The sequence below is a fragment of the Hylobates moloch genome, unplaced genomic scaffold (genome assembly GCF_009828535.3).
Source record: "Hylobates moloch isolate HMO894 unplaced genomic scaffold, HMol_V3 SCAFFOLD_1, whole genome shotgun sequence".
NCBI classification, from domain to species: domain Eukaryota; kingdom Metazoa; phylum Chordata; class Mammalia; order Primates; family Hylobatidae; genus Hylobates; species Hylobates moloch.
Window position 1 is genome coordinate 93,207,800 of NW_026652276.1, and position 72,089 is coordinate 93,279,888.

The window sequence follows — 72,089 nt, forward strand, 5'->3', positions numbered from 1 at the left end:
TATATCTAGTGTTTTCTGTAAGAAAATATGCAGCTCTCTTTCAATTTCACATCTCAGAAATTGAAAGAGTCTGATGACTTTAGTAATTGGCCCACTTTTGGAGCAACAAATTCCCAGCATAAAAAAGCATCAATTAAAGAAAAAGACAATTTGAAGTCAAAACTTTTGACTTCCATCCCACTACTGACCAGCTGTCTCCTACTATGTATAGGAAAAGAGGAAATAAATGTACAACATGAGGATTCTGGGGCAGGGATAATTTCCTAAGATTAAGGTTTTTTGAGATATCAGATGGTTTCCAACGAAAGTCCTAGAATTCCTTCCCTGGATATCCTTAACAAAGACATTCCAAGATATTCTCCTTTATCTGTGATTGAGTATTCATTGATTTGAACAGCTGTAGGAGTGTCAGCCTGTGATTCATAAAGCCTACTAATTTGGACATTACCAATTTGTGGTAATCGGACAGGAGTGGAATGAAGTTTGCTCATGTTATCAACACAGAAGAGCATTTCTTAAATTAACTATATATATGATTGTGGGGAAGATGCTCAAATAACCTAGCAGAACTATTTTCGAATATCTTATAAAAATACAATTGCCAGCAATTGTGCTTCTAGATATTTACTCAACTGACTTGAAACATGTCCACAGAAAAAACTGCACTTAAATACTTAATAGCAGCTTTATTCACAATTGTCAAAAACTGGAAGAATCACAATGTTCTTTAATAGGTATAAATGGTGGTACATCTATACATTAGAATACTATTCAGGGATCAAAAAGACAGAAATAAAGACCAGGCATGGAGGCTTATACCTGTAATACTAATGCTTTGTGAGCTGACGTGGGAGGATCCCTTGAGGCCAGAAGTTTGAGGTCCCCTTCTCTACAAAAAAGTTTTTACAATTAGTGAAGCATGATGGTGTGCACCTGTAGTCCCAGCTACCTGGGAAGCTGAGGCAGGAGGATTGCTTGAGCCCAGGAATTGAGGTTACAGTGAGCTATGATCGTGCCACTGGACTGCAGCCTGCGCAACAGAGCTATCAGACCCTGACTTAAAAAAGAATCCATAAAAAGACAGGAATGAACTGTTATGCCACACAAAAACATGGATGAATCTTAAATGCAGCTATTACTATGTGAAGAAAATGAGTCTGAAAATGCCACATACTGTATTATTCCATTTCTATGTCATTCTGGAAAAGCCAAAATTACAGAGATGGTAAACACATCAGTGGTTGCTAGAGGTATAGGAAGGTGGGAGGGTTTACTAGAGGAAACAAAGGGGATCTTTTTAGAACTACAACTTTTCTGTATGACACTGTAATGATGGTGGATCCATGACACTATGTATGGATTTGTCAAACCCCATAGAAAGAAAATTTGAAGTGAAAAAAATTTTTACTTCTATCCCACTACTACCAGCTGTCTGCTACTATGTACAGGAAAAGAAAAAATAAATGTGCAATATGAGGATTGCACAAAGAGAACTTAAACGGAGGAAGATTTTTTTTAAAAAATCTTAGGAACTCAAAGAATCCCAGGAGGTAATGCAGATTGTGGCAAAAGATTACAACTGTATTACGAGCATATAAAATAACGTCACTAAGGCCAGGTAGAGGTAGGAGGGAGGGCTGCTGACTTCAGTAACTTTGAAAATAAGTGGAGTCTATAAGATTAAAAGCAAAAGAACTATACATAAGCATTGTACTCTAATCGGTAAATCTGTTTCTCACAGGTATACCTGATAACAGTTCAGAAACAACTATACATGTACTCTGAATATGGGTTGACGGTTCTGAATCCATTATACATGTAACCTGGAATTGAACAGTTAGGTAAATGGATGGCAGATGATGAGAGCCAAGTGTCTCACACTGGAGGGGAAGGTTACAGACGAGCAAGCTGCAATGATCCATGTGGTGCTGAAATTGAACTGAAGATAACAGCTCTAGTATTTGAACCTAGAACTCCTGTGTAGCTGTCAAAGATACAGGTGGATACATATATAAATACTTACAGATATGCGTATTTAGTCAGGTTAGCATATGCACAAATATCTCCTTGCTCTGTCAGCTGAGAGGGTCTAGAAGCAACAACATCCCACATGTCCAAATCTTGATTCCTAATATCATTTTCCATTAAAAGGACCCTTGGCTCTTTGGGGAAGCAGTTGACTGTAGGATTGGGGCAGCGAATATACAAGATGAGCCTGGAGCATCTTATAGAAATTAAGAAAATGCTCAAGAAGAAATCAATAAATATAAAACGAGGAGGGTCTGTCAAAAAGACACAAATGCCAACTAAAGGAAATCTCATAGCCAAAGCTGGAACCAATATGAACAACAAAGTAAAGTAGTATTGGATTATAACCCAAAACGTAAAACAAATACCCATGAGTCCATACTGACAAAATGATTGAATACATAAATAAATGCAGTACAGACAAATATCCCATGCAGAAGAATTCCAAATAGTTCATGAAGATATTCTGTCCTCATAAAGGTGGAGTATAACAATTTCCCATTCCTACAGTTTGGGCTGCACAGAGTGACGTCCTTCCAAAGAGTATAGTATGGAGAGGAAAAGAAAAAGAGTAATCTCACAGTGGAGAAACCTGACAAACCCTACATAGGGAGGTGGAAGGACTTACTAGATGAAACAAAAGGGATCTTTGTAGAACTATAAAACTTTTCTGTATGACACTGTAATAATGGTGATAAAGGTTAGCATCAACAGTAATAAGTCATGTTGATAGTATATACCCTTGATATGACGTGATGAGAAGATCACTTTACCTTACCTCTTAACTCAAAAAAACCCATAACCTCAGTTAATGCATGAGAAAAATACAAGCAAAACCCAATTGAAGGACATTTGACCAAATGACCGATAAGTCGCTTCAAAACTATTAAGGTTATCAAAAACAAGGAAAGTTTGAGAAACGGTCACGGTCCAGAGGAGCCTGGGAGACATGGTGACGTACTCCGGACAGGATCCTGGAATGGAAAAGAATACCAGGTCGAAAACTAAGGACATCTGGAATAAAATAGGGCTTATGGGCTTTAATCAATTTTTAAAAAAGTATTAGATACATGAAAATGATATACGATTTACAAATCAATCGCCTAATATTTATTTATTGAGCATATTGAGAACCTGGCACTGTGGTAGGGCTGGGGACACAGAAAGAGGTAAGTGCCCTATGCTCAAAAACAGCGATGAAAAATAAACAACTATGACAAAAAGAACAGAAGACTGTATCTCCTGGAGGCAGTAAGGAAGGCTTAAGTTGGGAGGACTATCAAACGCATCGAGGAGTTACTGAAGATTACTTGACCCGCCTAACGCAGGTCGGAAACCCTCCTCTCCATCCACCCAAATCACCCCTGCACCACCTTTTCTCCTCCCTTGCGTTTACCCAATGGCAGGTCGGCTCCACGTAGGCCTACTTTGCGCGTGCGCATCATCGGTTCGACGCGCTCGGAAGCAACTTCTTTTGCCTGCTCAGCGCCAGAGTAGGTGCTACCACCGCTGCCGTCGCCGCCGCCATTTTGATGGCAGGAAGAGTCAGGTTCTGGGACAGCTGGACAGAGTGGTGGTGACTGGTACGGATGGTTTCCGCCCATGTTAGCCCCTCCAAATTTGCCCGTGTTAGGGTTACAGCCCTCGGTATTGCCCGTATTTTCACTGGGTCCCTGTCGTTGTCCCCAGCCATCCTGTCCCTCTGTCTTTAGTCTCTTTTGCTTCCTCATCCTTCAGATCAGCCCGAAGCTTTGCCTGGAGCTATTGTTACGCAGCCCCAACCTCTGTTAAAGCAGCCGCTTCGATCCCTGGGACTGAATTTTGGCCGCCCAGCCCTCATTCCCCGCCCGGATCTGGTCCGAGTTGTTTTTCCGCGGCTGTAAACCGGAAGGGCTTGGAGCTGCACCGCCGGCTCTGGGCTGGGGGATCTGTGCCCGGCATGGGGCGAGTTCTGGCCTCCTTAGGGTACGGGGAGAGCTTGGACTTTGGTCCTCACTTGGTGGAGGACACACCTTCGAAGAGTGGACGTTACCTCAGTTGTCTGTTGTTAGAGTTTAATCGGTCACTCGTCTGTTTTGTTGTGTTGTTTCCCAGGAATAACTTTACCAAAGGAAAGCTATTTTGCGAACTAACCTCTCCAGTGGAGATGGCCAATGTGAGTAAATTATCTCCTAAGAATCAGCATAGTAAACTAGTTTGGGAATGTTAGGAAATGAAAGAACGGGTTTAATTATGATGTCATTGGGTGGCATAGTGTTAGACATAATGTATCAAAAACGTCAAGGGAAGCAAGTGGTCTGAAATTATGTTATGCATTGAAGATGGTAGCATTCTTTTCACTGCAAATACAGTTATTTATACAATTTCACTTGTACAGATGTGGAAATTCAAGCACCCTTTCGGTATTTTTTAAATACAGCGTTTCAGTAAATATTGGAATCTATGTTTAGGCCGTTTTTTTAGCTTTTGGGTTAGCTAAACTGAAGGGTTTTTTTTTTTCTTTCTTTTTTTTTTAAAAACAGTTTACGTATTGGAAGTGACCTTCCAAATCCTACAAAATAAGAACAGGAGTTACTCTCATACACCAGAGATATTTATTGACTGTAACTTTCCAGTGATTAGACACATCCTATATATAGAATTCATATGTAGCGGTCATAAGACATATATATAAAAACAGCTACAATTAAAGTATAAAGTAATAATTGTTTTAGAACCTACACGAAGGTGCAATGCAGATTCAAGGCTTTGTGGAGAGGGGTTTGGGATCACTTCATGAGGGAAACATTTAACTTGAGGTTTGAAAGGTAGGTGGGATTTGTATAGTCTAAAATATGAGCGGGAAGGACAGGAAGGTATATTCAAAGAACTCCCCACCCCGCCTACCCCTTTGAAAAACTAAAAAGTCATTGCTGCCTGCCAACCTGAATGTAAGATGTATGAAAGAGATAAGTGGGAGATAAGGTTGAATTGTGAGGTTGGTACCAAGTAAATGAGAGCCTTGAATGCCGAACTCAGTAATTTAGACTTTATTCTTTAAATTGTGATTATTCACTTAGACCTGTATGCTAGGACGATTTATATGGCAGCAGTTAGCCAGGATGCTATTTCTGTAATTGAACATGATATTTAAGTCTAAAGTGTGACTATAGAGACAAGTCATAAGAATAGATTGCTAGTCTTGGCCAAGTTCTATGGTGAATTTTTGCCTACCCATAACCTGCACAGAAAGAGAATGCTGTAAAAGAAGTATGTGGTACTTTCAAAGGAGAGAAATTAATTGAAGTAGAATAGAATGCTATTATTTGACCTGGTTTTATTTTGGTTTAAATGAATAAATTATAATAGTTCAGTAGGGAAGATCCTTTTATAAGTCTTTTGTTAGAAAGAAGTTCATATTAAAATAAATTTAAGTTTCAGTATCCAAATGTACGTTAACAATTTTTGTGTTAATTTATATGGATTGTAAATTCTGGATGGATGTTACTAATGAAATATGCAGATAGGTGTTTCATAACAAGGGGCAAAAATGTTCATGTTTCAGAGTCTAGACAGGTAAATTAAGAAGCCTTTGTGGGGACTATGACAAAGCCTTTCCGTTAAAAGGGGAGCAGCCTTCCCTTAGCTACAGGGATTTGTTGCTAACTAATGCCATTTGGTTATGTGAATCCAATACTGCCAGATCTTCTGAGTTTTCAAGAAGAGCCAAATTTCTGGACCTTTTGTGTAAATATTTCGATTTCTCAATGTTTGTATTTAATTCAAATATCTTGCAACACTGTGGGCTGCACAAAAATGTCTGGATAGATGTGGATGCACTACATAAACTACCAGTTTTTAGTTTTTGTACAGACCATATTTTCTCCTTCCATAATCAAAAGCAGAACTTAGTCCTAAGGCAGTGCACAAAAGGCACTTTCTCTTTATATACAAATAAGGATTTTACAGTTAAAACATAATAGCATGTCATCTTCCCAAGTCTAGAAGTTTGAATTTAATCATATATAAAATATGTGCTTATCCTGAAACTAGAATGAACTCTCTGCTGTAATTTTGACTTGCTTTTTGGCTATTATTTTTAATTATGTTCACCAGCTGAACCAGTCGTAAAATCTGTCAAGTTGTCAAAATATTCCACTTCCACAATTACAGATTTGATTTTTTTTTTTTTTTTGAGACGGAGTTTCACTCTTGTTTCCCAGGCTGGGGTGCAATGGCGGAATCTCCGCTCACTGCAAGCCTGGCTCCTGGGTTCAAGTAATTCTCCTGCCTCAGCCTCCCGAGTAGCTGGGATTATAGGCGCTCGCCACCACTCCCGGCTAATTGGCTTTTTTTTGTATTTTTAGTAGAGACAGGGTTTCACCATGTTGGCCAGGCTAGACCTCAGGTAATTCACCCGCCTTCGCCTCCCTAAGTGCTGGGATTACAGGCATGAGCCACTGCACCCAGCCAAGATTTGAGAATATTAAAGGTTAACAGGTAAGGTTTGAAACAGATTAGTACTCTCATCAACTGTTCCTTTCAGTGGGCAGTTTAGATGCTGGTTTATTTTACTATTAAAATGAAATTTGGTAATTGGATTTTCTTAGGCTAGGAACAAAACTCATATTTTATTATACAACTTTTGTTAAATTTCTATCACCAAGAAAAGAATGTCAAAATATAATCTAATGGGCTTGGTAGACAGGCTAAAATAATAAATAATAATAGGCAATTTTTGAAATAATTTGGATGACCTTTTCCTTCTGTTTTTTGCTTGTGAAACGATGTGAATAATTGCAGATTGTAGTTTAATCATGCTGAAACTAGTTCTAATGATAGTATATAGAATTGTTATGGAAATGAAGTAAAACAATGTATATGTAAAGCACTTACTATAGAACTTGGACCCATAGTGTCCAACATAGATTGATTATTACTATTACATGCTCTCAAATATTGGCCACTTCAGATAATCTTTTATTTTGCTGCTGCTTATTTTGAGCCCTTGCTAAAATATTTTTGGAATTTGAAATATTAGATTCCTTTAGATCCTGAGGCATTCTCTTAAATATCCTTAGTTGTAAAGGTAAATTTGTATTATATAAACACCCAAAAGTCTGAGTTTGTTTAGTAAGTAAAAAACCAAATAATTACCTGTTTCTTTGGGCAAGTTGGGTACAGACCCCAAGAGAAGCTGCTTAAATTTTCAGGTAGACAGAATGCTTTGGAGACACGTATCACAAAGGAGGTTATATTTATCCAGGTCTTAAAGAAAAAGTAAGAATTTGTTAGAATTTTCTAGAATGATAAGGAAACAGTATCTTTTAGCAGAAGAATTCTTATGGCAGTATAAAGAATGAAGAGAAATGGGAAATGTTGGGGAGATATTTTTATGTAATTGAAAAGTAGAGTAGGGGAAGGGAGGGTAAATTTGTAGGAAATTATGTCAGAAAGGCAAAAAGGCCAGTTACGATGCACTCTTATAGTGACAAAGGTGGAAGAAAAAAATAGGTTGGATTTTAGAATACTGTACTTTGTGAAAGGGAAATAGAATAATTCTCAAGTGTCAGATGGCTGGATTTTTCCAATATCCTGGTAACTAATTTTCACACCACCTCTCTACTCCTCCTCCAGTCCATTTTTTATACTGCCCTTAGTGGTACATTTCTCAAAACAGCCTTTTTTTTTTGTCAGTTTACTCTGACTCTTTCCTGCCTACAAATTAAAATTCTGACTTACTATCTTGATGTAACAAGCCCTTTACCATCTGTGTCAAATATACAGTCTTTTATAGTTGCCCATAAGTTCAATTTCAAACCTTTTTTGTTGCATTCTTATACCTACCCTCACTGAAATATTTCTCTGTTCCTTTGTTCCTGAAAGTCACTCACTGAAATGCACCTTTTCCCAAGAAAATTTTTACTGTCTTCAAAACTTAATATATCCTCCATGAAACTTACTACCTTTTCTCCCAAGGATTTCTTAACAATTATTCAGATATTTTCATAGCATTTCACAGATGATTTGATATTTGTTCTTTTATCTTTTTCACTAAACTGAGAGTTGCCAATGTATGTGTGTATGTGTGTTTTTAATACAAATATCCGGATAGTGCATATTTTAGGCTTTGTGGGCCATAGAATCTCTCTTGTAACTACTTAACTCTGCCATTATGGTGGGGAAGTGACCATAGACAGTACATAAATTAGTATGGCTATGTTACAATAAAACTTTATTTACCAAAACAGTGGGCTGTATTGGGAAGTCGTTTGCCAATCCCTGCATTAAATTGTTCTGACCCAAGTACTTTGTTAAAAAATTTATGAATGAAAGATACTTACACATTCATCCATGTAATACATGACCTCACAGTCTAGTAAGTGAACATACAAGCAGGAAAAAATGTACCACAGGCCGGGCACGGTGGCTCACGCTTATAATCCCAGCACTTTGGGAGGCCGAGGCGGGTGGATCACGAGGTCAGGAGATCAAGACCACGGTGAAACCCCGTCTCTACTAAAAATACAAAAAAATTAGCCGGGCGTGGTGGCGGGCGCCTGTAGTCCCAGCTACTCGGAGAGGCTGAGGCAGGAGAATGGCGTGAACCCGGGAGGGGGAGCTTGCAGTGAGCCGAGATTGCGCCACTGCACTCCAGCCTGGGCGACAGAGCGAGACTCCGTCTCAAAAAAAAAAAAAAAAAATGTACCACAAAGATATGTGCTGAAATGGAGAAAAGCAGACATTGCCATGAAACCACAATGAAAGGACAGTATGGGAGAGAATTTAAGCGCAATTTATAGCAGTAAAAGAGAGAAAAGTTCGAAAGTAACAGATTTTGGTCCAAAGAGATGTCTTGACAGTTCTTTATTGAGGATAGAAGAATCTTGTTAGTTGTGCTACCTTTTTAGTGTTGTGTCTAAGTAAGACAACTTTTAGATGTCTGTTCTTTCATGTGTGGCACTCTTGAATTCTAGCCTTTATTGAAAAGTACATAGACTTTTACCCAAACTAACTTATTACTTGTTTTTTTAATATTTATTTTTATTTTTAAAATTACAAGTATACATAATGCTTTCATATAGTAGGTGTTCAGTAAAAGTAGAATAAATGTTGGTTTTAAAAGAACCTTGCAGTGTGAAGATTTGCCAGAGGTTATCTATGTAAGTATAACATTTATATTCAGAACAAATCATTTTAATTTTGTGTCATTTTTAGGTGCTTTGTAACAGAGCCAGACTGGTTTCCTATCTCCCAGGATTTTGCTCTTTAGTTAAAAGGGTTGTCAATCCCAAAGCCTTTTCGACTGCAGGATCGTCAGGTTCGGATGAGTCTCATGTGGCTGCTGCACCTCCAGATATATGTAAGTGAAAGTTGTTATTGCTTTACTTATAATTGTTTCAAAACATTTTTAATTTCCTCTAATATTTCTTCTTAAGGCTTAATGGATTTTTCTAAAGTTGTGTTTATTCAGTTGAAAATGAATTACAGCTCTGCCTAAATATATTTATGTCAGAAAGCTACAGTATAAAAAAGGAAGAAAGAATAAGTACTGGTTTCTAAAACTTACTTCTTAAACTTTTCTTTCTGTCTTGAAACATAGAGTCTTCCCTGAAACAAATCTCCTTTTGGTCCTGTTAAACCATATTATTATTTTTTCCCACTCTTTGCTAAATTTCATAAGTGTACCTCGTGCTTTTTATGTGTTAGTGTTTATTGAACTTACTGCTTTCTACAAATTCTGTTTCTTCTAATCTGTTTGGTACACCACTACCGTGCTAATCATTCTAAAATATTTTAACCATGTCCCTTTCTTGAAAAACCTGTTACCTTTCATTGCTTTCAGCAGTAGTTCCCAGACTACCTTCAAGCCATGAAGCATTGTTCAAGGTAAAAAGAAAAAGTGGGGGTAGGGGGGATAGTCTCTGTGGTAGGTAAGTTTGAGAAATGCTACATGCCATATTCCTGTCTTGGAGGCTTATAATGCACACGAAAATATTAAAGACTCTTAGAAACTTAACCTAATGTGTCCTAAATTAGGAATCCTTTTTTTATGGCACACATTACTTACACTGTAATTTAAGTTTACTTGAGCATTCAGAGCCTTCCATCCTGCCCAAGTTTTGTAACTCTCTATTTACATCACCTGAAGACTAACCATATATTTATAATAGATGAAAGATTTTGCCATTCAAATTATATAAGAGGTTAGTATCTGGAATATATAAAGAATTTATAATAGATCAATAGGAAAAGACAACCCAACAGAAAATCAGAAAACAAAAGGACATGAATAGGCCTTTCACAGAAAAAACCTAAAATGACCAGTAAACATACGCTCAAATCCACTGCCCAAATCTACTGTTAATATGGGACGCGTGTTTTCTGTAAAGAGAACTAGAGATTGTTAGACCTTTAAAAACCATCTTGTTCAAAAATAGCTAACAGGTTTTCTCTTGGGAAGTGACTTGAGTAGTCATTAGTGGCTGTCTAGATAGAGCCTTGTTATTCAACATGATCTGCATCAGTATCATTTAGGAGCTTGTTAGAAATGCAAAATCTTGAGCCCCACTCCAGACCTATTAAATCAGAATCTGCATTTAAACTAGATCCCAGATGTGTCTTAAGTACATCTTTAGAGTTTGAGAGGCATTGGACTAGAGTGTTTATGTTGAGAATCTTGAGACGTTGTCTGCGTTCAGCAGGAAATGGTTCCATGATTGATGGGCGATGTATGTCCTAAGTGTGGAAGAGGGATATGGTGGCTCATGATACAGGAATGAGGCAGCCATACTGACATGGCCATTTTCAGTTACTTAGTTCTCTGACAGGATATTTTTAAATATCTATTTTTATTGCTAAGTAATATGCATAGCAGTTGTCCCTCTGTTTCTCTAAGCCCAGATCTCTACTCTGAGTAATTATTAATTTTCTACTTTATTCTTTTCTGAATCTTTGAATTTTTTATCAGTTAGGATTTTTTTTAAAGTTTTAAGTGAATAAAGTAATGTGGTCTGTTCTGTATTTGCAATCCATATTAACTCATGTGGCTGGTAAACAGAGCATTAGGTCACATGATGTATGTTTTTTTTCCCATTCATGTTTTGTGCCACCAGGTAACAGCAGCAGAATGCGCCTCCCCAGACGACCATTACTAAGTTTAGCGTCTTTCATTTTAGATCTTCTCTTTACTTAAAAACATGGGCCTGGCGCAGTGGCTCATGACTGTAATCCCAGCACTTTGGGAGGCTGAGGGAGGAGGAGACCTTGTGTCTACCAAAAATTAGCTGGGCATAGTGGTGTGCACCTGCAGTCCCAGCTACTTGGGAGGCTGAGGTGGACCTCAGAGGTCAAGGCTTCAGTGATCTGCGATCATACCACTGTACTACAAGAGACCCGTCTCAAAAACAAAACAATACATGAATATGAGGATGTAAATAAATGTTGTTATACATGCTGTTCTTTGACTTAGCTTTTTCTTTTAATGCATTGTCTCCTGGATTTCATTCAGTGTCAGTACGTAAAGGTTTTTTGTCTTCTTTTTAATGACATTCAAGCATTTCTTAGTATGGATTAGAGTATTTTATGCAGTCTTTCCCTTAATAACAGACTTGCCTGTGTTCTCTCAATCAGTTGCTTTAATTAGTGTTTTGGAAACAATAGGAAACTATTTATACTCACATGGGAAAGCAGATTTTAAAGATCTTTTAGATAAAAATATGCATAATTTTAAGAAGAGTATTCTTTCAGTCTACCAGTATACTTGACTATTAAGGAGAAACTGTTCCTTTTGTTGTTTCTCTTCAGGCTCTCGAACAGTGTGGCCTGATGAAACTATGGGACCCTTTGGACCTCAAGATCAGAGGTTCCAGCTTCCTGGGAACATAGGTTTTGATTGTCACCTCAATGGGACTGCTTCACAGAAGAAAAGCCTGGTTCATAAAACTTTGCCTGATGTTCTGGCAGAACCTTTATCAAGTGAAAGACATGAGTTTGTGATGGCACAATATGTGAATGAATTTCAGGTAAATTGTTGGTAACATTTATTGTGCTTTCCTGATTGTTAATGCTATATGACTTTTGATTATTATAAGCATATTACTTTTGTTGAAAAAGTAAAAAATCAATTCCAATACATGTATATACAAAAACAGCATATATAGCTTTGGAAAACTTGGCATTGTCCTCTACAAAGTGTTTGCTATGTAATTTTTTTACTGTAGATTATAATATTTTTAAAATATTTATTCAAAAATATGTTTTTAAGTACCTACTCTAGATATACATAATGCAGTTATGTCTGTATACCGGAAATTTAGGTTCCCTGTTTTTCACTTTTAATAAATGGCAATTAAATTTGTATATGGATCTAATTCCAACTGGTTCTGTATTCCTCTAGCCATTTAAAAGCTTAAGAAAAATTTGAGATCTCTGAAATTGTTCAGATATAGTAAAAAAAAGGAACCAGTTTCATAAGTTTATTTTTTCTTAAACAATTTCTTAAGGTTTGGGATTTTTTTTCTTTTACATTTTTAAACATTTTAAACTTGCATTTATGATTAAGTGGAAAGCTACATACAATTCAGGGTTTCTATCAAACCCCTGATGTTTATCATTTTTCATATTTTTGCATAGTTTTAGGCTGAGTTTTTTTTTTTATCAAAGCCATATTATAAGCAGCAGCAATTCCTTACATTTGAGTTATATTAGATGACCTGACACTGAGACACAGTTGACCTGTCCTGTCTTTTTATCGCAGATAATTCCTTCTCAGCCTTCTTGGCTCCTTGTTCTTCCTGTCTGCCAATTAAATTACATTTCCTCTAAGTTTCTGTCCTACACCTTCTCGTTTGAATCACCCCTTGGTCACTTAATCCCTTGGCCTCCTCCACAGTCTATGTTTTTATAATTTCTAATTCAGTATTTCTATTGCTGACATTTCCAGTTCTATATTTCTATATGCCTACTGAACCATCTTTGTTTGGATGTCTCACAAGTCCCCAGATTTTGTGTGTCTAATACTGAAGTAATCTTTTTTTTCCTTAAAAACCTGTCCTAACTCCCGTATAACCAATACTATTAGTGGAATAACCATCCTCCCCTCTCTCCTAAGATAAAACTTACAGCACCAACCTTCTCTCTCCATCATATCACTATAAATAATATAAAAATCACATCGCTTTTTTCTGTCAAGTTGCTCCTAAAATATTAGTGTCCTTTCAATTCTTTCCCAGAGTTCAAGGCCTCTTTGTCTTACCTGGATTTTTAGAGTCATTGTAGCATGACACACAGTGAAGATAGAATAAATCTGGGTTCAAAGATTGACTCTGCAACTAACTTAATTTTGTGACCTCGAGGAAATTACTTAACCTTTCTAAGCTCCTGTTTCTTTGTTGTTGTTGTTGTTGTTGTTTTGTTTGTTTGTTTTGAGATGAAGTCTCGCTCTGCCACCAGGCTGGAGTGCAGTGGTGCAATCTTGGCTCACTGCAACCTCCGACTCCCTAGTTCCAGTGATTCTCGTGCCTCAGCCTCCCGAGTAGCTGAGATTATAGGCACGTACCACCACACCCGGCTAATTTTTGTATTTTTAGTAGAGGTGGGGTTTCACCATGTTGGCCAGGATGATCTCGATCACCTGACCTCGTGATCTGGCCACCTCGGCCTCCCAAAGTTCTGGGATTACAGGCATGAGCCACTGCGCCTGTCCACTCCTGTTTCTTTATATGTCAAATGAGGATAGTAATAATCTCTAGCCCACAATATTTTTTTTTTTTTGCAACAGAGTTTTGCTCTGTTGCCCAGGCTGGAGTGCAATGGCACGATCTTTGCTCACTGCAACATCTGCCTCCCGGGTTCAAGCAATTGTTGTACCTCAGCCTCCCAACAAGCAGGGATTACAGGCATATGCCACCATTCCTGGCTAATTTTTGTATTTGATATTACTGTTTCTCATTTCCTGTAGACTAAAGTCCAAATTTCTTAATGCTGACTAAATGGCATTTCACAATTTTGATCCCTTATCCTTCCCACCTTATCTGCCACTACTTCCGATTCCCTCTACACTCCAGCCACTTGCCATTTTTCTTGAATACACCATTCTATGTCTTTGCACTTTATTATCTTTTGCTGGACTGTTTTTCCTCCTGAATTCCTAATCTCTATACCACCTATTTTTTACCTGTCAGACATTACACATTAACTAACGTGTAGCTCAAATATCACCATTTCAATCATTTCCTGATTCCTCCCAGCAAAGTAAGTTTCTTCCTCATCTATGCCCCTAGAAGACTTTATTCATAACTGTATAGCACTTGTCATATTTAATTACATTTATTTGCTTGTGCTTATTTTTTCTTATTAGGCCTGAAATAGCTGAGAGTGAGGACTGAATTTTTTGCCATTGCAGCGCCTGCTCCTGTCATAGTGCCTGATGTATAGTAGGCTCTCAGTAAATTTCAGTTGAATAAAAGCCTCTAAGCTCTTCCTGTAGGAAAGGCTGTATTATTTAGTTATGTATCTTGTAAGTTAGTATCATTATCCCCCTTTTACAGATTATAGAAGAAAAGATAAATATTACCATAAAATAGAAGAGGTAACATGAGACACATTATGACATTTTAGTTACTTAGCCAATTTCTGTTCATAGCAAGTTTTAGAATATCAGTATATTTATATATTCATGCTCTGCTGTATTCACACTTTTTGAACTTCCAAATCTTATATTCATTGTAGAGAAAAGTTTGAGTAAATGAGAAAACGTTATTACCTCACCTCCCAGTTAGATTATAATTATCGTAAAAACAAACAAAAAGCTTTCTAAGGAAGACAAGTTTATAACAGGCAAGATACCATTTTATTTGAACTCCAGATTTTGTTGACTTACATCCTTGTTCCCCTTAGGGTAATGATGCACCTGTTGAACAAGAAATTAACAGTGCAGAAACTTACTTTGAAAGTGCCAGAGTAGAGTGTGCGATACAAACATGTCCAGAATTGCTGCGAAAAGGTGTGTCATGCTTTATACTTTGAAACACTCTTAACTAATTTTTTTAATATGTTGAATATTGTACTCTATAGAAATTGGAATGCTCTATACCTTAATATTATATTTTACTGTATCTGGCTGGAAGTGATTACATGGGCAAGATAAAGGCTTTCAAATGTCCTGTGACATCTGACCTCATGCTGCTATTAGATAGGAAGAGTAAAATTTTTAGTAACTTTTTTCCTAAAAGGCTAAAGTAATTTTTACTCCTGGGTGATTATTAGAGTTATAATTTTATGAGTTAATATAATACTGAAGAATCTTAACAGTAAGCATTTTTGAAAATTTTATTAACCCCAAATAATGTGTCATCCTACTTACCCTTCAGGATTGTTGGTAGTAATATTTCAGTTCATCCAACAAAAGCGGAAGTAAACAAAACTAAGTTAATGTTACCCTTTTCAAAAATAACATACATTTATAAAAATAATCTAACACCACAGTAATTTTACTTAATCAGCATTTTTCTAAAGAAGTACTTTTATCCTTCTTTAAAAATTTGTTCTTTAAAAATCAAATTCTTTTATACCTGGAATGTTTATTTTTATTTGTAGATTTTGAATCACTGTTTCCAGAAGTAGCTAATAGCAAACTAATGATTCTGACTGTAACACAGAAAACTAAAAATGATATGACTGTCTGGAGTGAAGAAGTAGAAATTGAAAGAGAAGTGCTCTTAGAAAAGGTAATTCCTTCAATTGCTAATAATTTAATTTTATGGTCATTATTTAAGTAACAGTGAACCAATGTCTTAAAATGGTGACTGTCATTTCCACCCTTTATTCATTTTCTGCCAAAGTATTGTAATACTAAAGGACTTACATCTTTTTTGAGAATAAAAGTGCAGCTTTTTTAGTATCCTTAAAAATTTAGATTCTGTTTATTGCTTTCCTCAATTTATTTTTAAAAAGTCTATTTTGGAAAATGACAAAAAGGTAAAATTAACTCTTTATCCTTCTTCCCTCAGCCTCCCGCTCCCCCTCCTTCTCCATCTCCCCCTTTATCTCCCCATCTTCCCCTCCATCTCTATCGCCTTTCTCCTGGGCTTAGAACATGTCAAAATAAAGAGTGAAAATTATGCCAGCTGTCTCCAAGAGTAAACAGTAACAGTATGCAATACAATAATAGTATAATAACGTATACCCACATTTTTTTCTGTGGTTTGCTTTTAACCTAAAGTATGCTTTGACATTTTTCCATACTTACACATAGATATATTTCATTTTTTATAAAATCTGCATAGTATTATATCACATGGGTAAACCATAAACTTTTTAATTTATTTAAGAATTTTAACTGGGTGCAGTGGCTCACGCCTATATTTCTAACACTTTGGGAGGCTGAGGCCAGAGGATTGCTTGAGTCCAGGAGCTTGAGACCAACCTGGGCAATGTAGCAAGACCCTGTGTCTACAAAAAAAATTATCCAGTGTAGTGGTACACACCTGTAGTCCCAGCTACTCTGGAGGCTGAGGTGGCGGATCACTGGAGCCTGAGAGGTCGAGGCTCTAGTGAGCCTTGATGGTGCTACTGCCCTTCAGCCTGAGCAACAAAGTGATACCTCCCATCTCTTATAAAAGAAGTTTCTTAGTCATTTATAAGTTTAAAATCCAACTTTTGCTATTATAGGCAGCAAGCAGTGACAGTCTTTTTACAAATACTTTTATGCATGCTAATATCTATAGATTACTAAATAGAGAATTGCTGAATCATTGTGTATCTACATTTTAAATTTTGATAAGACACTTCCAATTTGCCCATCAAAAAGATTGTTCTAGTATATATGCTGTTATGCTAGCTTACCCTGGGTGTTAGCAGTTCTTTCCAACTCAGGTTAGCTAAGGGGCCCAAGTCACTAACTTGAGTTAAAAAATCCCTTTAGTGGTTTCTGTGCAGGATGTTAGGAAGTATTTTATATTTTCTTTGGGATTAGATGTATGGTCTTTATTTGTAAAAGTATATTGTAATTTACATATTCAACAACATTATAATTTCACATTTAAATGTCATATAGCTGCTGTTAGAATTTGTGTGGTTTTTAACAATCACAAGCATATTTTATACTAATTAACAAGGGAGTTATAGAGAGGTATAGGATGTTTTCTATTTACATATTAAAATAATGCTTAGTAAATATATACTCATCACTATCATTGAAGTGCTAGTATATTGTCACGTATGTTGCATTAGCGGTTCTAGTTTTTGGTCAGTTTAAGATTCTGAACCTAATTTGATACTGACTCCAGTATAGTTCTAAGTTTCCTATAACCAGTTTCAGGGCTTTGAATGGCAACATGCTTCATCTTGAGAGTTTTAATTTTGTAATGACTGAAGCTACTTTATTTTCTGTGAAAAAAGAGTTTTTTTGATTAAAGATTTCTTCGTTATTATTTTGGACTCACACCTAGCTCTCCAAGTAAATATTTGGTATTTGTGGTTTAAATCTATTGTAATTTTTTTCAGCAGATGTCAGTGTTGGTGAACAGAAATCCTAAGAAAAATACTTCAGCTGGTTTTTTTTGTGTTAATTTGAGATTCTTTCAGTTAACCTTTGTAAACATTTGATTGCATTGCATTGTTTTGCTCTCCTTGTAGTGTTTATGTATGACACATCTGTTCATTAAATTGAAATACATTCTAATGACTATTTTCTAAGCCATATTCAGTTTTCCTATTTTTAAGAATTATGAGGATTAATAAAATACAGCAATAAATATTAAATATGGAAGATAATCTAAAGAATACAGTATTATCTTAATGGTTATTGTTAGTTTACAAGCAAGTATTAAGAGAAAACTTAGATCAACTAACTTTTTCTATAAAGGGTGTTAAAAGACAAATTATAACAAATTTAAAGATCTAATTGGTTTTTATTTGAAATTCTAGAATTAAGCAACGCCTCATTCTGTAAAATAGATTGAATGTTACAAACAGCTAAGCAGAGGTGGTTGGCCTTATAGATGGCAAAGGGCTAGATAAAGCAGAAATAGGAAACAAAGTTACTTTCCTTATAGGGTTAAAACACAGGTGGCTTTCTTATGCTGGCTCGGGTAAACTAGGCCCATTATGATTGGTTGCTGTGAATCTCGTGAGTTTTTTGTTGTTTGTTTGTTTGTTTGAAAACTAGTCTGTTTCAGAATTCAGTTCAATTAGGCGGTACCTAGCATGAGTGACTCCATTCTGGTTTGGTCTCATCTCTTGCGACCTAGTGCAGGAGGCTAGTCCAAAACAAGGAGCTCCCATAAAATCTGTTTAACAAGGGCCAAATAGTAAATATTTTAGCTTTTATAGGCCCTAGGGTCTCAGCTACCCAGCTCTACCCTTGTGTTGTTAAAGCATCTGTAGACAATATGTAAATGAATTGCCATGGCTGTGTCCAGTAAAACTGTTTATCCAAACAGACACCAGATCAGATTTGGCCCTTGGGCTGTAGCTTACTAACCTCTAAATTACAATATAGTCTTGATTTGTAAGGCTTGGACTTTTGGAGATCTCAGCTGAAATACCAGAGTTGGTCAGTAAGGTCTTTTCATTCTGGGTGGGTCAGAAATCCATGTGTCCGAGCACTGCATGACACATGGATTTCTAGGCCTCTTGGAATCTTGCCTCATGAGTGCACAGCTCATCCCTTAGCTAAGAAACCCTGGTGAATAGTTCTGCAGACTAACTCAGGAGCCCATTTTATGTATCCTTCTTTTCCAGTACCTTGCCCTACAAATCCCAGGTGCCTCAGCTGTCTGGAACTCTTGCTTTCTACCTCCTCAGCTTCAGTGACACCATCACTTTGCTGGGGCTCTAGTTCTTTGCCCTGTGACAGGCAAATGTCCACAGACAGAAAGCTGTAGCAAATATGGGGATTACTTCATTTGTTTCCCTTCTCTCAAAGGTTATAGTCTTGTCTCACCTGTTGTTCAGGGTCTAAAAATAGTTACCTTGTCTATTTTGATCAGTTTTATAGTTTTACAACAGGATGGTGAGTTCAGTACCTGTTAACTCTGTTATGGCCAGAAGTGGAACTGTGCCCTTGATTTTTTTTTTTTTTTTTTTTTTTTTGAGACGGAGTCTCTCTGTCTGATCTCGGCTCACTGCAACCTCTGCCTCCCGGGTTCAAGCAGTTCTGCTTCAGCCTCCTGAGCAGCTGTGTGCCCTTGTTTTTAAACATTCGTGATCTCTTCTTTATTTCAACAGTGTAATCTGGTCTTAATATTTGTTACTGTCTTTTCACTACTTAGACTTCTGATAAAGCTAATAAAATATCTTATAAGTTAGGATGGTAAGACCAAAATTTTTATACATGCACATGGTAGTAGTAATTGTATACTATATAAAAGATAGAGAAGAATATATAATGAAAAGCAAGTACCTTGTTTAACTCGGTACACCATTTACCAGGTTATATTATTTTTATGTGTCTTTTCAGAATTATTTCATGACTATGTGAGTAGATAGATGTATACTGAAGGACACAAACAAGTAAATGTTTTTAAACACCTTTCATTTAAACAAATGAATGTTTCAGATCTTTTCACTAAGAGCATTTTATTTTCCTTTACCTATTTCTTTTTTTTTTTTTTTTTTTTGAGATGGACTCTTGCTTTGTTGTCCAGACTGGAGTGCAGTGGCGGGATCTTGGCTCACTGCAAGCTCTGCCTCCCAGGTTCACGCCATTCTCCTGCCTCAGCCTCCGAAGTAGCTGGGGCTACAGGCACCTGCCACCATGCCTGCCTAATTTTTTTGTATTTTTAGTAGAGACGGGGTTTCACTGTGTTAGCCAGGATGGTCTCAATCTCCTGACCTCACCTATTTCTATTAAAATAGCTATTTAGTATTTTACCTATTTCTGTTATCACCATAGTAATACAAAATAGCAACCATAGTTGATAGTTTATGACAGATTCAGAAGTTAGTAGTACAGAACTGAATGGAAGTTCATAAAGTAAGAAAGAATTCAGAAGAAAAAGTATAGAATTTAGTCTTTTTAAAATAAAGTGTTGTATTAACCATTATCTTCTGGAATGGTAAAAATAATCTTACGCCTTTACAGTCTAATTTGCCATTGGTTTTTATTTTTTATTAATCTTGAGGTCTTTTCTGAAACAAGGTAGTCACTTAAAATTTTATTTAAAAATAAAACAATTTCTAGTAATGCTATCTTAAGTGTATTATTTGTGACTTCCATTGCAGTTCATCAGTGGTGCTAAGGAAATTTGCTATGCCCTTCGAGCTGAGGGTTATTGGGCTGACTTTATTGACCCATCATCTGGTTTGGCAGTGAGTAATTATCATTTGAAAATCAGATTATGTGAAGTAGAGATGATTTTTATTATAAAATTTGTTTATAACTTTGGTAATAGATTAAGACTTTTTAAAAATCTCACAGTTTTACCCAAAGAAGTACTACTGTGAGTCAGTTGAATTCACAACTTTTGAGAGACCTCCATCACTCACAGTTAAGTTTCTCCATCACTTTAATTTTTTTAATTAAAAATGTTTTTACTTTCTGCTCTCACTAGTAGATATTATATATTTGATTTGCATTGAATTAGTGTGTTTACTTTTTATAAGTTAAAAATTATAAATTGGTACAGTCTAGTTTCTGTAAGGAAGAAATAATTATTCTTAGAATTAATTGAGTAAAATACAGGTGGTAAAAATAAATACTTAGACCAGTAAATTTTTGGAAATTAACATTTATAAGGTTATACTTTGAAGAAATAACTGAACTACCACTAGTCACATTTTAAATTCTGGATGTATCTTTCAGTAACAAGTAGTAATTAAATCATTTTTTGAATCTTAAGATAGGAATAGATACCATTTCTTCTCAAAGTCAAATAAAATATAATCGAGAAATGAAAAACTTTTGCTTGGGCTTTAGTTTCCTTGTCTTGAAAATGATGGTGAACTGTAGATAATTGTCTAGGGTTTATTCCATCTTTAAAGGATGCAGTATTATGCATTTGATTCTAGGTAACATGTAATTAGCTAGATCATTTCACATTTCCGGAATGCATAGGAATTTGGGGAAAGGGGTGTTAAGGCAGTTTAAGTGTTGCATGTGACTTTTTACTTATTTAGTTTTTTAAATATTTGGAGTATTAAAGTAGATAGGTGTTCATGTTTACCTGAAAATTATTACTAAAATGTCTTTCTTACTAATGAAAATATTTCATTTTTGTTTCCTCAGTATTTTGGACCATATACAAACAACACTCTTTTTGAAACTGATGAACGCTACCGACATTTAGGATTCTCTGTTGATGACCTTGGATGCTGTAAAGTGATTCGTCATAGTCTCTGGGGTACCCATGTAGTTGTAGGGAGTATCTTCACTAATGCAACACCAGACAGCCATATTATGAAGAAATTAAGTGGAAATTAGCAGAAATATCCATTTATTTGCTGTACTATTTGTATGTAATATTTGGGTTGATCTATAAATACTGTCAGACTAAAGTTTTTAAAACATACTTATTTCCAAGTATTTATTTCAGCATTTATGAATTTACAACATTGGCAAGTGATTTGGGATTTTAAAATCACAAATGTTCATTATTCATATCATTGGATACACACTGAGCACATCCACATTGTAAAGGATGTGGTAATTAGCTTGTAACCAGGGTATGATCTGCTATTGTTATTTCTCCCCTTTATTGGAAAAAGGCCTCAGTTTTAATTATTTTCGTCCTGAAATAAATCACACATTTGGTTACAATAATGTGTGTTTTCATTACAATATTTTTTAAATACCATCATTGATTCTTAAAAGTTTCTATATTAATCTTTTTAAAGTTCTTTTTAATAATGCTGTTGAGAATTTTGGATTCATTGTAGACTTTTTCAAATTTTCTTTTATCTTTATTGTCTATTAAGTGTTGTGGTACCAGTCCAAGTATTACCTTGAAATAATTTATGTTCAGGAAAAGAAGAAGGATAATACATCTTTAAACGCATATGAGTCTTGTCCTTATCCCTACTAAAAAGGTAATTCTGTCTTAACTCCTGAGTTGAGACAGATAAATAAAACTGTGCCTAAACTGCCAAATTTGTTTTTTCAATTTTAGCAATAGGTGGAAACTGCAGTACTTTACAGAGGTGCCTCATTTGAGACAGAGCTTGTTTTTACAGCATCATAAACTTCATCTTTCATTTTTGAAGCTTTTGCAAATAGAAATAGGCAGATCTAAGGAGTAAAAGTAACTTCCACAAAATGAAATAGATTTTTTCTGTTTTTTTCTTCTTTTCATGAAATGCCTGTTTTGAAAAGGACTACATGGAGATAACTTTTTAATCACACCTTGTTTTAAAACCCCTAGCTTAGTTAACATGTCATTTGATAAGAGGTGTTGCTTATGATCTAGAGCTAGAAAGTTTTCATTCATTTTGAAATGATGAAGTGTAGTGACTGCCACAGCATTTAGAAGAACATTTATTGAAGTGTGTATATATACATATATATGTATATATGCACATGTCATATGTGCTCAATAAATTTTTATCTATGTAACCAGCACCCAGATCAAAACACAGAATACCTCACTCATCCTGCTCCCTTCTAGGTACTTACTTGCCCCCAGCCCTTGCCCTTTCCATGAGTAACCACTGTCCAGATTTCCTTAGTATAGGTTGGTTTTGCCTGTTTTGATGCTTTATATATAGACACTCATACACATGTATACGTACACACGTTTTATATATATACACACACATGTATACATACATATATGAACATATATATGTATATACTGTATATATGAAACTGTATAATGCGTTCACTTCAGTGTCTGGGTGCTTTTACTCAACATTGTGAAATTCCTATTATTGTATATGGTATCAAACTTGTTTGACTAGTTTTTGTCTTCTCATTGCTTCTGAATTGGGGCAGCTTTGCCCCTCAAGGGAAATCTAGCAATGTCTGGAGACATTTCTTATTTTCACAATTTAGAGAGATATGGGGGAGTTGTGCTACAGAACTTAGTAGGTAGAGAACAGGGTTAGTGCTGAACATCCCACAGTACAGAGGACAGCTTTACACAATACAGAATTTGGTCAAGTACCTTGCACCACTTGCATTATTTCTAATGTATATTTTGCTTATTCAGCCATTTCCTACCTTGCACCATTCTTTAAGGCAGGTTCCCTTGAAATTTCAACATTTGCTTTGACAATTATGAAGTGTCACTTACTGATCGAAAATGATACTTATTCCCTGTAGGTGGCCAAGTCTGTGCATTCTGTTGTACTGAGATAGGGTACATGGTGGCGAGACTCTATCAACTTGCTATTTAACAGGATTTCCAGAAACAAATATGATCAGCAGTAACTGTTAAAAACTTTTTTTCTGAAGTATTACGGCAAGGTTCAGGTTTTAGAAATATAACCCAAGGAACTCTTACTGAATGATAATAATAGAAAGTGGTTGACTATTAGATACCACAGAAAAAAAACACCTCAGGTAACTTTGTTCACTTGATCAGGACCTTGTGGACAAGAAAGAATTTGTAAAATTATGTATCTTAAACATAAATTTGCTACCTTTTAAAATAAGACTGAGCCATGGAAATTACTATTAGATCTGTCACTGAAAAAAAGTTTGTTGTTAAATTTATGTTTTCACAAGAACTTAGGAATTTTTGTTCTTTGATGCTGGTTACATAGATGAAAATTTATCAAGCACATAGAAATTAAATGCTGAAAGAGATCTTTCAGATCATGTGATCCACAATCCTCATTTGATAGTAGACAAAATGGGAAACAGGAGCATTTGCATCAGGTCACACAGCTAGTGTTAAGACCCAGCACTGGGACTTGGCCGTGAGTCCATTAGTTATATATGTTTCTTTTCTGTATTCACTCTTCATGGTCATAATCAAGAAGTCTATTAAGTGTCTGATTAAATATATCAAGAGTTGCAGAATTTAAAGTGAAAGAACTTTCAGGTTAACTAATAAATGCTGCCACTTCATAAACTTAGGAATTCATTACATTGAACGCTATGTGCTTTGAATTTCTTTGAAAATTTACTGAAACATCTATCTAAAAATTTAATTATAGAATGCTAGACTTCAAACAATAGTTCTCTAGCTTCAAGTTTAAAACCTTCATGTATGTCTTGGGTTCCTGTTACTTGTAATATCAACCTAGTCCTTACATTTGAACAAAACTCTCTTTAGTTCCAACTCTATATTATCCTTGTGACTGTTGTTGCTCCAAAGCAGGGTTTATCCACTACTGCACTATTGACGTCTTGAACCAGTCTTTGTTGTGTGGCCTATCCTAGACATTGTAGGAAGTTTAGCAGCATTCCCTAGTTTCTGCTTACTAGATACCAACAGCAATCCATGGTTATGACAAAAATGTCTTCAGTTATTGCTAAATTTCTCCTATGGGACAAAATACTTGCTTATCAGAAGTCATATTTAACCAGGTGTTCTGAATTTTATCTGACAACTTTATCACTGGGGTTGAGAACCACTGATTAAAAGTCCTCAACCTTAACTGTACATTTAGATCCCCTGAGGGCATTTAATACTGATGATTTGGCCTCACACCCACAGATTAATATCATTAGTCTGATGAGGTTTGGACATAAGTACTTTTTAAGGGTTCCCCAGGTGTTTCAGTGTGCATTCAGGGTTAGAACCTCTGGTCTGTTCTAAAACTCAGTAATAGTTGGTGGATTAGAGGCATCTAAGGAAATGAGTCAGATTTGCTAATTTATTTAATGTATTAAGGAGCTATAGAAAAGAAAAATGAAGGCTCTAATATTTTGCATTAAGAGAGACCTAATCAGGCCTAAATCAGTTCAAGGATTTGAGTCGCACTTCCTCTATGTAACCTTTCCTGGCTCTTCCATCCCTCACTGGTCTTTTCCTTAATTTGTACAGTACTTGGTCTCCACCACATGATTTTGTACACAGTTCCTTTGTATTTTTTTTTTTGTCTTCAATCTTGCCTCCCCTACTTGGAAAGTAAGGACCCAATTTCCTACTAAACTTAAACACACCATTGAATATGCAGTAATAACTTTCCTCTTATCCTCTCATTACTAACCAGAATATTTTGAACTTTTTCATAGGGTTTTCATTGCCCTCTCAGAATACATGTAAACTATAACTTAATTATCTAGACTTAAGGCTTTGAGCATTTTTTGTTTTTTGAGACTTTGAGCATTTGTCTTCCATTCATTACTGGAAATTATAATCAGGTAAAACCATGTCACTACTATAAAAAGCACATAAGTGGTCACTTGATTGATCACAAAGGTGACACTGCAGTGCAGTGAGAAAGGAAGGATCTTTTCAGTATATATTGCTGGGTCAATTGGATATTCATATAGGAAAAATGTATTTTTACTTTTACATGACACATCAAAATACTTTTGATTCCAATTCTAAATGTGAAAGGTTAAAGCTTCTAGGGGAAAAAAAAAATCTTTGTGCTTTGAAGTAGACGAAGATTTGTTTTTAAGAGAACACAATATAATCATATAAAGGGAAAAATGATTAATTGGATCATGTTAAAAGCAAGAACCCTTGGCCAGGCGCCATGGCCCAGGCCTGTAATCCCAGCACTTTGGGAGGCCGAGGCTGGCGGATCACCAGAGGTTGGGAATTCAAGACCGGCCTGACCAACATGGAGAAACCCCATATCTACTAAAAATAGAAAAAATTAGCCAGGTGTGGTGGTGCTGTAATCCCAGCTACTCAGGAGACAGAAGAATCGCTTGAACCTGGGAGGCGGAGGTTGTGGTGAGCTGAGGTCATGCCATTGCACTCCAGCTTGGGCAACAATAGCGAAACTGTCTCAAAAAAACAAAAACAAAAAACAACTAAGAACTCTTAATTCATCAAAAGACATTATGAAGGAGAAGGCAGCTAGCAGAGTTAAAGATAAATACATATTCAACAATCTGGCAATATACATAGCCAATAAACAGCTTGTATTCAAAATATATAAAGACTCCTAAAATCAGTAAGCAAATAACCAGCAGAAGAATAAAGAAACATTTACAAAGAAAGATACTCAAATGGTCGATAAACATGGTAGGGTGCCATACTTCGTTAATCATCTGAAATGTAAATTGAACCTACAATACCATACCACTACATCTCTACCAGAATGAAAAATGAAAAAATAAAAAGTACACCAAGTTATAGTATAGATGTAGAACAACCTAAAATTCTGTTGATGGGAATGTAAAGTGGTATAAATACTTTGGAAAACTGACAGTTCTAAGACTTAATGCGCCCTAAGACCTGGCAATTTCACTCTGAGGTATAGACCAACCGGAAATGCATATGTGTGTGTGTGTGTGTGTGTGTGTGTGTGTGTGTGTGTGTATTCACCAAAAGATGTTTACTCATGTAAAAGTCTATACCGGTCCTAAATAACCAAAAGTAAGAAACTACTCAAATGCACACCAGAATTTTTTTTGTCAATTTATATATCAGTTGTGTCACATTCACGTAATGGGATACTATATAATAATGAGAATAAATGCTTTATAACTAGCAACAAAATGGATGAAAGTAATAATATACCAAAGAAACCAGACGCAAGAGTACATCCTATGTAATTCTATTAATATGAAATACAAAAACACAACTCTGCTGCTACAAGTCAGGATAGTGCTTACCCTTGGGAAAGGAAGAATTGACTGGAAGAAAGGACAAAGAGGATTCTGGAATGTTGGTAATGTTTTGTTTTTCTGAATTTGAGTATTGACCACATGATGAATTTAGTTGTACAAACTTACGTGCGCTTTTTTGTATGTGTAGTATACTCCAATAAAGTTTTTTAAAATACAATCAAATCCACTCAAAATAGTGGGAGAACCTATTCAAAAATAAATGATGCCAGCAAAGGGCCCTTAAACTGAATCCAGTTTTTAAAAAGGAACTAAAATTTATAGGTAAAGGAAATTTTGAAGCAAAATTACTTTCTTTTTAAATGTTTAGCTAGAGTTTTAATTATACATTAATGCTTACATTATATAAAACAAGTTTTCGAAGCATTTTATTTTTCTTACTAATATTGTTATTAGACATGTTTTACATTATTTATAGCATGATCATTTTTGCCAAGAGCTTTAAGAGTTTTCCCAGAACCTCTTAATCCTTGGATAGTTAAATCATGCTTAGGGTTTCTAACATTGAGTCATCCATGTAGATTTCCTCTCTATCAATCAATCTAACAGTTCTTTCACTGTTTCAGTTAGTTCATGAAATGTTGCATTTTGAGCAGTGTATTTATATGAAATGGCATAGTCACTAACTTTGTTTCCTTTAAATGAAAATAGACTAAACAGGTAGGGTTGCAATGCTATATAATCTGCTTGGATCTCGTTCTATATAAAAATAGAGGCTCTAATTGCTTTAATTTTATGTAGATAGGATTATATTTAAGTTACAATCTCTTACATCTTCTAGTATAAAGATTTTGTGTCATTAAATTGCCACTATTTAAAATGAGTGGCAATTCAGTAGTACAAAAATAGGTATTAAACTTTTTAAACACTGGTTTGTACTCAACAGCTTATGTTTCAGCTGTATATGCCATTTTGCTACAAATTTAATTTTTAGTAGTTTTTAAATAGTTTAAAGTCATCCTTGTCACAGACTTCATGAAAAAGTGCCTGCCAGAAAGTCCAGTTTTGTTACAGGAAGGATGGTTGAGCACAGTTCCTGTCACACAGATGTTCAGTAATAGATGTGAATTAGATGCTGATTGACTTAATGATGATTCAGAAGAGTAAATCTAGATTTGTTGAGGTCAAACTGGAGCTTTGTCCTGTATCCGCTTTAATCCAAAAACCTGGTGTAGAGATCTTTAATTGAAGTCATGCACCGTATAAGAACGTTTCTGTCAAGGTTGGACCACAAATATGATAGTAGTCCTATTTTTACTGTACCTTTTCTATGTTTAGATACACAAAAACTTACTGTGTTACAGTTGCCTACAGTATTGAATACAGTAACATGCTGTACAGGTTTTTAGCCTAGGAGCAATAGCCTATACCATTAGAAGCCAGGTGTATAGTAGGTTATACAATCCAGGTTTTGTACACTCTTGATATTCACACAATGATGAAGTCTCCTAACTACCCATTTCTCAGAATGTATCCCTGTAGTTAAGATATGCATGACCGTAGTTTCAGACTAGTTTAACCGGTTTTATAATTGTAGCACTATTTTATCAGCACAATTGTGATAGGTTATTTAATGAAATACACTGCCTGTCTCCCAAATATTGAATAGTACATATACTAAAAAAATTTTTTTATCTGAAATTAAAACTTATCTTAGTGTCTTCCTTTTTATATTTACTGAATCTGGTGACTGTGTGAATGACAGCATTGCTATCAAATGACAGTTATTTTTAATGGTAAAATTGTAGAGGGACTCAAAAAAAAATACTAAAGCCAAAAAGGGTACAAGCTTTGAGTACCCTAGAAAATCAGCACTTTCCGGGCTAAACAGTGCCTCCATGGCTCATCATCAGTTTATAATTTCAGGTTGTTGCCTTTGAAGGTTCATGGTTACTGTTATTAATTGCTGTTTTATCTCTCCTGTTTGTTTTGAATTTGTGACTAAGATCCTCAACATTGAAATCAATAATTTTATAAGAATTTTATTTTTCACATCCCTTTTTGATTGCAGGACATGAGGTCTATTCCTTGTTTGCTTACAGTGAATGTGACTTCATTTACCCTTGTTTAAAGTTATTTTAAACTTTAACTTTCCATTTTCAGTGTCACACAATGTTGTCAGTTGCTGGATTTGTGCCCATTCAAACTGAGTTAAGTCACCAGTGGTCACAGAGGAGACTTTCTTCTGGTACTAAATAAACAAGCTGAGAAAGGGAAACTATGCTTATGGTAGTGTAACTAAGTTACAGTAATAAGATTTGTCCTGTACGAAGCCTGGATGAATTAAAATACCTTCTGAGTCAAGTGGTCACTCATGGAAAATAAATTAACTCTCCTGGGACACTGGAGCATGAATTAGTGATCTGAAGTGGCAATTAATCTCAAATGAATGAGCACTTGGCTTCTAGATTGCTCTCTATTTATGTTAGTTTTTTTAGAATAAATGTAGGTTAACCTACAGTGTAGTTTTATGTAGATTAGCCAAAAGTCCATGTTAATTCAAGACAGTGTCTCTAAGAAGCAAAAAATATTTTAGCATATTGAAAAAAAACCCTGCAAGTTGGTCATGGAATCTAAAATAGAGATACAACTAATATTCCTCTCAACAAATTAGGGGAGTCACAATAAAGCAAAAAAGAAGCAGTTTATTCTTTAGGGCTACCGGAACTCGTGGCCTGCTTCTTAAATTCTGGCTTTCATTTTAAAGTGACATTTATTTTCACGGGCAAGTTAAAGACTCTGTAGAAGCCTACTATGAGAACCCCTTTTCTGATACTGTATTATGAAGGATAACTGAAAATCACTGAGATTAACTAATTCCATAAGTTGTATGAAAAAACTATTACAGTCATTTCTAATACTAGATCCCCCGTGTTGTGGGTACTGTTTAGTCCCAACCAGCAGAAAGAGCTATTGTAAGTCCAGGATTGCCTTTAGCTATTAGCTTTTCCAGTATGCCCCTCCATTTCAGAGTGAAAAATAACCTAATGCTACAATGAGTGTCCTTTTCATGAGCATATATGTGTATTTCTTATACATACACACACACCCACACCCCTTGTGGACAAACCTTCTAACAACAAAATGGCTATATATTTGAGATATGTTATCTAATTTGAAATATTGCATTAAAATTTATTCACAAATGTGACTGTCTCAAATGGATAAGAACCTCTAATTTTGCACTTAGGATTTTGCCAACTTTATAGAACATCCTCTGTATTTAAAAAGATAGGCTGCAGTGATACATTTGGCCAATAGGTGGCACCATTTAATTACCTTGAAATTCCTCAAATTTGAGGCTTGTAGTTTTGGCCAAGAAAAAAAAAAATTACCTTATCAATTCTGCATGTTTGAAATGTAAACTATTTAGAAAGAAAAGTTCCTGTATATTGATAATTACTTCATTTTTTGACTTTTTAGAAACTAGCATTTTTTTCTAGTGCTATTTCCTAGATGCCATTACTTGAGCTATGAAATAGAAAATGAATGCCTGATGCAGTGTCATGTTGTTCAATCATTACACATGTAATTTTTATCATTTTTAAAGTTGTGAGTTTCTAGAAAAGTATCAGTCTGTGTCACAATACAATCTAGTGTCTTGAATCAGAAGAAAGATAAGAGAGCACTCTTAGGCACTTAGGGAAAGAAGGAAAGAGGCAGCAAAAAGACCCGGTGTGAGATGGTCAAATTTTTTCTCACCAGCACGCAGTCAAGAAATCCTGGAATTGAGATACTGTGTTTCGTCAAAAGATCTGACATGATCTGAGATTTAAAATTAATTTTTAGTTGTTAAGCAATTATTTAGTGCCTCCCATTCCTGCCCAAAAAAAAAAAAAAAAGCGGGGGGGAGTGTGGCTCTGACATGAAAGCAAAAAATTAGTAAGGGTAAACTATTGAACTTTAGAAGTGTAGTAATGTATTATGGTTTTACAGAGTCATTAAAAACATACTATGTGAAATGCAGAGAAAATGCATGAAAAAATGAACCAATTCAATTTTGTCATGTTACTATGCAGTATTTAGAACAGACCATGGCAAAATCCAAAGTATCTTGTGAATAGTAAAAGAAAACTCAAAATTAATAATTATTTTAATATTAAGAAATTATATTCTGATTATTTGAAAAATAAGTTATGTGGGAATAGACACATTGAACTTCAAGGTCAAGGTAAGTAAGTAACATAACTTCCCACAAATAATAGCCTTGTAGGCAAGAAAAAAGAGTATAAAAATACTGATTTGGGAAGTCTTAGAAATTGTCTGGTCCTGCCCTTTATTTCTTGGATGAGAAAACTCAAGCCTTGAAAAGTTTAATGATTTGCCCAAGGTTAGAATTGGCAAATCTAGAATACAGCTTTTCTGGCTCTTAGTCCATGAACTACTTCTTGTCTAATTGGCAATTTCTGATAATTCAGGTAAGTGACTTTAACATTTTATTTTTTATGAAAAAAAATTGAATTACAGTATAGGCTTTTATAATTTCATCAATTTGCATTACATGATAAGGTATTTGCAATGCAGTCTTAATTAGGAAGCTTCTCCACTCTGAAAACGGAAACTCATTGTACTCTTTACAGCTCTGCTCCATTTATTGTATCGGTGATTATATAAATGGCAAGAAGTTCTGGCTAGCGGTAGTGCCAGAACTAATAAAGGCCTTTTGATATGATAAAATACTATATGTGCTCATTAATATTTAGGTTTCATAGTTACACACGGGTATAAGAAAGCACCTTTATTATTGAAATTTTTTCAGAAACAATAATGGTATGCATTTGAAATTCCTGTTTGGTCTATTAATTTTTTTTATCATGCAGGATTCCCTAGGAATGCATCTGTCACATAGCAGCATAGATACTTGAGATGATGGGGCTATTAATTTGATCTTGAACAATTATGTCAGGCATTCTGTTGTACACAATGCCATCTACTTATTAAAATAGATTACAGCAAGCCCTTTGCTACTTCTATCATTGCCTGCCATCGCTATATGGTTTTAATGTACCTGTCCCTCCAAAATTCATAGGTGGGAACTTAAACGCCAAGTTGGTAATATTAAGAGGTGGAGCCTTTGGGAGAGTGATTAAGTTATGAGGACTCTGCCTTGTGAATGGGATTAATGCCCTTTTAAGAGGTTTCAGAGAGTGCCTTGACCCTTCTACCCTTCCCTCCGTTTGCCATGTGAAGACACTGTTCATCCCTGCAGAGGGTGCAGCAACAAGGCACCATCTTGGAAGCAGAGAAAGAGCCCTTACCACACACCCCATCTGCCGGCACCCTGAACAGTGAGAAATTTCTATTACAGTTGACCCTTGAACAAGGGGGGATTAGGGGTGCCGACCGCCTCAACCCCAGGCTGAGTCAAAAATCCACATATAGCTTTTGACTCCCAGAAACTGAACTACTGATAGCCTACTGTTGACTGGAAGCCTTGTTGGCAACATGAGTAGTTAATATATTTTGTATGTTAAATGTATTACATTCTGTATTTTTTTTTCCTCAGGCTGGAGTGCAGTGGTGCGATCTCAGCTCACTGCAAGCTCCGCCTCCCGGGTTCATGCCATTCTTCTGCCTCAGCCTCCTGAGGAGCTGGGACTACAGGCACTTGCCACCACACCCAGCTACTTTTTGTATTTTTAGTAGAGACGGGGTTTCACCGTGTTAGCCAGGATCGTCTCGATCTCCTGACCTCATGATCCGCCGCCTAGGCCTCCCAAAGTGCTGGGAAATAAACTAGAGAAAAGAAAATGTTAAAAAAAAAATCATGAAGAAGAGAAAATATATTTACTCTTTATTAAGTGGAAGGGGCTCCTCATAAAGGTCTGCATCCTCATTGTCTTCATGTTGAGAAGGCTGAGGAGGAGGAGGTAGAGGAGGGATTGTTCTTGCTGTCTCAGGGGTGGCAGAGGCAGAAGGAAATCTGAATATGAGGGGACCCGGGCAGTTCAAACCCAAATTGTTCAAGTTTACCTGTAACTATAAATTACCCAGTTTGTGGTATTCTGTTAAACCAGCCCAGATGGACTAACACGGTATAAAAATAATTAAATCATTTAAAATTTTATGATTCACAGAGGTTTTCTCAAACTCTACACCTTTCCTTTGCTTTTTACGTAATCATATCCAATATACGTCCACTCTGAATTAGTAAAGTTTGACGTTTGATGCTGACGTCCTTTATGTCTGCTGCAAGTCGTAGAGCTTATGGCTTGTCTAGAGACTCTTGGAGGAGAGGAAATCTCAGCTGGCCCTTGGAAGGCAGGCGGGATTTGAATAGTGAGCAGAGGATATTCCAGGAGCTAAAACGTGAGACTAACACAAGAGATGGACTGGTTTACCTAGAGTTTCCTTGACTGCAAGGACTTGGGAAATGAGCCTAGGAAGACACCTTAGGGCTAGATTGAAGGAATTTTTAGTTCCAGAATAAGGAATTTACCGATATGCTATAGCATTAAACATTGAAGGTTTGTTTTCAAGTAGAAGAATAATTCGATTAAATCAACTTTTGGAAAGATAGATCTCCTAGTGGTATAGGATATAAATTGTAGGCAAAAAGTAACTGGCAACAAAAAGTTACTTTTGTAACTGTTGTAATGGGGTAACTCAAAGGTAATAGAGGCCTAAATTAGGGTGGTGGCCGTAAGAATGAAATAAATATTCCAAAGTAGAAATTAAAGCAGGAACTGACTGCTCCCTAGGTCTTGCTGTCCAATCCCACTTCCAGCAATCCAAACAAAAGACTGCAGTTTTCAACATGGATGACTAAAAGAATAATAATAACAGCACTGGTAATAATAGTAACAGCCAACATTTTCATCGTGCTTACTGTGCCCAGCACTTATCTAAGTGCTTTATACATAACGCATATAATCTTCATAACAACCCCATGAAATAAGTATTATTATTCCCATTTCATGGATCAGAAACCTGAAGCAGAGAGAGGCCAGGTGATGTGTTCAAAGTCACATGGATATTGAATGGCAGAGCCAGGACTGGAACACAAGCAATTGGGCCTTGGACCCTAACGCCTAGCCTGGTGGTCTCACTACCAAGTACTAGTTTGCAGCACATAGCCCTCTCAAATTTATGTTGTAAAGTTAAAATGGTGGTGAATATCTGCATATACTTAAGAGTTGGGAACCTAGAATTCAGAGAGTAGTCAGGATACAGGATATAAAATTGAATGACAAGCATACCTCACTCACTTGAATATTTGAAACTCCATTATTGCATTTGATGATAGAATTTAACCCACTGTTCTTCCACAGCTCAGGAGAGAGGGTGGGATCAAAACAATGAAGATTTTCAGACCCATTGGAAAGAGTTTTGACAGGCTTTGTCATCACACCTCTCAGTAGTTATGCTCTGCTTATCTTTTGTTCTCTGATGTATGCTAATAATTTGCTACGTGATCATGTACTATTTTAATTTCCATTTGGTTCTTGGAAATCAAGTCACTTATAATATTTTCATGCTCATTCTTATGTTCTAACCTTTAACAACTGTTTTAGGATTCTGAAATTTCTCAACATTACAACATGCATGAAATATCATGACTAGTTCAGTTATCCAGATACTCATCCCAAATCAAAGGGCTGTACAGCATCGTGGTTAAGAGACTGGGGTTTGGAAAAAAAACTCCTGAGTTTGGATCTCAGTTGTGCCATTTACAAGTTTTCTGACCTTGGGCAAGTTCCACTTCTGTTAATACCCATCTCATGAGAAGGTTTAAGGTTTAGGAGGGATGACATATGCAAGCCATTTCTTACTATTCTTGTGGAAGAGGTCAGTGAATTTTAGCTGTTCTTATTATCTGACCTCTGAATGTGTACAAATTTTGTGGACATCTAAATAGTAAAAATTACCCCCAAATATATTTTCCTAAAATTATAATACAAACATCTTCAAGAGGACATGTATTTGGCAGAACACTTTAGTATTTAATCTCACCACAACTTTGGAAAAGGAAAAGTAATACCATCACAAACAATTCATCACATCCAAAACAAATAAATGGAGCACTCCTACTTGCTGTTCATACACAGATAGTGTGTTAAGTAATCAGAGAATTCACTGCTTTAGACTTAATCAGCCATTACATGCCCAGAGATGTTTTTTTGGAAAGTTTTTATTGGCATTTGAAATGGTTTCCTGTTGGCGAAGTGTGCAGTACCTCAAAACCCAACATGCAAACACTGTATCCAACAGAATTCCACCTCAATAGTTTAAAAACTTATATACATACACTGTGAGAGAATACAAGTCTTCAAAGTATCAGTATTTATAGTGACAGATACTGTATGTTTAGAAAGCCAAGTTTTGTTTTTGTTTTTTTGCCTTGAGACGGAGTCTCGCTCTGTCCCCCAGGCTGGAGTGCAGTGGCGCAATCTCGGCTCACTGCAAGCTCCGCCTCCCGGGTTCACGCCATTCTCCTGCCTCAGCCTCTCCCAGTAGCTGGGACTACAGGCGCCCGCCACCACGCCCGGCTAATTTTTTGTATTTTTAGTAGAGACGGGGTTTCACCGTGGTCTCGATCTCCTGACCTCGTGATCCGCCCGCCTCGGCCTCCCAAAGTGCTGGGATTACAAGCGTGAGCCACCGCGCCCGGCCAGAAAGCCAAGTTTTTAGAAGTCCTACATTAGGGCAAAACAGTTCCCTCCATAGAGATTTTGCTAGGTCTTCGCAAAGGTCAAACTGTTCACATCTATTGTCATGATTCCATTTACGAGTCAGTAGGAGATTGGAAATTAACCATTTTTTCACATGCATTTACTGTTAAAACTTTCAGAAGTACTGTATCTCATTTAATAGTCATAAAAACAGTATGGGATAAGTGATGGTATCTCCAGTTCCTGAGGAGGAAATCGAAACTCAGAAAAAAATAAGCAAATTATTTGAGCTCACAATGTTTCTAAGTAATGGACTAGGAATCCAAACTCAGGTCTTTTTGATATGCAAGTTCCAATCTTTCATGCCCTACTGCTGCATGACAATCACTGGTCATGCTTCTCACTTTTGGAAATGGCTTTTGGATATTTTATTGAAGGGAGGGGCTGTTGATTATAAGCCAGTGATTTGAACATGATTTAATAAATGATTTTTTTAGGTATCCCAAAGTCATAAATGAAAAGGCTTGATAATACAAGTCTTTATATGGCAGGTGGCTCAGAGTATGTTCTGCTACGTTTGAAAACCAAAAGTTCAAGAAGCCTTTGAATTCTGGATTTAGAAAAACTGCACTAGTATATTTTTAGACTAATAAAATTTAGATGAAATTAAAAATTTAGTATTGCAATCCCCAGCATGATTCCTGAATAAAGTGGCTATTAGCACCTGCTTACATGGTTTGCTGAAGCTCAAGAATATTGTAAATACTTTAACTTGAATTCTACTATTTATAAAGTGATTGTACGAATGAATTAGAAAGAAACATCGCAAAAGAAGTCTTAATGGGTATAATGGCTATGGTTGCCCTCAATAAAAAAGGTTACAAACATGTATGTGCATATGTCCAAACATACACAGATACGCACAGGTTTTTTAAATTTTTGTTATTTTATCATATTATATTATTACAAATTATTTAATATTATTCTGGTACTTAAGAAATACTATGAGTTTTTTAACTGTTATAATTCTGTCTGTTTCTTTATTACATCTTAGTTATTATTCAAAGTAGAAATACGAAATGTGGAAGCAGCAAACTCTTGTTTACATTAGCTATTCATTGCTACATTGAAAAAATATCTTTCAGGGGCTCTTAGCCTTTTTTATGCCATGGGCCTCTTTTCAGAATTATGTTTTTAAATGCATAAAATACATATAGTTACTAAAAACTCAATTATTTTGAAATGCATTTATCAAAACATTTTTAAAGTTTGTGACACATATACTTTTTATTAATGCATTAAATTACAAAATTGAACAGCAGTCTAATGCTGGTATAATTTTGAATTAATGATAAGGAGAAACGACCTTATGAGATATCTGCAACAGCTGTAATATGATGGGGAAAAATCTGTGTTTTCTATTGGTGACAAGCCACAAGAGCTGCTAATAACACTTGATTTGTTGCCTATGTTCATAATGAAAAGGAATGCCAAAATAAAAATGTAATTTTCTTTCCAACCAAGTTTTATTCTGTGCATGGACCCCCTGGAAGTCCATGGACCTCTTATTAAGAAAGTAACTAATCTGTTTTCCACAAGTTTGTATCAGCAATGATTATTTACTATTATTGCATACTTTGGGGCTCCTATTATAATAATCCCTGTCATATTTAAGGTAGACTACACTGCTATATTGGCTTGCACTGATACATATTTTGGCATCCAACACAATGGAAATCTTAACTTCTCAGTCACGTTACAGAAAGGCAGGTGGCTCTCCTCCAGCAGGTAACTCAGGGACCCAGATTCCTTCTACCTCGTATCTGTATTAACTCCTAAGTCCTTATTGTTGTCTACATTCGACTGATAGGAGTGGAAAGAGTGTGGGGAAAAAAAAAAAAAAAGTGGTGGTGGTGATGTGAGCCATTTCTGGGCCAAGCCAACTTGAAAGCCAAGACAAAATTTGGGTGGAAAATTAGCTTTTGCTCCTAGAATCATTTTCTTTTAAAGCTCTTATAAGATAGATTTGAGAGAGTGTTTTTCCCATATCATCCCTCACATTCCTGGGATAAACCTTAGTTGATTTTGGTGGATTGGCTGCTTTTCTAAATTGTTGAGCTGGGAAGAACAAACAAAAAACTCAGCAGCCTTTGCACTGTGAATGGGAGCAGCTAAACTGCAAGCATAGGAGCTGTGTAAAATGTCCTTCTCTTTGACTCCTCAAGGGTGATCTGTCAGTTGCTGCTTCCTATTTATTTAACATCCTAAATACCACTTTAATCAGGACTGCCCCTGCCACTGCCTTACTTCAGATGTTCATAAATTCTCTCCTGTACTACTTCTGTAACAGCCTGTGGATGGAATGTTTTGCTTTCAGTTTTGTCCATCCTCCCAAGGTCATTTTTCTACCACTATTCTCCAAACTTTTAAAACTTCACACCCCTGTGAGTGAAAACATTGAGCACACACCTCCATACCTGCACATTGATTTCTTTATCAGTATGCAGACTCTTTTGCTATTATATGTATATAATAAGATGTTTATACACATTAAAAATGTTTAAATGGACAGATTAAAAGATAAACGTAAATAGAAGTTCTAAGATGATCTTCCCCATTCAATGAATTATTTGACACATGCCTGTATCATGCTGTGTACTGTCAAGATAAAGAATTCTACAAGCATTGGAGGAGTCATTGAAGAATTACAGCTTACCTGAAAAGCTAGGAAGCACAGGCGGGTCTGGAAGGGGAGAGTCAGGACTGGAGAAACACAACTTCAGCTTGAAGTAGAAATGCTGAGTTGGAGTTTACAGGTAAGTCTCAGAAGCAGTAGCTCTGACCACAGATAAGGACAGTGAAGTGGGAGCTCCTACAGAATTCTCAGAAAACTGCTGTGCGGGACCATCCCTGGGGACCCCAGGACCTTCTGCATGTGATGCTTTTTGCTTCACCTCTACCTTCCAAATTTCCCCAAGTTCCTCTCCTCAGAAAACTCTAAAACATTACTCTATTGAGAAGGCAATTCCAAGAAATGTATTTCCCAGCCTCAGAAGATACTGGAGCTAATGGTGCCAGTTGACAACAACCCATTCAATCCAATATACTTTGGGGAACAGCCACTTCAGATTGGAGACTAATACTCTATTCTGGAATTCAGAGTAGTTTTCTCAAATCGCACCTGATTTTGTCTTTTTCAAAATCTTACAGCTTCCTTTTTCCTGCAGTGGTTTATAATCATTTTGGTCCTGAAAACTTTGGTTTACATACTTATGTAAGAGAATAAGCAAATAAAAATTCTTATATTAAGCATTGGTTGAGCAATGAGAGAGTGTCTGAAGCCTCTTCTATTTCCCCACAACCTGCACTGTTCCCCATAACACTACACACTGCTCCCTTAATAAGGGAACTTCCAGAACGCCATGGAACGTGTATAGAAATCACCACCCTACAAAGGTCATGAACAGGCACTTCTCGAAAGGAGACATTCGTGCAACCAATAAATAGATGAAAAAATGCTAATCATCACTAATCGTTAAAGACATGCAAATCAAAACCACCATGAGATACCATGTCACACCAATCAGAATGGCTATTATTAAAAAGTCGAAAAATAACAGACGCTGGCAAGATTGCAGAGAAAAGGGAACATTTATATATTGCTGGTGGGAATGTAAATTAGCTTGGCCACTGTGGAAAGCAGTGTGGAGATTTCCCAAAGAACGGAAGACAGAACTACCGTTCAAGCCAGCAATCCCTCTGTTGGATATATACTCAAAGGAAAATAGATCATGCTACCCAAAAGACACATGTACTCCTATGTTCACTTCAGTGCTATTCATAATAGTAAAAACATGAAATCAACCAAGATGCCCATCAATGCCCACCGATGGACTCAATAAAGAAAATGTGGTACACATACACCATAGAATCCTACACACCATAGAATCCTATGAAGCCATAAAAAAGAATGGAATCATGTCCTTTGCAGCAACATGGATGCAGCTGGAGGCCATTATCCTAAGTGAACTAATGCAGGAAAAGAAAACCAAATACCACATGTTCTCACTTATAAGTAGGAGCTGAATATTAAATACACATGGACACAAAAATGGGAACAATAGAGGTGGGAGGGGAGCAAGGGGGATGGCTTGGAAGGCGGCCTGCCTACCGGGTACTATGCTCACTACCTTGGTGACAGGGTTAAGCCTCAGCGACACACAACTTATTCATGTAACAAACCTGCGCTTATAACTCTTGGACCTACAATAAGAGTTGAAAAAAAAAAAAAAGAAAGCATACAAATGAACAGCCAACAGTTATATGAAAAAAAATGCTCAATATCGCTAGTCATTGGGTAAATGCAAAGGAAAACCGCAATGGGATATCACTTCTCACCTGTTAGAATGGCGTTTGTCAAAAAAAAAACGAAAGATAACAAGTGTTGGCAAGAATGTGGACAAAATGGAGCCGTTACACACTGTTGATGGAAATGTGAATTACTACAGTCATTACAGAAAACAATATGGAATTTTCTCTAAAAATTAAAAACAGAACTACCATAGGACCCAGCAATTCCACTTCTGGGTATATAGTCAAAAGAATTGGAATCAATATGTTGAAGAGATATCTGTACCTCTATGTTCATTTCAGCATTATTTACAATGTACAAGATACAGAATTAACCTAAGTGTCCACCAATAAATAAACGAATATATATATATATATATATATATATATATATATATATGCAAAGGAATACTATTCAGCCTTAAAAATAGGGAAATTCTGTCATTTGCAAAAACATGGATAAAACTGGGGAGCATCATTTTAAGTAAAATAAGTCCAACACAGAAAGATAAATACTACATGATCTCATTTATAAGTGGAGTCTAAAAAAGGTCAAACTTATAACACAGAGTAGAAATGGTGACTCCCGGAGCCTAGGGAAAGGGAATGGTTGAGGAGATGTTGGTCAAGGAATATGAAATTTCAGTTAGACAGTAGGAATAAGTTTAAGATATCTACTGTATATTAGGGTAGCTATAGCTAATAAAATATATTATATTCTTGAAAATTGCGAAGAGAGTAAACTTTAAATGTTCTCATTACAAATAAAACTATGTGAGTTAATACATATAATTCACTTTATCCATTCCACAATGAAAACATCTATTAAAATATCATGTTGCAAACCATAAGTATATAGAAGTTTGTCAATTAAAACATTTTTAAAGAGAAAAAAAGATCACTGCTTTGACATTCAAAGTAATTAGCACGGTATATAAGGCCCTTCATCATCTCCCTCCCTCCTATACTTTCAGTTTCATTTTCTAATAGTCTCCAAGCACCCTGCATACTGGCATTGCCTATTTAATTATTCTAACCTCAAAGCTTTTCCTTGGCATATCTGCTCCCCTTTACTTGGAATGCCCCCCTCCCTGCCACCTTATCCATCAGGTCCACTCTTATTCCTCAATTTCTGCAGGTAATTGTTCCCAGCCCTAACGATCCCTCCTTTTAGTAGAACACTTGGTACAAAGTAGGATTCCAGACTTGTTGATTCCATGAATTGAGGAAACATGAGTTGAGCTATCTCGGAAGAGCATCCCTAAAGATACAGTATACATTATCCCCACTCTTCATTTCTCAATTCTATTGGCACTTAGACAAAATATATATAGTGCATAGTTTTATTTTTGGCGTTCTTTTAATAGTGGATCATTTTGTGTCTCTGTGTATAATTTTGCCAAAACAAAGAGCTGTTCTGAAATTTATCAATGAAAGTGAGATATTTTGCTTTTGCTGGATAAAAATTGAAAATCATTGCAAAAATCGACAAAGACAAGTATTTCTTGACTCTCGTATTTGCAAAAGCAAACTACAGCATTCAGAATTCTCCACTAACTATCCTATGCTTTCCACTCAACTTTGTCATCCACCATTTCCTGATGCTAATCTCTTCCTCCAGGCTGGACCGTTTTCTTACTATATTTATGAACAACGTGTTAGGTTTTACTTCCAATTCCTTCCTTATACTATTTCTTTTCTTAGAGCATTCTGTCATCTCCTTCTGCATTTTTTTAATCTCCATCCTTTCCAGCAAGAAAGATCCAGTTCACCATGTCTAAACAGTCCATATTGTTCTCTTCTGCTCTGAACTTTATTATTAACATTTTTATTGCATCATTTCATTTGGCAACTAATCCCACATTGACTTGCATTATTATGTGGCTCCTTGTTGTTGTCTTGTCCTGAATTATCAAAGATATGGTATTGTACATTTATTCACATCATCTTCCTAAACTAGCCCATTAGTATATACATAGCAGGGGCTCTACACTTATTAAAGGGTCCTACATTTCAGAGCATGTCCAAGAACAAGGGAATTTTTGAGTTTTGTTTTGAGTGATTGATTCAGTGAATAAGTTCACTGAATGAATTTTAAAAAGATTTGTAATCTCTTTGCATGAATAAATTAACACTGCTTTAAATAATGGGCTACAATGTAAATGAAACCAAGATTTGAATGTCAAGCATAAAAATAGAATGGTAGTGGCTAAGAACTGAATGGAGGCATAGGAGCAGTCTTCATGCAAGTCTTCACTGCACTGGCAAGAACACTGGGTTGAATGTTGGGAAGTATAGGTTTCAGTCCTGGATACCCCACAGGTACCTTTGGGAAAATTGTGTGACCTCTCTTGGGTTTCAGATTATACCTGTCTAAAAGAAGAGTGTTGAGCTTCATCATTTTTATGATAATTTTGTGATCCATTCCAGCCAAAAATAAAATTCATCTCATTTGCCTTTGGGCAAATAACTAACCAACTGACTTAAAATAAGGAGACTATCAGCCCTGCATGGTGGCTCATGCCTGTAATCCCAGCACTTTGGGAGGCGAAGGCAGACGGATCACCTGAGGTCAGGAGTTCGAGACTAGCCTGGCCAATATAGTGAAACCCCATCTCTACTAAAAATATAAAAATTAACTGGGCATGGAGGTGCATGCCTTTAGTCCCAGCTACTCGCGAGACTGAGGCAGGAGAATCGCTTGAACCTGGGAGATGGAGGATGTAGTGAGAAGAGATTGCGCCACTGCACTCCAGGCTGGGCAACAGACAGAGACTCCATCTCAAAAAAAGTAAAAATTTGAAAAAGAAGATGGTATCTAGGTGGTTCAATTAAATAATAAGAGGCCTTTAAATGTAGAAGAAGGAGGCAGCAGAGATTCTGTCAGGTGACGTATAGTCAACAAAACTCAACCTTCCATTGCTGGCTCTGAAGAGGGAAGGGGTCATGAACCTAGGATTGCCGTCAACCTCTAGACACTGGAAAGGGAAAGGGAACAAATAGTTTTCCAAAGCCTCCAGGAGGAACCAGACCAGGGACACCTTGATATTAGCCCAAGAACACTAATATCAATAGTCTGACTTCCAGAATACTAAGTTAAATAATTTGTGTAGTTTTAAACCACCAGATGTGTGGCAATTTGTTAAAGCAGTAACAGAAAATTAATACACATCCCACCCAACAAAAAAGATTTTTAATAAGAGAAAAAAACTATACACTTTGTAGTAAAGTAATATGTGAACAAAGTAAATCAACATGGCATGTACGAACTAGCAGCAGTCACTTTAGGGGCTGCATGAAACCTTCATTTACTAAAAAGAAAGAATAATTCAGCCACTTAAATACTTTATGAAGCACTCGTTTTCAGCTTCCTGGTCTCAGAAGATGTATTTGTTGTATATACTATTTCTTGATTCAGTTCTTAAGTAATTACTTATGTGTAAAGCATTCTGTTAGGAATAATAATGTGTAGTCCCTCTTCTTACATATATTATAACTGAAGAAAGGGCTAAGCATGGGTGGCATTGGATAAGAGGAGTTCAAAACATGTCTTAAAATATTATGTCAAAAATTTGAGCATAATAAATTACTATGGCATAGCATAACCAATTTTTTTTATTGCTTAGCAGTTTTAAAAATGATTCCTACTAATAATCCATGCTGGCTATAGAGACAAATAACTTCAGGAACTCAGAAGATAATTAAATTAAAAGAAGCATTTATGAGCCTTTAGTCCATATCCTTCATCTTAGAGATAAGAGATTGAGCCCAGGAGGTAAAGAGACTTGTCCAAAGTTATCATTCCTAGCAGCAGAATGGGAAGTAAAATATAACTCCTGCCTGGTATTCCAGGCCAGTGTTGCTGGCAGAAGTGAGAAGGAGGAGAATGCGAGGGGACAAACACCTCAAGAAGAGAGGGGCAGCCACACACAGGAGTTTGGATTTAACCTAAGTACAACAGACAGCCAGTCCGCTGTGCAATTTTAAATGTATACATTTTAACATAAATTTAATTTTGCAGAGATGCACGGATGAAAGTAAAGAGACCAATTGCAAGGTTGTAGTTGGGGAGAGAAGCTATGGCAGCCTGGACGAGGGTAGTAGCCAAGGTGACTAAAAAAAATAATAAATGGGTTCAGGATCTACCTTGGAGTAAATCAATAAAATTTGCTAATAGATTGGATGTATGGATAAGAAAAACAGAGAAATAAAATATTATCCCCAGATTTTGGCTTAATGGTGCCATATACCGAAATGAGAAAACTCAAAGAGGGAAAAGCAGGACTTCCACTGTATCTTCCAAGTTTTCCCCTCAGTTAAAAATCAGTGTTCTACTCCGTGATTCAGTCCTTAACTATTTGCTTATGTGTAAAACATTCTGCCTGGAATAATAACAACCATTTCTTCATTTTCTGGGGATCGTAACTGAGGGAGGGGCTAGGCCTGGGTAGTACGGAATAAGAGGAGTTCAAAAATGACTATGAGGGAAGACAGGCTAGGATTTGCCATGAGAGAGGTACTAATAAAGTGCTACGAGAATAGTGAGTGAGGCTGTTTCTCACTGGACTAAGCAAGAACAAAGGCACAATGGAGGAAGCTTTTTGAAATGGGTCTTATTGGAGAGAGATGGCATTTCAGGAAGAGGGAACACTGTTATCAAAGGCAAGGTGGTGGGGAAGTTCAGAGCACGTCCAAAGGCCAGGACACAGTGCAGTGTGGTTTTCATTGGTTGATTCATCCATTCATTCATTCAACAAGTATTTATTGAAAACTTAGTACATGCCAGGTCATGTGTTACCTGATGAAGACACAAAGATGTCTGAGACACAGTCCTGTCCCTCAGGAACTTTACTGCCCTAGAGTGGTGTTGAACGAATTCAATGAATATATGGGAAAGAGATAAGAAAATGAATAGTTACTCATACATTTTTAAAATTCATTCAAAAAATTGTTGGATGCATTATTGTGCATCTACTACGCATATTGCTCTAGAACTTGCACATTGTTCTAAGAAGACTTTTACAGTAATACAAATGGATGTACTTACAGAAGTATTAGGAAAGGATTAACAAAGTTCACCTGTTTTCCACTTGGGATGTGATTGTGATAAGGCTTTACAAATAGCTCAACTTTTATGCTAGAGTAGATGGAGTTAAGACCAAAACATTAGGCAAGAGCCATACCATGGAGGGCCCCTAATGCCCATCCAGGAGTCTGGCTTAATTCAATTGGCACTGGGAAGTCATTGAGGATTTTTTACCACTTGAGTGACAGAATCAGAGCTTTAATTTGGCTCTTATTAATTTGATAAAGGCAGAGCTAAAATAAGGAGAAACAGGGGAGGAAAGAGGAGTTTTGCACACCTTTCAGTCTCCCAGAGGAAAAGTAATGAAGCTATGGTGTGAGGCAGTACCAATGCTCTGCGGAGATTGAATAAGTGAGATGAGGCAGCTAATTCGTTACTCCTTCTTTGTTGCTACATCTAAGCATGACTATGGCTTCAAAAGTGAGTGGCCTTATTGGTAAAGATATATAGAAACTGAAACCCTCCTACACTGCCGATGAGAATGTAAAATGGTACAGCCACTGTGGAAAGCTGCTTGGCAGTTCCTCAAAAAGTCAGACATAGACCTAGCGTAAGACCCAACAATTCCACTCTCAGGGATATACAAGAGAATGGAAAACATGCGTCCACACAAAAACCTGCGTGGGAATATTTACAGCAGCATCATTCCTGACAGCACTAAGTGGCAGCAACTCAAATATCCATCAACTGATGAGTGGGTAAAGAAAATGTGGTATAGCCACAGAATGGAATATTCATCAGTTTTAAAAAGGAATAAAGTACTAATTCCTGCTACAACATGGACAAACCTTGAAAACATTATGCTAAGTGAAAGAAGCCTGATACAAAAAGCTACATATTCTTTGATTCTATTTATATGAAGTGTCTGTCATAGGCCAATCCATAGAGAGAGAAAGTAGATTAGTGGTTCCCAGGTATTAGGGGGAGAAAGGGGTGAGAAATGACTGCTAATGGATTTGAGGTTCCTTTGTGAGATGATGATAATGTTCTAAAATTAGATATTAGTAATGATTGCACAATTCTTTGAATCCACCAAAACCCACTGAATTGTACACTTTGAAGGGTTTTTATATTCATGTAAATATAAATGTAACATATTTCATGGTATGTGAATTATATCTCAGTGATGATGTTATTTTAAAAAGGGAGTGACTTTAAGACTGCTGATACCATTACCACAATACAGTGAGAACAAGGAGGAGCAGATTTAGGAAAAAGGTGATTTTGAGACATATTAAATATTAAATTAAGGCATTTATAAGATGTTTAGATAGAAATATTCATTACTGAAAATGTTTATCTGCAGCTTTAAAAGAGGTAGCTCTTCAAATGCAGGTGGTTCTAAATGGGAAAAAATATAAAAATTTAAAAGAGGTAGATACATGTATTGTCCACACAGAAATGATTATTGGAACCACAGAAGTTGATAAAACTAAACCTCTGAGTGAGAAAGTGCAGAGAGAAGAGACTAAGCCAAGATAAAATCTCAAAAATTGCTATAGGAAGGCAACAAGGGAGAAAACGAAATTCCAGAAAGAAGAACTATTTGAAAAAGGTCTGTGGAAAGAAGGAGCCTAGAACACATGGAGACCTAAAATATACAGCCGATGTGGTAGAGCCCAGAGGTATGTCAGGGGACAAGGTGAGATATGATGAGTCCTCAGAGGTGAGTTCCTACAACCTTTGTAGGCAAGGCTAAGGCTGAGGCAGGGTTCACCTAAGAACAATATGAAGCTATTCAGCAAGAAGCATGGTAGTCAGATTTGAATTCCCAACAATCACTCTGGCCATGGTGTGGAGAAGAATTTGGAGAGGGTTCAACCAAAATAATCCTGGTGGGAGATACTATTAATAAGTCGGACAAGGTTGGTGGTAGAGTAGTTCTAAGCTGAGTAATTTAGGGGTCATCATCATCTGGATGGTCAATGAAGCCTCAGAGTGAATGAGATTGATTAGGGAGAGAGAATACAGCAAGAAACAAAGAAGACCAGTTTAGGACTACAAGACTGAGGGCCACAGTGAACTTATAGAACATCTGTACTTAATGGCCATATTGAGGAGAATGAGCCACTAAATGAGAGAGAGGTGTTTGTCATAGAAGTAGAAGGAACATCAGCATAATCCAGAGTCATGGAAACCAAGGCAAGAGGGTGTTTCAAAGAGAAAGGAGCGACCAGCAAGGAAGAGTCGTTTGAGTGCTGCTGAGAACTCAGTAAGGATAAAGACTGAAAAATGTCCGTTGTGAAAATTTCATATCATCCCATGGCAAAAGTGTTTCATAAAGAGATTAAATTACAAACCTCACATGCAGACACAACCTTTTAATGAGGAGGCGTGACCACTGTTGAGTGCTGTTAAACACTGTTTGTGAATGTTAAAAGAAGTGCCTGATGCTGATTAGGGAACCTGAGACTTGGTGGCCTTCCAAGTAGCTTTAGTAATAAGCCATGACTCACCCACCTGAAGGGTGTTCTAGAGATGAAGTTTCCAAACCCATAGCACCCCGGCTCCTAGAACTTCCACCCAAAGAAGTCCAGGAATGCGGACATGAGCTGGGAATGGCCATAATCCTGCTAATCTCTAAAAACAGAGAGGGTAAACACACACATTTGACTCATCAAATCTTTTGGTAGTGCAAAACCATGTTGGTGTTTTTTCTTTTCTTTTTTTTTTTTTTTTTTTTTTGAGTCGCAGTCTTACTCTGTCGCCCAGGCTGGAGTGCAGTGACACGAACTTGGCTCACTGCAACCTCTGCCTCCCAGGTTCAAGCAATTCTCCTGCCTCAGCCTCCCGAGTAGCTGGGATTGCAGGTGCATGCCACCATGCCTGGCTAATTTTGTATTTTAGTAGAGATGGGGTTTCACCATGTTGGCCAGGCTGATCTCAAACTCCTGACCTCTGGTGATCCATCCGCCTCGGCCACCCAAAGTGCTGGGCTTCCCAGGCTTGCCTGGCCAACCATGTATATTTCTTAAATAATAAGTTCATCTTACCCTCTTTCACATATCCCACTTCCACTTCCAACATCTAAAAGTTCATTCTCTCATTTCTTTTTGCTGAAGATATAATTGGTCAGTTTTGGAGGACTTAACCAATTAGAAGTGTAACAATACTAGCAATGTAAATTACAGCATCATCCAACCATTTTTGCAAAATTGTCATAATCCAGTAATGACTTCAGCGTTGACTGTTATCAGTGAGGTAGGATGGTGATTTTCTCTTATTTAAGGTAATTCAATCCAAGCAGAACATAAACATTATGAAAATTTATACTTTCAGCTAGATCTATTTTACATGCATTTGAAAGCTAGCTGTGTTTAATCACTTTTTATTACATAAACTAATGATGTGGGTAATGTTGTTGATTTCTTATTCATCTCTTAATGGGTAGTTTCAGAGCAAAGGCACATAAGTATCCTGCTACAGTGCTGCTAACTGATATGATCAAAGTCATATAGGAAGATGCCAAATCATTCTTCAAGAACCACCACCCCAAGTTACAGGGAAGATAAAATGAAACTGAAAGGTATTTATAGGATCTCTTGCAATTGCTCAAGAAATATTAAAGTATCTTTCAATTTGATTGCAGGTAACTTAAAAGTATACTGTGGGTAAAAGTTTACCTTACTAAACTTCTCTTTCCAAATATAATTAATAAAGTTTGGCTTACAGAATGTGTGCATACTTTCAAATTAATGTGCAGTGAGCCCTTAGTTTTTCAGAGGCCATAGCTTGGTAACAATGTTTTGGGATTGTATAGAGCCTCCACTTCCCTTCCTCTTTTTCTCCTCTTTGTTTTTTCTGCTGCCTACTTTCCAGATATGTCATCCCTTGTTAGTGCTTCCACTTGGCAAAGGAGCAGAGAAAGGAGCTGGAACTTAACTCCATTCATTTTACCTCTTACTAGCAGCAATGGTAGAAGATTTATTACAGGAAGATGTTGAAAGTATTGGCTGAAATGAGGTTCAGGGAATATAGTATATTTCAATTACTTGAGCTCTCACTCTGTTCTTTAGCCAAATAATCCAGTCTCAGGCATGCAGTCAGCTGTTCAAGTTTAATTATCTCAAGTGTGGTGTGTCCACATACACTGCTTCCCCCATCTTCCCCCACTCTATCTACCCAACTTTTTCAGCAGTCCTGTGCTTTAAATACAACCTAAAGAAAGACAGCACAGTGAAGTCTAGCTTCCCAGTGGGTTCACAGCATTCTAGAAAAAGCAAGAAATCATAGCATTAAAGACACAGTCCTTAGAGGTGGCTCTGAATCAACTGGGGATCTTGTTAAAATGCAAATTCTAACTCAGTGAGTCTGGAGTGGGGCCTACGATTTTGAATTTCTTTTTTTTTTTTTTTTTTTTTTTGAGACAGAGTCTCGCTCTGTTGCCCAGGCTAGAGTGCAGTGTCGTGATCTTGGCTCACTGCAAGCTCTGCCCCCCGGATTCACGCCATTCTCCTGCCAGCCTCCCAAGTAGCTGGGACTACAGGCGCCCGCCACCACACCTGGCTAATTTTTTGTATTTTTAGTAGAGACGGGGTTTCACTGTGTTAGCCAGGATGGTCTTGATCTCCTGACCTCGTGTTCCGCCGGCCTCTGCCTCCCAAAGTGCTGGGATTACAGGCATGAGCCACCGGGCCTGGCCCGATTTTGCGTTTCTAACAAGTTCTCACGTGATGCTATCATCTTTGGTCTATGGATCCAAACATTTTGAGTAGAAAAGGCTTAGGCAAATTGCGGTACTCCTTAATAAGCAATAGACAAGAACTCACTCTACTTTTACATAAGGTTCAGAATATAGGTAATCAAATAAAGATCCTCCCTGGTACATTTTTATTCAAATACAGAGCAATGTATACTTTGCTATACATCAGTGGGTTTCAGACATGTTTTATTAAGAGCAACAGAATTCCTTTCTCAAAATAAATATTTTATAAAACTGTAAAGTAAAAAACATGCAAAAGTGGCGACACAGAAGGAGGATCCCCTAAACTCTGCCTATTTGGCCTCCTTCTCAGTGTCCTGCAGCCAGAAGTATCTCAGCAGAACTCTGAGATGCTTCTATCCAAAGGACACAGATAAAATACTATTTTATAGTATACTGTAGATACATACTGTCCTATCCAAAGGACATAGATAAAATCTAATGGCTTTAGGCTGCAGTTTATATATCTTGGCCAGTGTCATAAGGTAGTATACATTCATTCAGCACATATTTATTGACCACCTACTACATGCCAAGCACATGGGGGAGTTTACATTCTAGTGGGAAAGAGAACCAGTATACAATAAACAGGATGAATAAGTAAATCATGTAATACATTAAGGAGATAAGAGCTAGAGAGGAAAATGGAGGACAGAGCCAGAGGAGTCAGGAGTGCTGGTGTGGGATGGGGCAGGTGCAACTATAAATGGGTGCTCAGAGGAGGCCTGAGACGGTGATACAAGCAAAGACTTGAAGGTGAGCCGATGCTACAATAATGGTGGATGGACTCACTGTAAAAGGTTGCTGCTGAGTCCCACCTATGTGAGGTTGGCCTGGAGGCCATCTAAGACAATCCATGATGGTAGTTGCTCTTGCAGACCACTTGGCCTGCAAGACCATATTTCTTGGATCTCAAGAGAACATGAAGCCACACACTAGTTTTTGCACCCTGCCATCTTGCAGAAATCAATCAAGATCTTGGAGTTGGTATCAATTATTCATTTGTGTATTTGTCAATAATGTATTAATTGTCCATCATGCTGGGAGCCTTGTGCTAACAGAATTCAATCAGCTGAGGTCCTATCTGTTCCTCAAGAAGCTTGCGACCTAGCCACAGGTGCAGGTGCATGAAATGGCAATCCCAAAACAATGCATTAGATGCAAAATAAAGTTATACGTGTGGGTAATGAGAGGTCAGAGGGCATCAACCCAGACGTGGGGGGGGCGTCTCATAAGATCACGTGACATGAAGAATGAGTAGGCTTGCATGCTGGCAGCCTGCCTTCCACCTTAACAAACTCACTGGCTAAATAATTGCCCTGCACAAGTCTGAAACCCTTTATAAATATCAGGTTCTGACTTAGGGTTGTTGTTTTTTTTCCAAATAGTTGTTAATTGAAGTAAATTGTTACCTTCAGATATTTCTGCACTGTGCATTGGTGAAATGTTTTTCTTCATTTATAGGGTAATTTATTTTGCTATATGTTCACTGTGCGTGACACTTCATCATGCTGTAATGCATTTTCTTGGTTGTCTGTGGAGTTACTCAGGGGTAATAAATGTGTTGCTACATTTTTTAGAATGAAAAATGTCTTGGGTGGGAGAGCAATAGAGAGAGGGAGGGCAGGGAAGAAGGAAGGAAGGAGAGACAGGTGTATAGAGAGAAAGGTGGAGAGCAAACAACAATGAGCCCAGAGCAGGGAGAGGGAAAGTACATTTTTTCCTTATGCTACAGCATCCAAGCCATGCTTATACCCAAGCGATACAGCAACACTCATGCCAGGAAGCCCCAGAAGTCATCGTGCTGGCAGTTATCTCTGGCACTTTTGTCCTGAAACAAGTTGCCTGGAAGAGGAACTGGATAGATGGCATGATAACCCAGCTCAAGGGATTTGTATTTCCCTCAGACCAGACTTTTCAATGAAGAGACCAAAGAGGAAATCTCAGAACAGAAACCAGGTTTCAAAGGATGTCACCAGAGCTGTGCACATGGGCCTGGGTGATTCCTTTGTCCTACAATCCCATCCTGGCCTTTCCAGGATGCCACCCAGACTTCGTCTGGCTGTGGTCCTCTGGCATAAGGGCATGTGCACTCCTATGGATCTACATGCTTTTTTCTGCTTGTAGGAAATGACAACACTTTTCCCCGAGAGGCTAGCTGTCTGGTACAAAAGCTCTGTGTTCTGGGAGTGGCTCTGGGTGCTCTTTGTTGCTCTTTTCTGTCTACCTCCTGCTTCCTTATCCATTCAGCCTCTACTCTAGAAGACATAGCAGCCAAAAATAGCTAGCACACTTTCCACTTATTTTGAACATTAATTAATTTTTACCCTCACTCTTTCAGGCTGCAGAAACTCTATCACTATGATTCCTTGGACTGTGTCTTGTGACACAAATGGGCACAGAGCCCTTTCCTGAGTGGCCACTCCTTTCTCGTGTCATGGATGTCTTTTTAGACAATGGCTGTCAGTCACAGAGCACTCCTCAGCATCTCCGAGCAGGCAGCCTCCATCTGAAAATGCTGTGGACAGAAGCAAATGCCTGAGTGGTGGTTGTTGTTGCTGTTGTTGTTCTGGCTTTACTTTAAAAGCTTGTTTTTATAAAAGAAGAACCATACTAGACACATAGACTGCTCACCTCACTATCCTCTTTCTGATAGTGACATCCAGGGATGATTTATAGGGAAGCATTGTTTGGAGAACTTCCCCCCAAGTTACACTATAGTTTAGCAACAATCTCAAAAGATAACCCTCAAATATCCCTTGCTTCCCTTAGCAACCCATTAATGATATATTGTTCATGAATTTATTTATCTACTCTCAGTCCTACTAATTTTTTCATGTTCTGCCTCTTAAGAAAACTTGTTCCTTAGGTTTACTGTTCTTGTGCAAAGTGATTCTTTCTTTTTTATGAGTGTGCTAAATTTATCTTCTTAATCCTTATTTCCAGCATTTGGTGAATATGCTATGTTCTAAACCCTATAAGATTTTGATTAATTTATGTATTTACTTAACAAAGATTTAAAGAGCATTTACTTTATGCAAAAGTCCTTTTTATATTGTAGTTTATCTTCACAGAGCTAGATATTACTCTCCTTGCTTAGCTACTTGTCCTTACCTGTGATATCTCAGGTAACTTTCTGTCTTACTTAGTAATTCACAGCTAGCGACCACACCTGGCCTGAGCCACCAACTGAGCCTAGACCTGAACTGAGTGAGACAGTGAATAAGGAATTACAAGGCAGGGATCAGCAAGTATAAGAACACTGAAGTAGAGGGGGGTGGAGCCAAGATGGCCAAATAGGAACAGTTCCGGTCTCCAGCTCCCAGCGTGAGCAACGCAGAAGACGGGTGAATTCTGCATTTCCATCTGAGGTACCAGGTTCATCTCACTAGGGAGTGCCAAACGGTGGGTGCAGGACAGTCGGTGCAGTGGGTGCAGCGCACCATGCGAGAGCCGAAGCAGGGCGAGGCATTGCCTCACTTGGGAAGTGCAAGGGGTCAGGGAGTTCCCTTTCCTAGTCAAAGAAAGGGGTGACAGACGGCACCTGGAAAATCGGGTCACTCCCACCCTAATACTGCGCTTTTCCAACGGGCTTGGAAAACGGCACACCAGGAGATTGTACCCCGCACCTGGCTCGGAGGCACCTACGCCCACAGAGTCTCGCTGATTGCTAGCACAGCAGTCTGAGATCAAACTGCAAGGCGGCAGCAAGGCCGGGGAAGGGGCGCCCACCATCGCCCAGGCTTGCTTAGGTAAACAAAGCAGCCAAGAAGCTCGAACTGGGTGGAGCCCACCACAGTTCAAGGAGGCCTGCCTGCCTCTGTAGGCTCCACCTCTGGGGGCAGGGCACAGACAAACAAATAGTCAGCAGTAACCTCTGCAGACTTAAATGTCCCTGTCTTTGAAGAGAGTAGTGGTTCTCCCAGCACGCAGCTGGAGATCTGAGAACGGACAGACTGCCTCCTCAAGTGGGTCCCTGACCCCCGAGCAGCTTAACTGGGAGGCACCCCCCAACAGGGACAGACTGACATCTCACTCGGCCGGGTACTCCTCTGAGACAAAACTTCCAGAGGAACGATCAGACAGCTGAATTTGCAGTTCACGAAAATCCGCTGTTCTGCAGCCACCGCTGCTGACACCCAGCCAAACAGGGTCTGGAGTGGACCTCTAGCAAACTCCACCAGACCTGCAGCTGAGGGTCCTGTCTGTTAGAAGGAAAACTAACAAACAGGAAGGACATCCACACCAAAAACCCATCTGTACATCACCATCATCAAAGACCAAAAGTAGATAAAACCACAAAGATGGGGAGAAAACAGAGCAGAAAAACTGGAAACTCTAAAAAGCAGAGCGCCTCTCCTCCTCCAAAAGAACGTAGTTCCTCACCAGCAACGGGGATGGAGAATGACTTTGATGAATTGAGAGAAGAAGGCTTCAGACGATCAAACTACTCCAAGCTACAGGAGGAAATTCAAACCAATGGCAAAGAAGTTAAAAACTTTGAAAAAAAATTAGACAAATGTATAACTAAAATAACCAATGGAGAGAAGTGCTTGAAGGAGCTGAGGGAGCTGAAAGCCAAGTTTCAAGAACTACATGAAGAATGCAGAAGCCTCAGTAGCCGTTGCAATCAACTGGAAGAAAGGGTATCAGTGATGGAAGATGAAATGAACGAAATGAAGCGAGAAGGGAAGTTTAGAGAAAAAAGAATAAAAAGAAATGAACAAAGCCTCCAAGAAATATGGGACTATGTGAAAAGACCAAACCTACGTCTGATTGGTGTGCCTGAAAGTGATGGGGAGAATGGAACCAAGTTGGAAATCACTCTGCAAGGTATTATTCAGGAGAACTTCCCCAATCTAGCAGGGCAGGCTAACATTCAGATTCAGGAAATACAGAGAATGCCACAAAGATACTCCTCAAGAAGAGCAACTCCAAGACACATAATTGTCAGATTCACTGAAGTTGAAATGAAGGAAAAAATGTTAAGGGCAGCCAGAGAGAAAGGTCGGGTTACCCACAAAGGGAAGCCCATCAGGCTAACAGCTGATCTCTCGGCAGAAACTCTACAAGCCAGAAGAGAGTGGGGGCCGATATTCAACATTCTTAAAGAAAAGAATTTTCAACCCAGAATTTCATATCCAGCCAAACTAAGCTTCATAAGTGAAGGAGAAATAAAATACTTTACAGACACGCAAATGCTGAGAGATTTTGTCACCACCAGGCCTGCCCTAAAAGAGCTCCTGAAGGAAGCACTAAACATGGAAAGGAACAACCGGTACCAGCCACTGCAAAATCATGCCAAATTGTAAAGACCATCGAGGCTAGGAAGAAACTGCATCAACTAACGAGCAAAATAACCAACTAACATCATAATGACAGGATCAAATTCACACATAACAATATTAACTTTAAATGTAAATTGACTAAATGCTCCAATTAAAAGACACAGACTGGCAAATTGGATAAGGAGTCAGGACCCATCAGTGTGCTGTATTCAGGAAACCCATCTCATGTGCAGAGACACACATAGGCTCAAAATAAAGGGATGGAGGAAGATCCATCAAGCAAACGGAAAACAAAAAAAGGCAGGGGTTGCAATCCTAGTCTCTGATAAAATAGACTTTAAACCAACAAAGATCAAAAGAGACAAAGAAGGCCATTACATAATGGTAAAGGGATCAATTCAACAAGAAGAACTAACTATCCTAAATATATATGCACCCAATACAGGAGCACCCAGATTCATAAAGCAAGTCCTGAGTGACCCACAAAGAGACTTAGACTCCCACACAATAATAATGGGAGACTTTAACACTCCACTGTCAACATTAGACAGATCAACGAGACAGAAAGTTAACAAGGATACCCAGGAATTGAACTCAGCTCTGCACCAAGCAGACCTAATAGACATCTACAGAACTCTCCACCCTAAATCAACAGAATATACATTTTTTTCAGCACCACACCACACCTATTCCAAAATTGACCACATAGTTGGAAGTAAAGCTCTCCACGGCAGGCCAGGGCTGGGTGTGCAGCTTAAAACTTGTGCCCTGCAGTCAGCTCATCTGCACATCCTAAGAGAAGGGACAGTTACCCAGGACCTTTAGCCCTCCTGGCTAACTCTCAGTTCACTGGATATTGCAATTAATAGACCTTTGGGGTCTTGATATATCTGGATCATGGCATCAGTTCTCATCTTCACTTGAGGGGTGTTGACAGAGGCTCGATAAGTCAGTAACATACATTTGGGACCCACGTTCTTTCAATTGCCAGGAAATCCAGTGCCCACCTGTTTGTGCATTGCAGCAGAAGACACACTGAGGTGTAGGGATATGTGGGGAAAGGCCTTTCTGTGCAGACAAGCCTGTCTCTACCACCTCTGGGTGAAGCCTGGGCAACAGACTTGCCTTAGCTAGAGGCTTCCTGCATTTGCCAGAATGCTAAATACTTCCTCATCCCTGGCCAGTCCTAACCACAGGTCAGCTTGTTTCCCAGCTTTGCTGGATCACTTTGCACATGGCTCATTTCAGAAAACGATCCAGTGATGAAAGACATGAAGTTCTCCTATGATTATTGCTATGCCCTGTGCACAAAGAGAACGCTCACCCCACAGTGCCTTCCAAAGAACACACTTCTCATGCTTGGAAACCTGATGACAATGGTCTAATTAACTCACCAGGGGCTCAGACTGGTTTGAGTCAGTGTGAATTTACCTGGGCACTAGTTTTTCAGTTAATCCGATCAAAACTTGTAGTCTGGGAGTGGGATAAGATTACAAATCCAAACATTTAAACAGATGTCTTTTTTTTTTTTTTTTTTTTAGCCCTGCCACAAAGCCAGGATTGCATTTACATCTTGTAGCAAAATCACAATTATCACAGACCAACCCTGTTAGAAATGTAGGACCAGGATATTGAGAGAGAGAAGAAAAACGTGGAGAGAGGCAGAGAGAGAGAATGAATGAATGGAGCTTAAGTGAGGAAAAGAAAAAGCCCATGGGGAAGGGCCCAGCAGCAATCAGCTGAGAACAGCAGGCCTGTGTTCAGCCCATGTGGTTATTTTCTGATTGTGCTGGGTTGTTCTAATCAGATTTTCTGCTCTCTCCTATCCATCTTATTAGGCTCCTTCTATATGTGCAGCTTAGTGTTTCCTAGCAGTCACAAGATGATTCAAAGTAACAACCAACAAAGCCACTTTCGTAGGACAGTATTTATCAGATTTATTCCAAGTCAGGGCCTCTTCGACTCTGAATAAATGAAAGGATAGATTTTCTTTCTCTTGAACTTAAGTCTCAGGAGAAGTCTAGTTTTCATGCAAATTTAATAATAAAAATAGTTTCTTGATTAATCAAAAAAGCTCCCCTGGGTAGAACCTGATCTAGTAACATTCCTTCAACATAAATAAATAGTACTCAGACTGCCAATGTGCCAAGTGCAGGGCCAGCCAGTGGGCATAGAATAATAGACGGAATGATGGACAGAATGCATACAGGCTGCACCTATTAGCATTCATGGTCTTGGCCACAAAGAAGAAAATGCTTTCTTTCTTGGAAAAGTACACAGGCAGTAGAGAGACAGGAAGTAATCTTTTGTATTGTCCTTGCTCTGCCAAAGGCAAAGTGACATTAGGAATTTTTTTTTTTTCTTGACAGCCAGTGGTGGTTCCTGCTCACCCAGTACATAAAACAGAATACTTCAGTGAAGTGTTGATGTAAACTACTTTTGAAAACAAAGTAAAGTGACCCAAGGTCTTCACACAGCTTTGCTGTACCTTTAAACTTGGCTATTTGGAGCCATAGGAATGATGGAACAATCTGTAAAAATAGCATTTTAAATAAAATGTATTCAAGTCTAGGACAATTGCATTACACGTTGTACACAGGGCTATCTTATTTCAGATTCCATGACAAGCAAAATATGGCTATTTAGCAGAGGAGGCAAATTCTACCCTATGGCTAAGAACCGAAGTCTAAATGGAATGTGAAAAGGAAATTCAACTTCCCTTTAAACGCCATCTACAGATGGTTTCTAGCATGGCTTCAGCTATTTTACAATGTCATCCACCGAACAAGGACTTTTTGAAGACCATGTATGTAAGTATTTAGAGACACTTCTAAGAAAGATATCCTTAGAAATATCCTTTACTTGCTACTAAATCCAGCTATTACTAAGACAGAACTTCTCATTATTTGCAAAGAGAAAAAATCCTGTTTGCCTGTGAGTTCTTCTTGTTTCAGAATCTATGCCTCAGAAATAGGATTGCCTCATGTCTAGCACTTAAGACTGTGGAGTCCATGTGTGTTTAAAGTAGAAGGGGAAAGAGAAGGGTGAACAGGCCAGAAGCTGACTTGCTTTGGGAGTCAACCTTCCAGGAATGGCAAGTTTATGCATTGATCCAGCTGTCAACGAGATAACATATGTCAATGTCCAGTTACTATGTGACAGGGATTGGGCTAGACCCTGGAGCCACAAAAACAGAAAAACTACCCTCAAACGGTTCAAATGTTCTTTCTAGAAAAGGTTGCATGGCTCTGAGAGTCTATGCTTCACATCCTCTACTCCTGTAATGAGGCCCCTTGCCAGCTCCTCCTCTTTGCTCTGCAGTGTCTGGAATCTTCTCTAAGGGGTTGCCAGGATATATTCTAGATTTTGTTCCCCCAAAAAGAGATTAGCAAAGCAAATATGAACCCTGTAAAGGAGGGAAGGGGAGGCCTGTGCACTCAGGATCTGTTCCAGTATTTACAAAGGCCAAGAGCTCAGTGCACTCTGCAGGCTGATACAGAATGATAACTCACCTCTCTGTTGCAGGGAAACTGAGGGGGGTGGGGATGGGGAACTAGTCCTAGAGGCATCTTCATTATTTAAATCCTGCCTCTTAGTCCTTCTTTTCTTACCTAAATGAAAGTCAGATTGGCCTTCCAACTCCTCCTTTCTTAATTGTCATTATCTATGTTTGCTGCCACGATTCTTAACACTTCTGCCACCTGCTCCAGGACTCTCAGGCTTTCCAAATCAAACCCACTCCTCTTCAGATCCCACCACCACCCTTCTAGCTTCTTCCTGTACCTCCATTTGATTACAAACAGCCTACCTGGTTATCAGACTTTTCTTTGTGTATATCGTCCACTAATATTTGCTTTTATTTTTATCCTCCATGACAGTGCAGAATCTCTCTAGTGGTACCATTCTCTCCATTTCTCTCGTCCTGTACCCCATCATCACGCCCTAGGCACAGGTCAGCAAATCCCTTACAGCCACCTGCAGATCATTGTCCCATGCCCTCCCTCCACGACTGGAGGAACTTCCCTTCTTTGTTCATCCCACTATTTAACTATGGCATCCTCTCACTAGCCTCTCCTCTGAGCCCCCAGGTTTCCATTATGCTCAGTGATGTCTCTCTAGGAATTAGCAATGCCAGACTCAAGCTACTTATCAAATATTTGAACTCCTAATTCAAGCCCCAACAGAGTAATAGAAAATTCACTACACTGGGGCCAAAATGGCTGATTAGAAGCAGCTGGGTCTGTGGCACTCAAGGAGAGAAATGAAAGAGGCAAGTGAATTCAGCACCTTCAACTGAAATATCCAGGTTCTCGCACTGGAACTGACGAGGCAAACAACTCCACCCATGGAGAACAAAGAAAAGCAGGGTGGTGGGATGGCACACGTGGGAGCGCACGAAGCCAAAGGAACCTCCATCCCCAGCCAGGGGAAGTGGTGAGTGATTGTGCAACCCCTCTGGGAAACCATGCTTCTCCCACAGATCTTTGAAACCTGCAGATCAGGAGATCCCCTCGTGAGCCCACACCACCAGGGCCTTGGGTCCCATACACAGAGCTCGTGGAGTCTCAGCAGAGCTGAGACTGTTCAGGCACACTTAGAAACCAAGGAGTTTTACATACCTCAGCCCCAGGATCCCTGGCGAGGTGGCAGATCCATCCGTAAATACCTCCAGGAAGGGGGCTGAACACCAGGAGCCAAGCACTGTCATTCTGTGGGCCCCAATTCCATGGCACCTCACAAGTTAAGACCCACTGGCTTGGAATTCCAGCCAGCCAACAGCAACAGGCTGGAGTCTACCTGAGAGGGGACTGAGTTCCCCGGGGGAGGGGTGGCCGCCATCTCTGGGGTTTGGTTGACTCAGCCATTCTAGCCTGCTGGCTTGGAGAATCCAAACGGTCCCAACAAGGAAGGGTCCCCACAGCACAGCACAGTGGCGTTGCCAGATTGTGGCCAGACTGCTTCTTTAAGAGGGACACCGATCCACTCTTCTTCACTGGGCAGAATCTCCCTGCAGGGGCTTCAGCCACTCCAGCCAGGGTTATGTGCACACAGCTCTGATCTCTCCCTGGGGTGGAGGTCCCTGGGAGAGGGGTGGCCACCATCTCTGTGGTTTGGTGGACTCAGCCATTCCAGCCTGCCAGCTTTGGAGAATCTAAACAGTCCGGATGAGGAAGGGTCCCCCTCAACACAGCACACCTGCTCTACCAAAAAGCAGCCAGAATGTTTCTTTAAGAGGGCCAAACCACACAACTACATGGAAATTGAACAACCTGCTCCTGAATAACTCCGGGGTAAATAATGAAATTAAGGCAGAAATCAAGAAGTTCTTTGAAACTAATGAGAATAAAGAGACAACAAAACAGAATATCTGGGACACAGCTAAAGCTGTGTTAAGAGGGAAATTTACAGCACTAAATGCCCATATCAAAAAGCTAGAAAGATCTCAGATTAACAACCTAACATCACAACTAAAAGAACTAGAGAACCAAGAGAAAAAAAAAAAACCCAAAGCTAGCAGAAGGCAAGAAATAACCAAGTTCAGAGAGGAACTGAAGGAGATAGAGACATGAAAAGCCCTTCAAAAAAATCAACGAATCCAGGAGATGGATTAAAAAAAAATTAATAAAACAGATTGCTAGCTAGACTAATAAAGAAGAAAAGAGAAGAATCAAATAAATACTATTAAAAATGATAAGAGGAATATCACCACTGGCCTTACAGAAATACAAACAACCAGCAGAGAATACTATAAACACCTCAATGCACATAAACTACAAAATCTAGAAGAAATGGATAAATTCCTGGACACATACATCCTCCCAAGACTGAACCAGTAAGAAATTGAATCCGAATATACCAATAACAAGTCTGAAATTGAGGTGTAATAAATAGCCTACCAACCAAAAAAATCCCAGGACCAGATGGAGTCACAGCTGATTTGTACCAGGGGTACAAAGAAGAGCTGGTACCATTTCTACTGAAGCTATTCCAAATAATTGAAAAGGAGGGACTCCTCCCTAACTCATTCTATGAGGCCAGTATCATCCTGATACCAAAACCTGGTGGAGATACAACAAAAGAAGAAAACTTCAGGCCAATATCCTTGATGAACATCAATGCCAAAATCCTCAATAAAATACTGGCAAACCAAATCCAGCAGCACACCAAGAAGTTTATCCACCACAATCAAGTTGGCTTCATCCCCAGGATGCAAGCTTGGTTCAACATACACAAATTAATAAAAGTAATTCATCACATAAACAGTCCTAAATATAAAAAATACATGATTATCTCAATAGATACAGAAAAGGCCTTCGATAAAACTCAACATCCCTTCATGTTAAAACTCCCAATAAACTAGGTGTTGAAGGAACATACCTCAAATGAATAAGAGCCATATATGACAAACTCACAGCCAATATCATACTGAATGGGCAAAAGCTGGAATCATTCCCCTTGAAAACCAGCACAAGACAAGGATGCCCTCTCTCACCATTCCCATTCAACATAGTATTGGAAGTTCTGGCCAGGACAATCAGGCAAGAGAAAGAAATAAAGTGTATCAAATAAAAAGAGAGGAAGTCAAATTATCTTTGTTTCCAGATGACATGATTCTATATCTAGAATACCCCATCATCTCAGCCCAAAATCTTCTTAAGCTGATAAGGAACTTCAGCAAAGTCTTAGGATACAAAATTGATGTGCAAAAATCACTAGCATTCCTAAATACCAACAACAGTTAAGCAGAGAGTCAAACCATGAATGAAATTCCATTCACAATTGCTACAAAAAGAATAACATACCTAGGAATACAGCTAACAAGGGAAGTGAAGGGCCTCTTCAAGGAAAACTACAAACCACTGCTCAAAGAAATCAGGGAGGACACAAACAAATGGAAAAACATTCCATGCTCATGTATGATAAAAATCAATATCATGAAAATGGCCATATTGCCCAAAGTAATTTATAGATTCAATGCTATTACCATTAAACTACTATTGACATTCTTCACAGAATTAGAAAAGAAACTATTTTAAAATTCATATGGAACCAAAAAAGAGTCCAAATAGCCAAGACAATCCTAAGCAAAAAGAACAAAGCTAGAGGCATCACACTACCTGACTTCAAACTATACTACAAGGCTACAGTAACCAAAACAGCATGGTACTACTACAAAAACAGATACATAGACCAATGAAACAGAACAGAGAACTCAGAAATAAGACTGCACACCTACAACCATCTGATCTTCCACAAAACCTGCCGAAAACAAGCAATGGGGAAATGATTCCTTATTTATTAAATGGTGCTGGGAGAACTGCCTAGCCATATGCATATGCAGAAAATTGAAACTGGACTGCTTCCTTACACCATAAACAAAAATTAACTCAGGATGAATTAAAGACTTAATTGTAAACCCCAAAACTATAAAAACTCTAGAAGAAAATTTAGGCAATACCCTTCAGGACATAGGCATGGGTAAAGATTTCATGATGAAAATGCCAAAAGCAATTGCAACAAAAGCCAGAATTGACAAATGGGATCTAATTAAACTAAAGAGCTTCTGCACAGCAAAAGAAACTATCATCAGAGTGAACAGACAACCTACAGAATGGGAGAAAAGTTTTGCAATCTATCCATCTGACAAAGGTCTAATATCCAGACTCTATAAGGAACTTTTAAAACAATTTTACAAGAAACAACCCCATTAAAAAGTAGGCAAAGAACATGAACAGACACTTCTCAAAAGAAGACATACATGCAGCCAACACACATGAAAAAAGCTCAACATCACTGATCACTAAAGAAATGCAAATTGAAACTACAATAAGATACCATCTCATTCAAGTCAGAATGTCTATTATTAAAAAGTCAAAAATAACAGATGATGGTGAGGTTGCAGAGAAAAAGGAATGCTTTTACACTGTTGGGGGGAGTGTAAATTAGTTCAACCATTGTGGAAGAGAGTGTGGTGATTCCTCAAAGACCTAGAGGCATGGATACCATTTGACCCAGCAATCGCATTACTAGGTATAATCTCAAAGGAATGGAAATCATCCTATTATAAAGATATTTACACGTGTATGTTCATTGCAGCACTATTCAAAATAGCAAAGACATGGAATCAATCTAAATGCCTGTCAGTGATAGACTGGATAAAAAAAATGTGGTACATATACACCATGGAATACTATGCAGCCATACAAAGGAACGAGATCATGTCCTTTGCAGGGACATGGATGAAGCTGGAGGCCATTATCCTTAGCAAACTAATGCAGGAACAGAAAGCCAAATACTGCGTGTTTTTACTTATAACTGGGAGCTGAATGATGAGAATACATGGACACATGGGGGGGAGCAATACACACTGGAGCCTGTCTGGGGAGGAAGAGTATCAGGAAGAATAGTTAATGGATGCTGGGCTTAATACCTAGGTGATGGGATAATCTGTGCAGCAAATCACCATGGCACACATTTACCTATGTAACAAACCTACACATCCTGCACATGGACTCCTGAACTTAAAAGTTGAAGGAGAAAAGAAAGAAAAAGGAAATTCACTACAGCAGGAGCCACACCTTCCATTTGCAAACACCTCTATCAATGAGAAATGTTTTAATAAGCTGAAGCCTGTGTTCCTATCATCAGTGTTAATTGTCTAGTCCTGCTTTTTGAAGTTCTATAAAAGAATTTAAATTGCTTTTCTTGTATCACAGCCCTTGGACCATTTGGGAATTTTTATCATATTCCTGCTAAGATACAGGCTAACCAACTCCAGGGCCTTTCAGTTTTGTGAATATAACACATTTTAAGGTTTCTTCACTCATATAATTGCTCTCCCCCTGAATATTCTCCAGGCTCTGCATGTGGTAAGACTGTATATGTAGTTTTCAGTGTGATGTGATCAGTGGTGCTATCCCTTTCACTCCAGAAACAGTTTTTCCATGAACACAACCTAAGAACACATCAAGTCATTGTGGTGGTGGTGGTGATGGTGATTATGGTGGTAACAGTGGTGGTGATGATGGTTGTGGTGGTGGTAGTTATGGTGGTGGTTGGGATGGTGAGGAGGGTGATGGTAGTAGTGGAGTTGGTGGTGTGGTGGTGGTGTTGATAGTGGAGTGGTATCTTCATCTTCAGTGTGGTATCACCATCTTCGGTGATAGTCTCAGTAATCATGTAATACTCTTGACTTAGTGAATTAAGTAAAACTAAAAGCTTGTTTTGCTGTTACTAAGTCACATCTCCATCATCTTTTCAATCTACTGTTGTCTTTTGGACCAAGATCAAGACTACTGACCATATGTTGGTAGATTTGAGCCATCATTTCAACCTAACAAAGGTCAATTTAGATCCTGATTTTGTCACTGTTTGCTCACCATTCTTCCCAGCTTTGGTTCATCTGCAGATTAATGATCATGTCTTCTATATCTTTATCCAAGTTTCTGATTAAATATGAATCAAGCAGTGTTAAAGTTAGAGTCCTATGAAAAGACACTAAAGAGTGTCCTTCAGTGTAACATCTATCTATTAATCAGCATCCTTTGGATAAAATTATTCAATTCATCAATTTTAATGTACCTCATTTTTCTTCTCTTCCATTCCCAAGGCTATCATGAAATTTGGATGCTCTCTCTATATGTTGCATTTCTTCTTTGTAGCAATTTAATAATCAAGGCCCCCCTTGAAAAAGAATTAGTTTGATGTGACTTTTTTGTGTTGCTATAAGAGAATACCACAGACTGGGGAACTGATAAAGGACAGAAATTTAATTTCTCACATTTCTAGAGGTTAGGAAGTTCAAGATCAAGATGCCAGCATCTGGTAAGGATTGCTCTCTACTTCCAACGTGGTATCTTGAATGCTGAGTCCTCTGAAGAAAGGAACATTATGTCCTCTTCTTCACATGGCAGAAGGCAGAAGGGCAAAAAATGGCCCACTCCCTCCATCAAGCCCTTCTACAAGGAGACTTCCTAGTCTCGTTCTTGAGGGTGGAGCCCACATGACTGAATCACCTCCCAAAGCCCATATGTCCCAATAATGTTTCATAGGGAATTATGTTTCAATATAAATGTGGAGATGACCGAAACATTCCATCTACAACAGACTTCTTTTTCTTTTTCCATAGGTTTTTGGGGGCACAGGTGGTGTTTGGTTACATGAGTAAGTTCTTTAGTGGTGATTTGTGAGATTTTGGTGCACCCATCACCTGAGCAGTATACAATGCACCCTATTTGTAGTGTTTTATCCCTCGCTCCCCTCCCACCCTTCCCCCCAAGTTTCCAAAGTCCATTGTATCATTCTTATGCCTTTGCATCCTCATAGCTTAGCTCCCACATGTCAGTGTGAACATACGATGTTTGGTTTCCTATTCCTGAGTCACTTCACTTAGAATAATAGTCTCCAACCTCATCCAGGTTGCTGCGAATGTGGTTAATTCATTCTTTTTTATGTCTGAGTAGTATTCCATCATATATATATACATACACACATATATATACGAGTGGATAAACTGTGATATATGTATATATGTGTGTATATATATGTATGTGTGTGTGTGTGATATATCTCACAGTTTCTTTATCCACTCATTGATTAATGGGCATTTGGGTTGGTTCTATGATTTTGCAATTGCGAATTGTGCTGCTATAAACATGTGTGTGCAAGTATCTTTTTCGTGTAATGACTTCCTTTCCTCCGAGTAGATACCCAGTACTGGGATTGCTGTATCAAATAGTAGTTCTACTTTTAGTTCTTTAAGGAACCTCCACATTACTTTCCATAGTGACTGTACTAGTTAACATTCCCACTAGCAGAGTAGAGTGTTCCCTGATCACCGCATCCACACCAACATCTACTGTTTTTTTATTTTTTATTACAGCCATTCTTGCAGGAGTAAGGTGGTATCACATTGTGGTTTTGATTTACATTTCCGTGATCATTAGTGACGTTGAGCATTTTTTTTCCATGTTTATTGGCCATTTTTATCTCTTCTTTTGAGAATTGTCTATTCATGTCCTTAGCCCACTTTCTGATGGGATTGTTTTTTGTTTTTTTTTCTTACTGATTTGTTTGAGTTTGCTGTAGATTCTGGATGTTAGTCCTTTTTCAGATGTATAGATTGTGAAGATTTTCTCCCACCCTGTGGGTTGTCTGTTTACTCTGCTGACTGTTCCTTTTGTCGTGCAAAAGCTCTTTACTTTAATTAAGTCCCAGCTATTTATCTTTGTTTTTATTGCATTTGCTTTTGGGTTCTTGGTCATGAAATCCTTACCTAAGCCATTGTCTAGAAGGGTTTTTCCAATGTTATCTTCTAGAAATTTCATAGTTTCAGGTCTTAGATTTAAGTCCTTAATCCATCTTGAGTTGAGTTTTGTATAAGGTGAGAGATGAGCATCCAGTTTCATTCTCCTGCATGTGGCTAGCCAATTATCCCAGCACCATGTGTTGAATAGGGTGTCCTTTCCTCACTTTATATTTTTGTTTGCTTTGTCAAAGATCAGTTGGCTGTAAGTATTTGGGTTTATTTCTGGGTTCTCTATACTGTTCCATTGGTCTATGTGCCTATTTTTATACCAGTAACATGCTGTTTTGGTGACTATGGCCCTATAGTATAGTTTGAAATCAGGTAATGTTATGCCTCCAAATTTGTTCTTTTTGCTTAGTCTTGCTTTGGCTATGTAGGCTCTTTTTTAGTTTCATATGAATTTTAGAATTGTTTTTTCTAATTCTGTGAAGAATGATGGTTGTATTTTGATGGGGATTGCATTGAATTTGTAGATTGCTTTTGGCAGTATGGTCATTTTCACACTACTGATTCTACCTATCCATGATCATGGGATGTGTTTCCATTTGTTTGTGTCGTCTACGATTTCTTTCAGCAGTGTTTTGTAGGGTTCTTTGTAGAGGTCTTTCACCTCCTTGGTTAAGTATATTCCTAAGTTTTTTTTTTTCAGCTATTGTGAAAGGCGATGAGTTCTTGATTTGATTCTCCGCTTGGTCGCTGTTGGTGTATAGAAGAGCTACTGATTTGTGTACATCAACATTGTATCTGGGAAGTTTGCTGAATTCTTTTATCAGTTCTAGGAGCTTTCTGGAGGAGTCTTTAAGGTTTTTGAGTTAAACAATATTATCTGCAAACAGTGACAGTTTGACTTACTTTTTACAGATTTGGATGCCCTTTATTTTTTCTCTTGTCTGATTGCTCTGGCTAGGACTTCCAGTACTATGTTGAAGAGGAGTGGTAAGAGTGGGCATCCTTGTCTTGTTCCAGTTCTCAGAGGGAATGCTTTCAACTTTTTCCCATTCAGTATTATGTTGGCTGTGGGTTTGTCATAGGTGGCTTTTATTACATTGAGGTATGTCCCTTGTATGCTGATTTTGCTTAGAGTTTTTATCATAAAGCGATGCTGAATTTTGTGTAATGCTTTTTTTGCATCTATTCAGATGATCATGCGATTTTTGTTTTTAATTATGTTTATGAGATGTATCACATTTATTGACTTGCATATGTTAAAACATCCCTGAAACCCTTGTATGAACTCCAGTTGCTCATGGTAGATTATCTTTTTGACATGTTGTTGGATTCAGTTAGTTAGTATTTTGTTAAGGATTTTAGCATCTATGTTCACCAGCGATATCTGTCTGTAGTTTCCTTTTTTGGTTATGTCCTTTCCTGGTTTTGGTATTAGGGTGATACTGGCTTCATAGAATGACTTAGGGAGGGTTCCCTCTTTATCTTGTCGAATAGTGTCAATAGGATTGGTAACAACTCTTCACAGCAGACTTTTTCAATATTTGTGATCACCAGATTCCTTTCTCACTGCCATCCTGTTAATAATTAATACTAGAATCTTACTTGGAATCTATACAATTCCCAATGATCTTTAGTGAAAAAATGCTGCTTCTTCATTTTGAGAACCAGAATCACCTTTGTCCATTCCACTTTTTTAACACCTTTCCCCTCTACAATTCCCTCACTGGAGAAACAATTCATGCCTCCTTGGAGCCTCAGAGCTCATTGAAACCTCGTGAAACAGCTCTTGCTCTGCCTTCTATTAGGGTTGTTTAGATAGACATCGTGTTCCTTCTACCCCCACCCCCAAGATATTCACACTTGATTATACATTCCTTGGTAATAAAAGACATTTTTTTTTTTTTTTTTTGCTATCTCCTGCAGTGCCTTACACCATATATTTGAAAGATCGAATTGAACTGAAGTGCACAAAGGAAGAAAATTAGCTTTATCTATGCAGTCTCAAAATTATTTTTGGTCAAATTGGATTTTTTCATCTATCTTAATGTCTAATTTGTTCATAGTTGAATCAGTCTTGCAGTTAATCTGATGTGCCCATTAAGACTACGGAAGACAGTAAATTCATTTTTCTGATCTGGTGACTTTTAATCATATAGTCACAACCACTCACACAGAAAAATAAAACAGCAGACTAAATAGCAAACTAAGAGCAGAATGATTAATGGAATTATCCCTAGGCCCAAAGGCTATTATACGTAACCCACAGTCTCTGTCTAATTCATTCATTCAGCTTTGATTCAACACCCTTTTGTTAAGTGACAATAATAGTTACCAGTTACTGAATCCTTCCTATGGGCTAAGCACTTGAATAAGGCAGTAATGTGGTGGCTGCCAATATCGGGCTTGCCTTGAGTCCTGGCAACACCAGTTATTATTTGTGCAACCATACGCCAGCTACTTCATTTTAAAACAAGTTATCATAAATATTAGTTATACCATTATTGTTAAAATGTATTATCTCATTGAATCCTCACAACAACCTTGTGAGCCACTTTTATTTCTTCCTACTTTAAAAATTTGCAAGGTACTGGGTGCTGGATGCTGTAGGATTTATAGAAATGACCATGTCTATAAATGACCTGATCCTGCCCTCAAGGACTTTACAATGAAGTAAAAAGGACTGAATTTTAAATAATTAATTATAATCAAAAGCAGAATGAAACATTTCCCATAGCAATGTGAATGCAAAATGTTGGAGAGCAGAGAGGATTCAATGGATGATGGCTTTATATAAAAGGTAGAATATGAGTTGAAACTGGAGGGGTAAAAAGGATTTGCAGAGTCATAACAGAGGTAAAGGACAACCCACAAAAAATGAGGAAGCCACAAAAGCAAAGTATGGCAGCATAAAAAAGCATTAGGGGTGCAACGCTGACCAGGGAGTGTTTCTCAACCTGCCAACTGTAAGAATTATTTTACCGTGGCCCTACCAGGATTATTTTTGTATATGGAGTATATCAGCAAGACAGAGTGCATCACACATAGAAAAGTTAAGGTTGGTTTTGTGAAATTTTTTTTCAATGATATGTATGAGTATTGGGTCATAATATAAAATATACTTCTTATTGTGTGTTGTGGTCTAATAAGTGGGGAAGGTGCTCATCTAGAGAGGTTGGAACCTAAGTCATGAAGAGAGATGTAGTGTGGGGATGAGGCTGGTGTCCTAGAAAAATCATGTCTAGAAAAATAACGCTGTGGGATGATATATTTACATTTGAGATGAGGAATGGAAGAAAGGAAACAAGTTAGGGAAAGCTGCAACAGTCTGTGCCAGCACATCCCAAATTGCTGTGAATCAAGCCTGTTCTGGGAGTTATTAGTAGGCATGAGGAGGGGAAAGTCTTTGGGTGAGCAAATACAGGCATTGTAACATGTAGATAGAAGTGGGTTTATGGTAAAGCTAAGGAAACTAAATCTTTTTGTTTTCGTAAGTCCCTTCCAAGGCTCTGTTCTGAATTTTGTGTTCATAATTTTGTGTTCTTTTTCTTACAAAGGACCTTCAGATTGTATAAACTTTGATACCCATCAAACCTGAATCTTCCTCAGCTTGTATATAAATTTAAGTAGGTGTCTTTTTCACAAAATAGGGCTTCTCAGAGACTTCAAGCTACTGATGTGCAGGCTGGGCGCGGTGGCTCACGCCTGTAATCCCAGGACTTTGGGAGGCCGAGGCAGGCAGATCACAAGGTCAGGAGTTCGAGACCAGCCTGGCCAACATAGTGAAACCCTGTCTCTACTAAAAATACAAACATTAGCTGGGAATGTGCCTGTCGTCGGGCCCTGGGTTGGAGTTTAGCCCTGCTTGGCTCTGCCCGCTAGTCTCATAGTCAGGTCACTCACCCCAGGCCTGGAGGAACGGTGGTCTTGGTGGTCTTCTCTGGCCCCTCCACCTCTTCTCCCTTGTGGGGACCACCCAAGCCCTCTCCCGACTTGCCCAGAGGCTGCATGCCTCTCTGGTATCACAGTCCGCACAGAGCCTGGCTGTAGGACTCCACTGAAATCCCCCCAGTGCTGGCTTTGTGCCCCAGGCACACCCACCTCACTTCTGCCTCCTTTCTGCCGGTTTCTGGCCTGTTTGGTCCCAGCCCCTCCCTGCACTCTCTCCGCAGCTGTGTCTGGTGGGTGATGTGAACCAAGGGACACCCAGGGTCATGGCACTGCCTGGATTCAGTTTGGTAATTGTCGGCAGTCTGTCCCTGGCTTCTGAGCCTGGGGTTTCCTCCTCTTTCTCCCCATCCTGGATGAGCAGGACACACTGGGGAGACAGCCTCCTACAAAGGCCTCCTAAGAGCTGCGCCCTGTGCCGGGAAAGCCTCCCGTATCTCCAAGGATGTCCCTGGAGCCCTCCAGCTGGTGCCTCTGCTGAGGTCCGTGAGCAGCGGGAATAGGCCTCTAGGGGAGGAGTTGGGGACAGGCTTCTAGGGGAGAGCACACCTCCAGGTAGCTGCACCTGTGGCTCACCAGCCCCCTGCACTGGGGCCAGCTTCAGCCTCAGCAGTGTCGGCTCAACAGTTGTGACTGCTGTCAACACAGTGCGGCCAGGCCCTGGAGACTGACATCTTCTGTGGCTGCTTGTTTAAAGGGCATGGGCTGGAGAAAGAGTATGTGATTTTAAAGCTGGACTACCTAACAGCCTCCGATAGCAGATACAGCTTTGCTGCTGTTCTTGAAGTTCAAGGTGATGTGGAGGTGTTGCCGTGACAATCAGGACACCGTGAACAACACGTGCCACCGTCGACCCCGAAGTGGTAGACGGGGCCTGCTTTGGCACTTGATGCTGGGGCAGGGGTCCCTTTCATGGGGACTCACTCTCTACTGCCAGTCTCCCCCGGCAGTTGTCTACTTTCCTAGGCCCTGCCAGCAGCCCCTGCAGCTCTGCCCAGCCCACTCCACCGGCTTGCCCCTCCCATGGCTCAGCCCCACTCACAGCTCATCCCTCCCATGGCTCAGCCCCACTCACAGCTCATGCCTCCCATAGCTAGGCCCCATCTACGGCTCACCCCACCCATGGCTAGGCACCTACCACAGCTCGCCTCTCCCATGACTAGGCCCCGCCCACAGCTCACCCCCCCATGGCCTAGGCCCCGCCCACAGCTCACCCCTCCCATGACTAGGCCCCGTCCACAGCTCACCCCACCCATAGCTAGGCCCTGCCCACAGCTCACCCCTCCCATGACTAGGCCCCGCCCACAGCTCATCCCTCCCATGACTAGGCCCCGCCCACAGCTCACCCCTCCCCTGGCTAGGCCCCGCCCATGACGCCCCTCCCATGGCTCCATGGGCTTCTCTTACCCTCCTGCCTAAGTCTGCGCAGCGCCAGAACTCCTGGCCCCCAGGCCCTGGGGCCGCGGGCAAGGAGGCCTCTCCGCTTGGTGCTGTCTCCATGGAACAAAAACCACACTGCAGCGTTCCAGGACCACAGAACAGACGGGCGGGCTGTACCCAGCAAAGGGGACTGGTGACCAGCACTGGACACTGGGCATCAGCTGAAGACACAGGCTTGAGAATGCATTGCCATTTACCCAGCGAGCTTCAAGATGGATGCTGGCTTTTAACAGAGCAGCCCAGCTGCACCAGAGGAGGACATGGCGGTTTATGTATGGAACATTCTCCTCCAAGCTCGAGGCAGGAACGCCCTCTCCATACCCGTAACCCAAAGCTCTAGGCCAGTGGTTCCCAAGAGTGAGCACGTCCCATAGAAACATCTTGGTTTAACAAGCGGGAGCAGCTGCCACAAGAGAATGGAGGGTCTCCCGCAGCGAACGTGCGCCTAGGTGTCTCACTTTCTCAGGGCTTTCGAGGTGGACTGGCTCCTAGGACCTGAAGCTTTGAGCTGGCAAGCAGGGATGGCTGGGACAGCGCCTGGGCGGGTGGGGTGAAGGCAGGGGTCTACAGAGGGCCTGTGTCAGTTACACAGTCTGTTAAGTTACCAGCCAGTTCAGTGGAAAAAAAAAATAGACTTGGCAACCCACAGACCAAATAAGGAAAACACGTACAGAAGCCAGGCCCCCGGGCTGACTCGCTTCCACC

At 38.6% G+C, this 72,089-nt stretch overlaps 2 protein-coding genes across 3 annotated transcripts in view; one reads left to right on the plus strand and one right to left on the minus strand.

Annotated features, from left to right (window-relative positions):
- Positions 1-3,501: 3,501 nt before the first annotated feature.
- MMADHC (metabolism of cobalamin associated D) lies at positions 3,502-21,772 on the plus strand. 2 transcript variants are annotated; one of them, XM_032755737.2, is made up of 8 exons: positions 3,502-3,611; positions 4,123-4,183; positions 9,226-9,370; positions 11,815-12,032; positions 14,908-15,013; positions 15,607-15,737; positions 20,236-20,322; positions 21,239-21,772. In XM_032755737.2, the coding sequence occupies exons 2-8, from the start codon at positions 4,175-4,177 to the stop codon at positions 21,431-21,433; spliced, it is 891 nt and encodes a 296-aa protein (XP_032611628.1). In that variant the 5' UTR covers positions 3,502-3,611; positions 4,123-4,174; the 3' UTR covers positions 21,434-21,772. The 2 variants fall into 2 exon arrangements, with proteins under 2 accessions (XP_032611628.1, XP_058298123.1); XM_058442140.1 differs by lacking the exons at positions 3,502-3,611; positions 4,123-4,183 and adding an exon at positions 4,240-4,430.
- Positions 21,773-69,059: 47,287 nt separating this feature from the next.
- Positions 69,060-72,089, minus strand: part of IQCE (IQ motif containing E) — a 54,228-nt gene continuing 51,198 nt past the window's right edge. The window contains exon 22 of the mRNA XM_032755740.2: positions 69,060-72,089. This exon is cut by the window's right edge and continues 1,704 nt beyond it. The gene's annotated coding sequence lies outside the window, so the exon portion shown is untranslated.

Excerpts from the sequence above, each read along its gene's own strand:
- MMADHC (XM_058442140.1), top strand. The coding sequence starts at position 4,350 with ATGGTAGCATTCTTTTCACTGCAAATACAGTTATTTATACAATTTCAC. Across the intron at positions 9,371-11,814 it reads TGCTGCACCTCCAGATATAT|GCTCTCGAACAGTGTGGCCT; the intron begins GTAAGTGAAAGT and ends GTTTCTCTTCAG. Across the intron at positions 12,033-14,907 it reads AATATGTGAATGAATTTCAG|GGTAATGATGCACCTGTTGA; the intron begins GTAAATTGTTGG and ends TGTTCCCCTTAG.